Below are 72089 nucleotides of genomic sequence, written 5' to 3'. Positions count from 1 at the left end.
GAGAATTGAAGAGGGCTTCTCTAAGTCGTCGGGCTGTTATTTTGAAAGATATTAATAAGCGTCGGCGTGAAGTGGAAATGGCTGCAATTGAGATGTTTTATGTAGACTCAAAGGGTGGGGTAATTACTCGGAGAGAGTTTAAGGAGGAACTAGATGGTGGAGGTTTGGTCAGTAATATTGACGTTCGGGCTGGGGGAGGAGATGATGTGGAGAGCAGTGGGAACTTGATTCAAAAGGTCTCGGCTAGCTGGTTTGAGTTATCTAAAGAGGTTTCAGATACTGAAGAACATTGTGAGGGGTTGGAAGTCATGCATACGACGCCTCGTAGCTCACTAAAATTGGTGGATGAGGCGTTGGAATTTGAGTTAGAGCGTTTGGCAACGGTGGGAGATATGGATGGGGGTATTAACAAGTGGGTCTCTCTGCCTGAGGGGGAACCTGAAGACGATGCAGAGGATTTGGTGAGTAAGTGTTTCGATTCTGATTCAGAGCTGAATGTGCCTTTAAAAAAATTACGGGATGTTAAAAAGAAAGAGACAATGGCAGTCCTGGATAGGAGGACTCGTTCCAAAGAAATCTTTTAGATAACTATGCAGATTCTCATATGGAATATTAGAGGTATTTGTTCGTCAAAGAGTAAACTTCGGCGCCTTATGAATAAAAATCGGCCGCAGGTGATGGCTTTGTTAGAGCCTTTTTTTTCTTCTAATAAATGTTGGCAATGGGCTAGGTGGCTAAAGCTGCCGAATTTTTTGAATAATGCCGAAGTAGGGGGTAAAGTTTGGTTGTTTTGAGATGATAGTTTGCACTTTGATCTCTCTTCCATGTTAGATCAAGCCTTGTCTAGTTGGTTTGTTAAAGACTGCATGCGTGTGTTGGTTTCTATTGTTTATGAGAGTTGTTTTCAGAGGAAGCGTAGGGAGTTGTGGGAGTATTTGTGTGCTCTCGATGTAGGTGGTTGGCCGTATTTTGTTGGGGGAGATTTTAATATTATTCGGTGTGATTAGGAGAAGGTGGAAGGAATGTTGAGTGCTTCTCAAGCAAAAGAGGAATTTAATACATGTATTCATGATTGTGGGTTGGTTTAGTTGCCATTTGGGAGAAAAAAAAAATTTCTTGGTGTAATGGCAGGCTCGGGGGGAGGAGGATTTGGGCTAAATTAGACAAGATTCTGGTGAACTCTTCGTTTCTCAATGTTCTTCAAGATGCCCGTATGGAGTATCTTCCGCATACTTCTTCGGATCATTGCCCTATATTGATTTCCTTAGATAGGGAGAGAAGGGGTGGGATTTAGCATTTTCGGTTTCAATGCATGTGGGGAACCCATGAAGGTTTTTTACCATAAGTCTGGGAGTGTTGGAATAAGGAGGTGGGGGGATGTGCGATGTTCAAGGTGAGTTCTAAATTAAAATGTTTAAAGAAAATGTTGAGGAAATGGAATATGGATATGTTTGGAAGAGTGGAACTGGAACTAAAAGGGCTTGAATCTCGAATAATGGAACTTGAAGAAATTCGTAGTTCAGATTTTTCCCAGGATCGGGAGAGTGAGCTTCTGATGTGTAAATAACGACATATCTAGTGGCTACACTGAGAGGAGATTTTGAGATGTCAGAAATCAAGAATCAAGTGGTTAACGGAAGGGGATTCGAATTCAGCTTTTTTTCATGCCTCTTTGCATATTAAAAACAAGAACAAAATAATTGAGAGTATGAAGATGCGGGATGGTACTATGTTACGTTCAGCGAAGGAAGTACATGAGGCAGTTGTGGGGTTCTTTGAAGAGTTGCTTTAGAGGAAGTCAAGGCGGCGTTGTGGTCTATTGCTCTGGATAGTAGTCCTAGGCCTGATGGGTTTTCAACAAGTTTTTTTGTCATTGCCTGGGATATTGTCAAACAAGATCTGCTTGAAATGACCAAGGAATTTTTTGAAGGTATTCCTCTCACTACTGTTTTTGGGGATACAAATCTTGTATTGATTTCGAAGGTGGATACACCGGAAGATTTTGGGCAATTTCGACCTATCAATTTGTGTTCTGTGGTCTATAAAATTATGGCTAAAATCATGGTTTTTAGACTGGCACCGATTATTGGAAAAATTTTGTCGGCGGAGCAGGTTGCTTTTGTGCAGGGTCGAGTATTTTTGACAATATGGCTATTGCTCAAGAGTTAGTGAATGGAATGAATCAGAAGACTGGAGGGGGTAACATTATGATGAAAATTGATATTGCAAAAGCATATGACATGGTGAATTGGACCTTTTTATTGGAAGTCTTACATCGATTGGGTTTCTCGGAAAAATGGCGTTCTTTAATCTTTAATTCTATTTCATCTACTAGTTTTTCAGTTATGATGAATGGTAGTTGCAAAGGTTTTTTAAGCCTTCTCGTGGTCTTTGACAAGGTGATCCTCTCTCTCCATATTTGTTCATTTTGTCAGAAGAGTTACTTTCTCGTATGCTTAATAAGGAATTTCAGTCAGGGTGTGTTAAGTACTTTAATTCAAATGGTGGTAGTGGGGTGTCGCACTTGTTATATGCGGATGATTTGTTGATTTTTGTAAATGGTGGTAAGGGATCTATTAGAAATTTGATGAGAGTGATTCACCTGTATGATAGCTTATCGGGACAGTTGGTAAGCCTGAGTAAGTCTTCTATTTTTTTCTCTTCAAGTATTCCTCATAATCGAAGACTAGAATTGAAGCAGATATCGGGGTTTGCTAAAGGCACATGGCCATGTGTGTATTTGGGGATGCCGGTTCATAGGAAGGAAGAAACTACATATGTTTGAACCTTTATTACAGAAAGTGCAAAAAAAACTGGCAGATTGGAAAGGCAAGTTACTCTCCTTCGGTGGTAAACTCATCCTTATTAAGCATGTTCTTAATAGTATGCCCATTCATTTGTTGTCTGTGTTGTCTTTGCCGAAAGGAATTGTTGCTAAACTAACGAAAATGTTTTCCAGTTTCCTTTGGGGATCAAGTGGGGATGTTAATAAAAGAAAATGGGTTTCTTGGAGACATATTTGTTTGCCGGTCGAGGAAGGTGGTTGGGGATTCGTGACCTTTCGGAGGTTCGAAAATATTTGTTTATGAAGTTTGCTTGGAAGCTCCTTATTGGTGGTTCTCTTTGGGCTAATATTTTTCTAAAAAAATATGTCGGAGAGGAGCCGCTAGGCTTGATTGGGTCGGTGCCAAAGGGATCTTGTTTTTGGAAAGAACTTGTACAAGTGTTGCCTTTACTCATTCAAAATTCTCAATGGATAGTTAGGGAGGGTGCCTTCAATTTTTGGTATGATAATTGGCTTGGTGAGGGGCCTATTGTCGACGGTCTTCCGGTTGTGGGAAATCCTAAATTGCTTGTTAAGGAATTATGGAACGAGGCGGGATGGAAATGTGATGAGATTTGGCCATTAGTAAATGGAAATATGTTTCAAAAAATTGTTCAATCAAATGTTCACATTCGGGGGGGAAATGATATGTTGGTGTGGAAGCACACGGTGGATGGGGTTTTTACTACAAAGTCGGCTTGGCAAATTATCCGTTCACACGGCATTATGCGTCCTTGAAAAAAATGGCTTTGGCAAGACCATGAATCGAAGAAGATGTCCTTTTTTTGTTGGAGGGCATGTCAAAAGGCTATGTCTGTTGATACAATCATTCAGCAGCTTGGGATTCCGGTGGTCTCAAAGTGTCATTGTTGTGTCACTAACAGGATTGACGAGCTGAATCATGCGCTTTGTGATGGGGAGGGACCGCGAAAGGTCTGGGATTTTTTTGTTGCACTTTTGGCATTCGACTTCCATAGGTGCGTGTATGCACATATGTGATGAATATATGGTGGTGTCGGGCTTCTTTTTCATCGCAGTTTTGATGGCTTCGTGGCATAATTCTTTTATTAATTTCTTGGCCTCTTTGGAAAGCTCGTTGTGCGGCTCACATGGAACAGTCTAGATATGAGGCTAAGGATATTATTTGGATGGTAAAAGGTATGATTTTGGATATTTCGAGTTCCATGAAAATATTTAAAATTGTGAGCGAACATGATTTGAGAATATTAAGGGAGCTTAACTGCCCCATTGTGCCGATTAGGAAGAAAATTTTGAAACTCAGTTCTTGGTCACCACCGATAAGGGGCTATTCAAAGCTTAATGTTGATGGGAGTTCCATTGGTAATCCTGGGATGGCTGGAGGAGGAGGTGTTGTTCGTGATGCGCAAGGGCAGGCTCTTTGGGGTTTTGCTCGTTCCTATGGTCAGGCCACTAATAATATCGCTGAGAGTAGAGCGGTTCTTGATGGGCTTTATCTTTGTCGGCAGCTGGGGTTGCAAAATATTTTAGTTGAGTCCGACTCGAGTGTGGTGATGGTGATATGAACCCGTAGGAAATAGAATCCCTTAAACTCACAATCAATTTGAAAACTCTCCAAGAAAGCCAAAATCAAGTCAATGGATGGAGAATTTAGACCCGCTGAGGACTCGTTTCATGAACCTAGATTATATTAAAATCTAGACCCGTTGAAGAACTTGTCCCAAGAACCCAGATTACAAAGGAGGAATGCCACAAATGTTATGATTTACCTTTGATAAGTTCAAGAGTTCAATCAAGAACAAGAAGAGTAAACTCAACTCACAAATAAAATTCAATATTGTCTAACATTCAAATGAGGCTATAATGAGTATTTAAACCAAATCTAATTAAAACTCTAGCCAAAATAAAGCCCCTTTTATCCAAAATACCCCTGGATGAACAGTGTCGCGGCTACAACAATGCTACAGTAACCTCTTGAAACCCTAGTTCCTAAAAAGTAACTTTCCAAATAAGCCATTGGCCAAAATACAAGGCCCTCCCGAAAAGCCTAGTTCATTAAAAATAAGATATGTGGGCTAAGCATCTTCAAGTCCACTTATTCTAAACTAATAAAATAAATCATTTAACCAAATTAGAAGTCTCGAATAACAATAGGCCCGATCTCTAAGTCATGTCTTCCACAGTTTGAATCAAGTGGATCAAAACTGGTTCTCCTTCTTTCAAGCCCATCTTGAGTGTTGGGCTCTTGCTAGCTTTATCCTAAGTGGATTGCACCAATCCGTGCATTACTTCCTTGATCTTTTTGGCCTTTGATCTTGTAATTGGCCCATCTAGAACTTGCAAAGGATCTTTAAGAGTAGGCCCATCTTGGTTCTCATCATTCCCCCTCTCCTCAAAAGGATTCGACCTCGAATTTTCACCTACATCAAAAGGAGAAAAATCAGAAACATTAAAAGTAGCAGAAACATTATACTCATCTGGAAGATCCATTTTATATGCATTGTCATTAATTTTCTCAAGAATTAGAAAAGGTCCATCTCCTCGAGGATGCAACTTAGTCTTTCTTTGGGCTGGGAATCTTTCTTTGCGCATGTGAATCTAAACCCAATCTCCTGGTTCAAAGATGACACGCCTTCGCCCTTTATTGGTTTGGGAAGCAACCCTTTCATTCTTTTGGGCAATTTGAAGCCATACCCTCTCATGAAGTGACTTCACTAACTTCGCTTTCTTTTGTCCATCCAAGTTACTCTTGCCATCAATAGGTAAAGGCATCAAATCCAAAGGAGTAAGTGGATTAAATCCATAAACAATTTCAAAAGGAGAATATGAAGTAGTAGTATGCATGATCCTATTATATGCAAACTCTATAAATGACAAACAATCCTCCTAAGTTTTTAAATTCTTCTGAACAACAGTGCGTAAAAGTTGAGTTAAAGTCCTATTAACTACTTCAGTCTGACCAACAGTCTGTGGATGACAAGTAGTAGAAAATAAGAGCTTAGTACCCAATTTCCCCTACAACTCATTCCAAAAGTAGCTAAGGAATTTAACATCCATATCAGAAACAATACTCCTAGGTACACCATGGAGTCGTACTATCTCCCTAAAAAATAAGTCAGCTATGTTTGTGGCATCATTTGTTTTATGGCATGAAATGAAATGTGCCATCTTACTAAATCTATCCACAACCACAAAAAATAGAATCTCTACTCCTTTTTGTCCTAGGTAGTCCCAAAACAAAGTCCATAAATATGTCTACCCATGGCTCACTAGGAACGGGTAAGGGTGTATACAACCCATGTGGCAAAATCTTAGATTTGGCCTTTCTACATGTAATGCACATTCCACAAATACGATTAACATTTCTCTTCATTTTAGGTCAAAAGAAATGTTCATGCAAAATGTCTAAAATTTTCTTGACACCAAAGTGTCCCATTAATCCCCCACCATGTGCCTTACGCACCAATAACTCACGCATATAACAACTTGGCACACAAAGTTTGCTTTCTTTCAACAAATAACCATTATGCTTGTACAACTTATCAAATGCCGCCTTATCACATGCCATATACACATCAGAAAAGTCAGCGTCATCGGCATACATTTCTTTCACATATTCAAACCCAAACATTTTAGTGCTCATAGAAGTAAGAAGTACATACCTCTGGGATAAAGCATCAGCAACAATGTTCTCCTTACCTTGCTTGTAAAGGATGACATAGGGAAAGGTCTCAATGTATTCCATCCATCTAGCATGCCTTTTATTCAACTTACCTTGACCCTTGAGATGCTTCAATGATTCATGATCGGTGTGGATCACAAATTTCCTTGGCCATAGGTAGTGCTGCCAAGTCTCTAATGCACGAACAAGAGCATAAAGCTTTTTGTCATAAGTAGGGTAATTCAGGGATGCCCCACTTAGCTTTTCACTAAAGAAGGCTATGGGCCGCCTATCCTGCATAAAAAAGGCTCCAATCCCTATTCCTGAGGCCTCACATTCAATCTCAAAAGCTTTGTTAAAATCAGGTAATGCTAACATAGGTGCAGAGTCTTTCTTTAATAGTGGCAAAAGCATTCTCTTGATTAGCCCCCCAATAAAACCCAACATTCTTTTTAATTACCTCAGTGAGTGGTGCAGCAATAGTGCTAAAGTCTTTAACAAAACGCCGATGAAAGCTAGCTAAGCCATGAAAGCTTCTTACCTTAGTGATGCTTTTTGGCGTTGGCCACTTCTTGATGGCCTTGACTTTCTCTTCATCCACCTCAATACCTTTTGTACTAACAACATAACCAAGAAAAATAACTTTTTCCATGCAAAAGGCACATTTCTTGAAATCAACATACAACTTTTCACATCTCAACACATCAAACACATATCTCAAATGCTCAATATGTTCATTTAAGTCCTTGATGTACACTAAGATATCATCAAAGTATACAACCACAAACTTGCCTATGAATGCACGTAGGACATGCTTCATTAATCTCATGAAAGTACTGGGCACATTTGTAAGTCCAAATGGCATAACCAACCATTCACAAAACCCATACTTAGTCTTAAAAGCAATTTTCCATTCATCACCATTTTTCATTCTAATTTGATGGTACTCACTTTTAAGATCAATTTTACTGAAAATACATGAGCCATGTAATTCATCAAGCTTATCATCCAATCTAAGAATGGGATGGCGATACTTTACCGTGATATTGTTGACCACCCTGCAATCAACACACATCCTCCACGTCCCATCCTTCTTTGGCACTAGTAGCACTGGTACTGCACAAGGGCTCATGCTCTCCTTCACGTACCCCTTGCTCATCAAATCCTCAACTTGCTTCTGAATCTCCTTTGTCTCTCTGGATTACTCCTATAGGCTGGTCGGTTTGGAATAGCAGCCCCAGGCACAAAATCAATCTGGTGCTCAATGCCTCTAATGGCTGGCAACTCATTTGGCATCTCCTCCGAGAATACATCCTCAAACTCCTGCAACAAAGAAACAGCCAAACTAGGAAGAGACTGGTTAGTTTCATCAAGAGCAAGATAAGACTCTTTATAGACAAGAAAAATCATACGGCGATCTGCGAAGAAAGCCATCTTAACCTCACTCTCTCTTGCATAAAAACTCACTTTTGCCTTTCCTTTTCTCTCTGTAGACTCTCTTTCTTTTTTCTCTCGTTGCTCCACTCTTTTTTCTTTACTCTCAGCCACCTCTCTACTTTTTTTTTGCACTCTTTCTTTTATGCTCATTTTCACTCTCACTCTTTTTTTTTTTGTTGAATCACTTTTTTACTATTTCTTTTTTTATCACTCTCATTTTCACTCTTTCTTTTTTGATCACTCTCATTTTCACTCTTTTTTTTTTGAACAACCTCACTTTTCAATTTCAGTTGGTCCTCATAGACCTAGGTTGGAGTTAAAGGAGAAAGCTTGATTGTTTTGCCCTCCTTTTCAAAGCTGTGCATGTTCTTGAACCCATCATGTGTCACCCTCCTATCATACTACCACGGCCTCCCCAACAAAATATGACCAGCATGCATAGGCACAACATCACAAAGTACCTCATCCTGATACTTCCCAATAGAAAAAGTAACTAACACTTGTTTGTCCACCCTAACCTCCCCACAATCATTCAACCACTGCAATTTATATGGTCTACAGTGTTTTAAGGTTGGTAAATTCAATTTCTCAACCAAAGTAGTGCTAGCCACATTAGCACAACTCCCCCATCAATAATCATACTACATACGCTATTGTTGACATGGCATCTAGTATGGGAAATGTTCTCTCTCTGTTGCTCTGCATCATCCACCTTAATGTGTTTATTCAGAGCACGCCTGGCAATAAGAGACTCACCTGTCATGGGGTATACCACTCCATCATCATCACTAGCATCAACCAACTCGGGCACCTCATCACTATCATCCTCACTCTCAGTCATCACCTCCCCATTGTCACGCATAATCATCACCCTCCTATTTGGACATTGAGATGCAATGTGCCTTGAACCCAAACACTTAAAACATTTAATATCTCTATTCCGTGAAGGTTGAGATTCTACCTTGGGTTTGTTGCTAGTTCCCTCATCTTTTCCCTTAGGTGGTTCAGTCTTTCTATTTGCTTCAGTTTGATCATTCCTATCCTACTTTGATTTTCAAGTAGTGCTAGAAACCGAAGTGTGCCTTGCTGTCCCTTTTCTCTTTAACTGCCTCTCCACCTTCATAGCCATATGCACCATGTCCTCTATCTCCACATAATGCTGCAATTCAATTACATTGGCTATGTTCCTATTCAAACCACTTAAAAATCTAGCCATGGTGGCCTCCCAGTCCTCCTCTATATTAGCCTGAATCATCGCCACCTCCATCTCCTTCTGGTAATCCTCCACACTCCTAGACCCCTGTGTAAGATTTTGTAATTTCTGGTAAAGGTCTCTATAGTAATGGCTAGGTACAAATCTCCGCCTCATGAGAACTTTCAACTCTCCCCATGTCTCTATAGGCCTCTCATAATTCCTCCTCCTATTGGTCACTAATTGATCCCAGCAAATAATAGCATAATCAGTGAACTCAATTACCGTCAACTTCACTTTATTCTCCTCAGAGTAATTATGGCAATCAAACACCAACTCTATTTGTTTCTCTCACTCTAGATAAACCTTAGGGTCAACTCTACCTTGGAAAGATGATATTTTTATTTTGATGCTCCCAAGGTCTCTATCTGCACCTTCCTGACCCCTGAGATTCCCCGTCTTTCACGCCTAACTCTTCCATGTCTACCCGACCCAACTTTAGATGCTAAGTCTTCCTCATCCTCATCATCTCCTTCATTCTCATACTCATTTTCAACTCTATGCTCACGTCGCCTCCTATCTCTCCCACCTTGCAGATTTCTAATCGCTGCTTCTTGATGATCCATCCTATCCCTCACTTCACCCAACACAAAGTTCAACCGCTCAAACTGTTGTTGCATGGCTTGCAACATAAATGATGAGTTATCTGCTCTCCCCCTTGGTGATGCGCTACTCCGATGAGACATTATAAGGTGCTGCACAAAAGAATGTTAGTAGTAAAAAAGAAAACTCACACACTCCTTTACGTGTTTACACTCGAATAATGACACTCCACTTGTGTTTCACTCTTAATTGGCTTTTTCCAGATAATAGTCTCACACTCTCTTGCCTTTTACCTCGAGAGTTTTTCCACTCAAGTTCTTTAAGAACTAATTGAACTCAATCAAGACAAAGCAACCTTGTTCTATCCCAACTAGTAATTAGGTCCAAGAAACAAGAACAAGAGAAACACGAAAGGAATGAAAAAAATACGACACATGAATCAAGGAAATTATATGAATGAAATGGTAACTATAAGACAAGATACCAACTAAAATAATGTATGCAGCCCCTTTGATGATAAGGCTCAAGAAAAAATCTCGGATTTTTTTTTTTCTTTTCTTTTCTTTTCTTTTCTTTTCACCAACTGATTTGATCACAATCAAGAATAAGCAATTGAGAAAACCCTAACAATAACTCAAAAACCCTAATACAAGTGATATACGGCAGCCCCTAGAACAAGAGATTTTAGCCAACACAAACCCTAGAACAATGAGATTCAGCAACCTTAACAATAGTGAAGAAATCTGGCAGCTACCTCTATTTTTTTTAATCAATCCTAGAACAATGAAACCTTATAATTAAATATGCAAGAAATAAAAGATAGAATCAGACCTGACTGGAAACCTTGCTGTGAATACCAAATGATATGAACCCGTTGGAAATAGAATCCCTTGAACCCACAATCAATTTGAAAACTCCCCAAGAAAGCCAAAATTAAGTCAATGGATGGAGAATCTAGACCAGATGAGAATTCGTTTCAAGAACCTAGATTATATTAAAATCTAAACACGTTGAAGAACCCGTCCCAAGAATCCAGATTATAAAGGAGGAACGCCATAAAGGTTATGATTTACCTTTGATAAGTTCAAGAGTTCAATCAAGAACAAGAGAAGTAAACTCAACTCACAAATAAAATTCAATATTGTCTAACCTTTAAATGAGGCTACAAGGAGTATTTAAACCAAATCTAATTAAAATCTTAGCCAAAATAAAGTTCATTTCACCCAAAACACCCTTGGATGAATAGTATCGCAGCTACAGTACGCACGGCTACAGTAACGCTACAGTAACCTCTTGAAACCCTAGTTCCTAAAAAGTAACTTTCCAAATAAGCCCTTGGCCAAAATACAAGGCCTTCTTGAAAACCCTATTTCATTAAAAATAAGATGTGTGGGCCAAATATCTTTAAGTCCACTTATTCTAAACTAATAAAATAAATCATTTAACCAAATTGGAAGTCTCGAATAACAATAGGCCGGATCTCTAAGTCATGTCTTCCACAGCTTGAATCAAGTGAATCAAAACTAGTTCTCCTTCTTTCAAGTCCATTTTCAGTGTTGGGCTCTTGCTAGCTTCATCCCAAGTGGATTGCCCCAATCCGTGCATTACTTCCTTGATTTTTTTAGCCCTTGATCTTGTAATTGGCCCATCTGGAACTTGCAAAGGATCTTTAAGAGTAGGCCCACCTTGGTTCCCATCAGATGGGATGGTTTATCTTGGGGGTTTGTAACTATTGGTATTTGTGGAAATTTTGGGAAGAAGCGATCTCCCTTACTTCTTCGATGAATGTTCAGTTTAAGCATGTTTTTAGAGAAGCCAATATGGTAGCAGATTGTTTAGCAAAATATGGAGCGAGGGGTGGGACTTGGGATTTTGGTGGGGAGGATTGTGGTCCAGGTAGATTGAAGGGGCTTATACATACTGATAGGTTGGGGATTCCTTATGTTAGATATTAGTAGAGAGGATTGGAGTTGGGTTTTTTGTTGTTACTACAGTATTCCTTCGCTATAAGTGAGGGGTTTTTTAATAAAATTGGGAGGGAGTCACTCTTGGACAAGTGGCTTCCGTCTCTTTGAAAAAAAATAAAAAAGGATTTGGAAGCTTCACATGCCAGCTTTTTCATGAAACTATCAATGCTCTAAACCTTGAGGACAAGGGTTTTTTTAAGGGGAGGGAATTGTTATGAACCTAACTGAGACGGCGTTGTTCTTGGAGATCTGCACAGTGCCGTTTAATATGAGTGTTAGTGAAGTGTGATTTTAACAATTGTAGTATGCAGAGAGGAGTAGCCTTACCCACGTGTCAAGTAGTCTGGCTGTGTAGAAGTAGTGGAGTCTGTTAGAGAGTTTGTTATTTTGCTTTATAATTTCATATAAAGGGAAGGGAAGAGATGGAAGGGAGATTATTCTGGAATCTGAAGAGTATTGTAATTCTGTTTTGGGAGGTTTTGGATTCCTCGAAAATCCAAGTCTACACAATTTTTGTGAATTTCATCCATCATCATCTTCCTTATTTTCATAGTCCATTTACAGTCATCCATACGTACAAAACCAGTTTCCTATTACTCTATCCAGGTTCATTACACTCTATGAGCATATTAAGGTATCGTTTGTTTTCACAACTCATCTCATCTCATCTAATCATTATAATTTTTCTAACTTCCAACACAAAAGAAAATAAACAATTAATTTTTTTAAATCTCAAAACAAAAATAATGTTAGAAAAATATATTCTAATAGTATTTTATTCAACTTTTAACTATAATTTAAGCTTATCTCATCTCATCTACGAAACAAACGAGGCCTTACTAGTCTCTTATCTGTCGTACATGATTCAGCTTCATGTCCTACATCATCTTCTCTTATCTGTTATTTAATTATTTAATTTGTTGTCCAAATTGGCCCATTCTTTTGGAATGCCATGTGGATTTGTAATGCGATTTGACCTAGTGTATGGTGTATGGCTAATTAGCCGTTGACTCAACGATTATCGCCCTTTTTTGTGGGATCCCACAGTCGACTGAAGCATCTACAGTTCTGCTGAGCTTTGATCATTACAATCTCTCTAGCGTTCAAAACTCAACTCAGATTTTCGTGCTCGTTGATCTACCTTCTGCCTTATTCCTGAAGCCTTTTCAACTCAAATTTGTTCATGTGATTCATGGCTACTTTTGTTTGGATAGAAAGAACTCATCCCCAGATTGAAGAATTCAGATAGAAAGGTTCTTTCTTCACAGTAATACTCATGCATACAAGTTTCTTATAGATAAAGTTTTCAAAATTCTCTCATCTTTACACAGATCTATAACCTTCGCACTACTACTAATCTTCTTCAACATTTTATAAGGATCACATATCTTCGGCTTGACATGATTACAATTGACATAGTGGAAGTAGTAGGATAAGAACTCGAGCAATGTCAAACCCAAAGAAGTTGAAATTGACCTGAAAATAGAGAAAACCTCTTCGAAGTTTAAATAACTTGAAGTTAATTGATGGTTAAAAGATAATCAAATGAATAGTAAGTTATCCTTTATGTAGGATATATCGTTAAACCTAACCCTAACAACATAATTGTACAAAAAATATCCTTAAGAATTAAAAAACGAAAAAAAAAAGCTAAGAACACACAAAAATTCAATAATCACAAAGTTGTCGCTGCAATGTTTAAATTTTAGGTTAACTGAAGATCTACCACTATTTTCTCTTATGCCTTTCGGCCTGCCAGAGCTTCTATCGAATTTTAGCCATGCAGTACAATTTGTTTAACCTTAAAACTTCCATTCAATTAGAATTTTCACGGTACTTGGCTTGACCTCTTTCTCACAACTTTTCCTTTCAAATTTGCCCATGTTTTATAAACAATTTGTTAGAAGCTCTAAGATCTTAAGCTAGGACTGGGGCTTGGTGAAATGTATCACACGATGAAGCCTAGGGTTTGTGGAAGATAGAGGCAAGGGAGGATGGTTTGAGAAGCTGGGGCGTCTGAGAGAGACAAAAGCTTGGGTTACACTTTAATTCGAAGTTAACTAGTATGTTTAATTTCAATTGAAGGATGGGCTCTAGATGGTCATCTATCTTAGTTTATGTTTGTTTAGTGGTTTCACTTTAACGGGTTCGCCCAGTAGCTTATCGAGCCCTTGTTTTGGCATTAGAGTTGTAGTTTTAGACTTCTGTTATTTACTTTGTTTGGGTGTATTTTGGGCCACGGCCATGAGAGGGAAAAAGGGTATTGACAGTATATGTACTACTAGAATATTTTGTAAGAATCATCTAGAAATGTGATAAAAACCCTAATTTCTCTCTCTACCTTTCCTTCCTCTAGAGGCACTCCCCTCAAAGAAAGCAACCATTTTTCTTGTGATTTTCTTTACAATTAAAAGTATACAAATCTGGTAGTAGAGAGACTAGTCTTTGTTCTAGCCAAGTACATACTATGATAGAAGGAGCCAGGCTAAACCACCTACAGGATGAGCTCACTACCCTAAAAGATCAACAAACTCCCAATATAAGAATTTAATAACCAAAATGAGAGGCAAATAGATTCCATAGTACAACAATTGTCAGCCTTAGAAATGGAATTATAGAGAAAAAACCAGAATGTCAGCCCTGGGGGAATTTTCTTCAAGCGTGCCACAGAGGGAAGAACCAAGCAACCAGCAGCAATAGCACATGGGTGGGGTTTAGACTAGGACCTTGCGCCTTGACTTCCTTGTTTTCCCTAGTGAGGATCTTGCATTATAGATTTACAAGGTACATTAGTTCTTTAAATTTCATAATACTTTACCTCAACACTGTATAAGACTAGCCTCATTTCACATGGAGAGTAAGACCCTAAATTAGTTTCAAGATTTGGAAGAATCTAGACAAATTTCTGACTGGGACTCATTTATTAAAGTTATGCTAGTGAGATTTGGACCTAGTGCTCATGATGACCCAATGGAATTTCTCACTAGACTAAGACAAAGTGGAACTGAAGAGGAATACAAGGTTAGATTTGAAACCTTGTCTAATAGGTTGAGGGACTTTATGATACTTACACGCAAAGTTTTTTTTCTTAGTGGTTTAAGAGATGAAATCGAACTACATGTAAGAATATTTAACCCACCCAACCTAACAACATCTTACAACATAGCAAAAATCCAAGGAAAAGATTTGAACATATCCAAAAAAAAAAAAACATTTGGGACCACTATTTCATACTCTCCAGACCCTAGGATACTAAACATCCCTAATATGAATCTAGGTGATAAATCCAAAAGCTTACCAAAAACCACATTGTCAATCCAAGAAATTAACCAAGCCCAAATGAAGGAAATGAGGGATAAGGGCTATATTATTATTGTGATGCTAAGTGGGGCCCATGGCATAAGTGTCAAAGCCCAAAACTTTACCTACTTAAGGAAGTATTGAGAGAAAGAAGGATCGAAAGCCAAAGAGGAAGAAATGGTGGATAAAGGAGAATTAGTAATAGCAAAATTGAATGCCACTCAAGAAGACCCTGAGATTTCATTGCATGCACTGATAGGCTCCCTCAACCCAAAAAACAATGAGAATAAAAGGAGAAATTGGTGCACAATGGGTAACCATCTTTATAGACATAGGGTCAACACAAAATTTTCTTGATCCAGCAGTAAGTAATAAGCAAATTGATTACACTGAGAAGGTTAATGTGAAGGTTTCTAGTGGTGAATTAATCCCTAATGAGAGAAAGTGTACTGGGGTTCGAGTTACAATCCAAGAGACTATGTTTATTGTGGATGTGCAAGTCTTAGTCCTAGCTGGGTGTGACATGGAGATAGGAATCCAATGGCTCCAAGACTTGGGGTCCATTTTGTAGAATTTTGAAAAGCTCACTATGAAATTATGTTGTGAGGTAAAGAAAATTGAGTTAAACGGATTGGCTACATCATAAATGATCGAGGAAGGGTTAGTTAACAAGTATAATGGGTTGGAAAAGAAGGCATCATTTTGCACATGTTGGAGGAGGGTTGGAAAAATAAACAGAAAGAGGGAGGTGAAACACCCTAGCCATATAGTCCATAGTAAGGCAATTTGAAGATGTCTTCTCCAAACCTAAATGGCTACCCCCACCAAGAACACATGACCATGCAATCAATTTAATTCCTGACACTAAACCCATATCTATAAGGCCTTATAGATATCCTTATTACCAGAAGGATGAAATTGAGAGAATATTACAAGGACTCTTATCCTTAGGCGTTATACAGCCCAACCAAAGCCCATACTCTTCTCTTGTGTTTTTGGTTAGAAAGGTGGATGGGACATGGAGACTTTGTGTAGATTATAGGGGTCTGAATAGTGTTACAATTAAAGATAAATTTCTTAGATGAAAAAGAAGCTACTACATTTTCTAAGTTGGATTTGAGGTCTAGCTACCACCAGGAACCAATGATGTGAAAACAACATTTAGGACTCACGAATGGTGCTACAAGTTCCTACTTATGCCTTTTGGATTGACAAACACACTTTCCACATCCCAAAGCCTAATGAATGAGGCATTTCGCCCTCACTTGAAAAATTTTATTCTTGTATTTTTTTTTATGATTTTCTGGTTTATAGTAAAACAACATTGGAGCATGAAAAATACTTGCAAATGATCCTAGAAACGCTGAGATAGTACAATCTATATGCCAAGCAGTCCAAATGTTGGTTTGGATGAACTTAATATCTGCAAAAAGGGTCAGGGCAGATCCTGAGAAGCTTAAGTCCATGAAGGAATGGCCACTAACAAGTTCCCTAAAAGCCTTGAGAGGATTTTTGGGCTTAACTGGATACTACCACATGTTTATTCGAGGCTATGAAGGGATTGCGGCACCCGTGACCAGAATGCTCAAAAAGGGAAATTTCCATTGGAGTGAAGAAGCCGAAGTGGCTTTCCAGCTATTGAAAGAAGTTGTTGTTCAGCCCCTAGTCCTGGCACTACCAAGCTTTTCGATGACCTTCACTATTGAGTGTGATGCATCTGGTAATGTTGTTGGAGTAGTGCTTGTGACGCCCCGACTCTCACGTACAAAAAACACAGGAATCGTGACATCATGATGATGACAACTAGGTCACGCATCCCAATGAAAGTGCCAAGTGTGTGTCCATGCAACAATGTACAGTAAACAACGCAGCGGATAATATAAATAAGTCTACTAAGTACCAGAATTTTAAATACAAATATTCAAAACAAATCATCTTTAAAAAGTTATATAGTCATCCAAAATAAATATATTACAAGTCCAAACCAAACGAGTGATCCCAGATCACTCTTCGGGCGGAGCCGAATCCTCAGGCTCACCCTCGTCCTCCTCTGCATCAAAATTTGTGTTACCAAAGAACGGTACCGCTGGTAAGTATAAACCAAACAACTACGAGATAAAAACATATTGATGCAACCAACATGCATGCATATGATGAAATATGCATCAAATCCAAAATATCTTTTTCCCTGAAAATAGATATTTTTCAACACACGCTAAAATCCCATTTTGGCCTAAAAAAAATAATCCGTTATTTTCCTAGAAAATGACCCAAGTCAATAAAACATCATATTTCCAGAAAATGAATCACATAAAATCATTTTATTCAACACACGCTATTTTCTCAGAAAACAGCCCATTAATCCATTAACCAATACACTATGATCTCCCTTAGGGATCATCTGCACGTCCTGGCTTCGTAGCGATGCTCAGTTCCGTGCCCAGCGCGTTCGTGGCCAAGCACCCACTACGCAATGAGCGATGCCCAGTTCTGCGCCCAGCGCGTTCGTGACCAAGCATCCTCTAGCCCCCGCTAGTAGAGGGGTCGCGGAGTCGGCACGAGACCATCTCGTCCGATCCCGTTGTCGCCCAGCGACAACCCAGGGGACGTCACTCAGTATATTCCGCTCCCGAGTGACCAGATGAGCTCCACTGAGATAATACCGCATCTCGGCTTGGGGTCGTGATACACACGCACTCAAAATCCTTTAACACATGAAAACTCAGTTTTCATGAAACACATGAACATGAATGCATATACACGAAAACTCAGTTTCCTTTACAAACATGATCATGCGTGCAATATGCCATGTACTTGAACAACACCACACCAACAACCAACATTTCACAATACCAATCAAACCCACAATTTCATCCACAATCCATCCGACCCCCGAACTCCTCGGACTCAGTCCGGCATGTAACCAACTAGATCACAATAATATGAGTTAGTGCAAAAATATATTTAAATCACTATAGTTCTTTGGAAAAATACTTACATCGCTATAATATGATTTTTGAAGGATCTCGGAGGTGCAAGAAGTGGTAGCTCAGCAACGTAACAGTGTAAAATGCACTGTGGCCGTGGGTCTCAAATACCCATTTTTGAATGGGGACAAACCAAGACCCGAAATTGATAGGGTAGGGCTTAGGGATGTCGGTGAAGCTAGTGGTGGTGGTGGTTTGCCGTGGGTGGCGGCGTAGAGGGTGGTTGAAGTGCAAAAATACCCAAAGCGAAAATGGAGTTGGATGTACTTCACCGGTGACGGATCGGAGCTGGGGTTGGGTCCATTGGGTTGCTAAGAGGTCGAGGATGAAATGGTGAAGAAATGGTGGCCGAAGGTGGTGCGACGGCGGCGCCAGAATGAAGGGAAGGCCGCAGCTTTGGGTGGTTCGTGGAGGCTAACGACAGCGAGAGAGGGGCTGAGATTTACAGGGGATGGTCGCCGGCCGGTGGGGGAGCGAACGGCAGGGGCGATGCGGCACATGGCGGCGCGCGGCGGCTGGGATGGGAGAAGAGAGAAACGGGCGGGGAGAGAGGGGAGAAAAGAAAGAGAAAAACAAAAGAAAAGGGAAAAAGAAAAATGGAGGGAAAGAAATGGGGTCCAATCCCCACATCTTGGGTCACAAAAATGATCCAACGAAAATGATTTCAAAACAGCATCTCAATTAAAATAATTTAAACGTAATGATAAAATGAAAATAAAATATTTAAATCTAACAATCAATTAATTTAAAAGAAGAACAATTTAAATGCATCACAATAATAAATATTAAGAAAACATCTCAAATTAATTTTCACAATTTAAAGATCATAGAATAAACCATCTAAAAATATCCGATAAATTTAAAACAAGAGAATAAATTTTTGAATTATTAAAAATAATCCTTCAATAAAAATACACTAAAATACGGGGTGTTACAGTGCTTATGCAACAGGGCAGACCCATAGCTTTCTACAACCAAAATCTCAAGGGGAGGTCCTTGATGATGTCGACTTACGAGAAGAAGAAACCCTTCACTCTGGTTTCAACTATACTTTGATGGAGACCCTACCTTTTGGGACAGACTTTTGTGGTAAAAAACGACCAACAGAGTTTGAAACACTTATTGGACTAGAAAATGGGAGCCTAATGCAAAAAAAATGGATACCTAAGCTATTGGGATATAACTTTATTGTGGAGTAGAAAAGGGCCTAAAAATAGGGTAGTGGATGCCCTTTGAAGAAGAGAGACTAAGGAAGAAGAAACTCTAATGTTGATCTCTTTTAGAGCTTACACACAGTTGCCCTTGGGGGGGAGGGGAGGACACATAGGTTATGACAAGTCCATACAAATGGTAAGGAGAGATTTTTTTTGGTCATGTTTAGAAAGGGATGTGAAGGAATTTATTAAGAGCTGTGATCTATGTCAAAGGGTGAAGGCAGACAATGCAATGCCCAATGAGTTACTACAACTGTTCCCATACCTTCTCAACCATGAACCCACATAACCTTGAACTTTATGAGGGGCTTCCAGGTTCTCGAGGGTTTAACAGTATTTCAGTGGTAGTGGACAGACTCCCAACCACTTCATAGCCCTTAAGCATTCATACACTGCCAAAGATGTAGCAGAGCACTTCCTTAAGAACATCTTCAAGTTGCACAGGTTATGCCTATCCATTATTTTAGACAGGTATAGCACATTTACAAGCCATTTTTTGTGGCAGTTATTTACTCTTCTGGAAGTGTAGATGTCCCTAAGCATAGTCTACTACCCCAAAATCGATGGTCAAACAGAGGTTGTGAACAAAATCCTAGAAAACTACATAAGATGCTTCACCCAGGACTAACATAAGGACTGGGCTCTATGGCTACCACTAGCAGATGGTGTTACAACTCCACACCTATCTACCAAACTCACACAATTTGAGGCACTGTATGGATACCCACCACCAAGGCTCATGGACTACATACCAAGCGTTGTGCGTATGGAGGCAGTGGAAGCTAATCTCGCTCCCGAGTTCAAATATCTCAACTACTTGGAGAAAATTTGCACAAAGCTCAAAATATAATGAAACAACATGTAAACTTAAAGAGGAAATAACAAGAGTTCAAGATAGGAGAATGAGTATCTCTGAAGCTCCAACCATAACGACAAATGTTTGTTGCACACCGGTGTGACCTCAAACTGGCCCCTACGTTTTTTGAGTCTTTTCATGTACTATACAAAGGGTTGGGAATGTGGCTTACCGCTTGGATCTGCTGGCAACATTATCAATCCATCCAAAATTTCACATTTCCCAACTCAAAACGAAGATTGGAGCTAAGTATGCGATAGTTCCAATACTTCCACCAACCAAAGATCAAGGAGTCCTCAGCCTTGAATCTGAAGCAGTCGTGGGTCACCTAATGGTTAAGGCTAGTAATATAGCAAAAGTGGAGTTGCTGGTCAAGTCGCAAGGACAAGCAAAGAAACATGCCACCTATGAATTTTTTTTTTTTTTTTTTTTTTTTTTTTTTAAAGGGATGCCACCTGGGAAGCTTATTCTCGACTGAATGAAGCTTTTCCTCACCTTGCAGGCAAGGTGTTTTGAAGGGGCCATGTCACATGCTGAAGCTTAGGGTTTGTGGAAGATAGACGCAACAAAGGATGGTTCAAGAAGGGGCATCTGGGAGAGACATAAGCTTGGGTTACACTTTAGTTCAAAGTCAACTAGTTTGTTTAATTTCACTTGAAGGACAAGCTCTAGATGGGCCATCTACCTTAATTTATGTTTATTTAGTTGTTTCACGTTAATGAGTCAGCTAGTAGCTTACTGAGCCCTTGTTTTGGCATTAGAGCTGCAGCTTTAGACTTCTGTTATTTACTTTGTTTGGGTGTATTTCATACCATGGCCATGAGAGGGAAAAAAAAGGTCACCAACAATATATGCACTACTGGAATATTTTGTAAGAATCATCTGGAAAAGTAATAGAAGCCCTAATTTCACTCTTTACCTTTCCTTCCTCTAGAGGCACTCCCCTCGAATAGAACAATCTTTTTTCTTGTGATTTTCTTTACAGTGGGGAGTGTTACAAAATGTGAGATAGAGGATATGAACTCAAGTCCTCTTCATCCCTATTTTTAATTTTTGTTTTTTAAAGTCACGTAGGCATTACTTTAATTGTGCGGTGGTGTGCTAAAATTATAGAGTAATCATGTTTGCAGTCCCTGAATAGGGGACTCTTCATGCACACCCTATGTGGCTCACTCCACGTAGATGATGAAGCGCATTGTTTCATTTAAGTGGGAAATGACAACTCGTATGAAATGCTTTGTTTCATTCAAGAAGTAGCTTTAACTCAGTTTGGATTGAGAAATACTCTCAACCCATCTCATCTTATTTTATCTCATCATTACAAATTTCACAAATTTTCACATAAAATACAATAAACAATTCAACTTTTTCAAATTCCAAAACGATAATAATATTAAAAAATAATATTCTAACAATATTTTATTCAACTTTCAACTTTCATCTCAACTCATCTCAACTCACTATTCAAACATAACCTTAGAGAACATCTGAGTTGTTGAGCACCTTCATCCCCTTCCTCCTGAGCCCTATCCTCCTCCTTCCCCTTGGTGCCTCCATCCATCATATGATTCCTAAGCTGTAGGGTCCCTTCATCCCCGTCATGCGTTGTTGTTATGAACCCATGGAGTAGGGAAAAGGAATACAGAGGAGCTAGGGTTACGGGCATTGAAGACAAAGTGTAGTTTTGAGAGTTAAGTGTTGGAAGTTAGTTTGAAGTTAAACAAGCCGTTCCCAAAAATCATAGCAGCAGCGAATGAAGACGCATTGTTTTGTCCAAACCACACACACCGTTTCAGTATTTCCAAAGTGCACCATTTCAGCTGTTATCAGGATGCACCGTTTTACTTGTTTATTTCTTTTACTTGTTCTAGAACCTTGTATTGCAATTTTCTGCTTGATTCCGTTAGATTCAGGACAAGTGTCCATATGTTATTGCTTGGGTAGTTACTCTTGTGTGGGTATTAGGATCAGACTATGCACAAGAAAAAGGCATCTGAACAATTATCAAGAATTATGAATTGAAGCTTTTGGAGGTTAAGGGGCCCTCAAAGAACCTTATATCACATTCCTTTTCCATTCAACTATCTCGACCATTTCACAAACAATTCATCTGCATTCATTTTTCCATTACAAATCTTTACAAACTTGCATCCGCTACAACCATTTTACAACACAAAATTAACAAGATTATTATAAGTGGTATCTAGAGCCTAACATTCATAATGTCTGAGAATATCCACACCAAACAGCAACAAAGACATGTTACTACAGCATGATGAAGCCATTACGAGATAAGGGAGCAAATGTCTGATATGCTAATAACTATTTTAGCAAACCAGACTCAACATCCCAACCATGAACAACACCAGCAGCAGGAACCAAACCAAGATGCAGGTCTTGCAGGGGAGCAGCATAGGCAAGGACCCAGAGGGATCGAGCTTGACTTCCCTCATATTAGTGGGGATGACCCAGCTGCATGGGTTTTTAAGGTGAACCACTACTTTACCTTTTATCAAACATTTGGTGCACTGAAGCTATTAGTGGCTTCATACCACATGGAGGGAGAGGCCCTCACGTGGTACCAAGATGCTATCAATATTGGGTAGTTCACAAATTGGCAGACCTTCACTGAAGCACTCCAACTATGCTTTGGTTTCACAACATATGATGATCCAATGTAGTCCCTCACTAGGTTGAAACAGACCTCCATTGTGGTTGTGTACAAAGCTCAGTTTGAGTCTCTCTCAAATGTCTCAAGGGCCTCTCAGACACCATAAGTTGAGTTGCTTCCTTAGCAGACTTAAAGATGAAATTCATCTTCCTCTTCAGATGCTCAATCTCGTGAACCTCGTTGCAGCATTTGGCCTCGCCAAAATACAAGAAGAGTATGCACCAAAAAAATTGTTAAACCATGGGGAGACCGAAATACCTATCAAAACACTACTGGAAGTTAGTGGTCAGCTCCTAACACTAGTACATCTCAAACCCCAAAGTCCATCACTCCTATGAGGAGGGTGTTTTCTAGCCAAATGGAAGATAAATGAAAGTGAAGGTTATGTTTTCACTGCGATGAAAAATGGCACCTGGGTAATGTTTATAAATCCCCAAATATCTATTTCTTACAAGCTGCTGACTAGATTTGTGATGACAAGAGTGAAGAGGTGTTCTATGACCCCACATAATTGAGTGACACAACAATGCCTGAAGGCCGAACCATTACCGTTAATGGTTTAACAGGTACTCCTTGCCCCAAAACTATGAGACTACATGGACATATTGGTGTTGCATCTATGCTTATTTTAGTGGATACAGGAAATACTCATATCTTCCTGGACCCATCTGCACCAGAAGTTAATAGTGAGGTACAATTAAAAGTGCAAGTGGCAAATGGTGAGATGATAGAAACTTTGGGAGCCTGTAATAAGGTGGTTACTAGGATCCAAGGGGCTTGTTTCAAACCCTTTTATTTTGTATTACCCTTGGCTGGGTGTGATGGGGTATTAGGGATTCAATGGCTGGAATCCCTTGGGTCAATAAATTGAAATCTTTCTGCCCTACATATGCAGTTTCAGTGTGAGGGACAAACAGTTACATTTAAGGGCCTTCAATTACTAGACACTTCATTTACTAACTGCCACAAGCTATTTCTCAACTCTTGTTGCAAGGGTAAAGGGTTAATCCTGCAATTACATGCCCAACCAGCACTAGTGACTAATGAGGTGCAAAATCTCGTGATTAGGAAGGTCTTATCATCCTTTAAACATGTTTTTGATGAGCCCACTGGGTTGCCACCTGTGAGGTCTCATGACCATCACATTGTCCTCAAGGAAGGAACAAGTCCCATTTCTACACGGCCTTATCAATATCCATACTACCAGAAGTCAAATATTGAAAAAATAGTGGCTGAATTACTTAAGACAGGTGTCATTAGGCAAAGCTCTAGTCCTTTTTCATCCCCTGTTTTATTGGTCCAAAAGGCTGATGGAAGTTGGCTCTTATGTGTCGATTATCGGGCACTAAACCAGGAAACTGCTAAGGACAAGTTTCTATTTCGGTGATTGATGAACTCTTAGATGAACTACATGGGGTAGCTGTGTTCTCAAAGCTAGATCTCAGATCTGGCTATCATCAAATACAGGTAGTACTCGAGGATATTCCCAAAATGGCATTCTGAACTCATGAGGGACTATGAGTTCTTTGTAATGCCCTTTGGGTTTACCAATGCGCCCTCCACATTCAAGGGCTAATGAACACCATTTTTGGGTCATATTTACGAAGATTTGTCTTAATATTTTTTGATGACATCTTGGTGTATAGCACCGCCATTTTTATTTTTTTTAAGAAGAGGATGGTACTCCAATTTTATTGCTAGCCCTCACTTATAGCGGAGGAATACCGTGGTTACAAGCAGATGCCTAGGGGTTACATATAATCATAGAATCCAAACCTAGGCATCAAAACAAGATATAGACTAACTCAAACCCTATACAGTTATTCAATATAAACAAATAGAACTCAAATGTTAATGAATCAATTTGAACCAACTAAATATACATAAAATCGAATAGTGTACTAAATAACTTGCATAAAACCTGCACAGAAAACTTCATAATCTAAATTGGTCTTGCCAAATAGCTTCAATAAAGAATAATAAAAGAAATGTGGAAGTGAAATATCACAGCACTAGACCCCTGCAACCTGCACTAAGCAAACTTCAATCTCAAAAAAAGTAAAGAGCATTTATCAAGGCGCAACAAACCTTTAAGTCTTTTAGGAATAACACTATGAGCATGAAGATCCATACAAGAATTACGGGCTTCTTCTTTAGCAAAAAAAAAAAAAAATTACGTTCACAAAAGACATGACGAATGCAATAATTAAGAGACCGAATAAGCTCAATCATCTTTTCCCAAAAATCCCATCAGTACTAGTGGGAACATTCACCACGATGAATCCATGAAAGCACCATCATAGAATCTGTCTCAATTATTATATTCAAGAATCTCAGATCTTTACAAAGTTTAAGACCATTTCTCAAAGCCCAAAATTCAGCTACAATATTGGTCTGAGTTTGGTAGTGGCGAGAAAAACCTGTAAATAAATCTCCTCTATGATCACGAACCACACCATCAGCGCCAGATAAGCCGAGGTTACCAAGCGAACATTCATCTATATTTAATTTCCAATAACCACAATAAGGAGGTTGCCAAGCAAAAACTTTAGCTATAGTAACCTGCGACACAATGCTAGGACATCTAATGCTCCGCAATATCTCTTGGTCCCGAGTAAAACAAGAGATGAACTTCATAGACACCACAAACACATTTTGAATCCGCAATAGAATAGCCGACACAATATGCTCCCAAGTGAATTTACCCTCTTCCATATGAATATTATAACGGAAAAAACCAAAGTCCCCAAATAATCATAGTTGGAATAAGACCACTCACTATCCCCAGCTGAGAAGAGCATTTGTCTTTCGACCAACAAAGAAAAATTCGATCAAAATTAGTTTGACCTCTCCTATATCTCACCTCTAACCTCTTGGAGAAGAATTCCTAGATTTTTTTCAGCTAGAAAACCATTCCCAAACAAATGTTCTTCCGTTTCAATAGCACCTTTATCCACATAACAATGGCAGGGGGATGGTAAATAAATACCAAGATTTTTAACATTTGCATCAACAGGAAGCACATGATTCCAGAATTTTCAAGTAATAAAAGATATTTTACTTTGAATACCTCTAAACTAGTTCTATTTTACCTAATGGGGAGGATCCGAATGAGGTCTGAAAATATTCTATGCCCCCTTAGTCGAAAATTTACCATTTGATGAAGGAATCCATATGAAAATATCTGAACTTTTCTTTAGCCGAATATTAGATTGTAAGATTTCATTGCATAAATCGGCTCCAACCAAAGTAGAAAGACGAGGAATATCCCAGCCAACTAGAGATAATAAATCACAAATCTGTAGCAAAGGGGACTTAATCATTTGAACCTGACCAGCTAGGACAGTAGATGGAAGCCAAGGTTCAAACCAGAAATTGACCTTGCCCTCCCGAAACTTACAAAGCTCATGATTAAAGAGTAAAGGGACTCTATGAATTACACTTTTCAGAAGCTAGATCCACGAGGAAGTTGAGTAGCTTCTAAAGGAGACATATTTCTCAAATATCGGCTCCTAAAGAAATTAGCCCAAAGGGAATCACTCACAGTCAATTTCCTGGCAAACTTGAATAAAAGAGAATCTTGTACTTCCTTAAGATATCTCACCCCCAAACCACCCTCTTGAATTGGTCAGCAAACTTTCCTCCACGAAACCGATGCTTTTTTCTTCTCCCCTCTTTGGAACCCCACAAAAATTCTGATAAAATACGTTGAATCTCTGTAAACACCAATAGAGGAATTTTAAGCACAGACAGAACATGAATCGGCACACTATTGATCAGGATATGTTTCAAAAGCACCAATCTACCACCGGAGGAAAAAAGATTCTCTTCCAACCTGCAACCTTTGTTCTGATTTTCTCAACAAACGGTTTCAACATAAAAGCTGTAAGTCTAGCAGTATGTAACAACACCCCAAGGTAAGTACAAGGAAATTTACCCTTACTAAAGCCCAAAGCTTCCAACATCTGGTGTTTTCTGGCATAATTTATTTTTTTGGAGCAAAACAAACTTGATTTTTCTGCAATGATCTTTTGCCCCAAACTAATTTATAAGTTTTCAAAGTATTCAAAAGACCCCTCATGGACCATTTGTCACCTAGTCACCTCTCATGAAAATCAGTAAATCATTTGCATAGAGAAGGTGTGAAATTCTCAAACATGATCTTGAAATATTGTAAGGCTTAATGATGCCCATACAAAATTGAGAATCCAATAATCTAGAAAGGACATCTTCCGATAAAATAAAAAGATAAGGTGAAAGAGGATCACCTCGTCTTATACCATGGGAAGCTTTGAAGAAACCCTTAGAAATTCCATTCAACATAATCGAAAAGGTAGGAGAGGAGATACACTGAAGAATAAGGTCACACTAGCTAAGGGAGACGCCAAATCCCTTCAAAACACAAAGAAGAAACCACCAATTCACCCAATCATACGCCTTCTCCATATCAATTTTACAAATCACATTCCCACCATGAACCTTTTTATCCAAACCAGTGACCAATTCTTGTGCAATGGAGATATTATAAAAAATATTACGATTGCTAACAAAAACTGATTGAGCCGATGAGATTAGCTTACTAAAAATAGGAGCCATACGATTCACCATAACCTTTGAGAAAATCTTATAAACCACACAACATAAGCTAATAGGCCTGAATTTAGTGAAACTATCTGGCTTATCCACTTTTGGAATAAGGACTAAATTTGTAGCACCATTGAAAATGGGTAAAGGATAGCCATTAAAGAATGCAATAGCCGCCTGCCATACATCCACTTGAACAATATCCCAGGCCACTTTAAAAAATGCCGCCGAAAAACCATCCGGAATAGAATCTAATGCCTCTTTAACTTCTTTCATAGAAGGAGATTGAAGGAGAGCCTCATTATCCTCCTCCGAAACCAGCTTAGGAATGAGAGAAAACACATCCTCATCCCTAACAACTGGTTCAGAAGCCAAAAGCTTTTGATAAATATTAATAGCACCATTATGAATCTCCTTAGGTGTCTTTAAAGAAGACCCATCCTGCAAGGTTAAAGAAGAAAGAATATTTCTTCTATTCAAGACACTCACATGAAAGAACTGAGTATTTGCATCACCCTCCTTCAACCATTGAATGCACGATTTCTCTTTCCATAAGATCTCCTCTCTATCTAACCATAACTGATGTTTCACCTTAAGTTGTAACATTTGATTTTCAGCCCTCTCAGAATAATTTCTAGCAACCTCACTCTCCAAGCTAACCAATTGATCCTCCACCAATTGTAACTCCTTTTCCACATGCCCAAAAGTTGAGACTTTCCACAATTTAAGAGCAGACTTAAGCTTATATAAATTCTTGGCCACCTGTTTCAAAGCATTACAATTCATATGTGAATCCCACACTCTCTTTACTAGAGGATGGAAATCATCATGTGATGTCCACATTCTTTGAAACCAAAACTGGCTTGGGCTTGAAAAATTAATATACTGCAGCAACTCAGTGCACCTAGGACTATGATCAGAGGAAGTGCGAGGAAGATACTTCATTTTAACATGCTGGAATCTACTCAGAAATGATGGATTAACAAGAACTCTATCCAGTCTAGCCCAAATATGACGACGTCCATTTTGACCATTGCACAAGGAAAATTTAGATCCCTCAAAAGGAATCTCTAGCAAACGACATTCATGAATGAGATTATTAAAATCCTGTTTCACCCTAGCAGCCCGATGAACATCCCCCACCTTTTCATTATCATCTCGAATAATGTTAAAATCCCCTGCCAAAAACCAAGGCCTCCCTTCACAATCAAAACTGCTACTATCATCCCACAAGTCCAGCCACATTCGCCTAAAACAACTAGCATAAACAAATGTAACAAATATTCTGTCATCACCAAGCGAGAACCAACCCGTAAAAGTTGATTCGTAAACAAACCTGCTGAAAAATGTATATCCTCACAAAATAGCCAAATTTTACCACCCTCATCTGAATTCGAAACAAAATCTTGGAACTTCAATCTTCGTGCCCAAAATTTCAGATTATTGTCATCTAGGAAAGGCTCCATAATAGCAACAATAGGAGAAACAATTTCGAGAAGTACGCACACCCCTAATATTCTATGTAATGATATTAAATATAATTAAAGGTGTTTTTTGGAGTGAGTGGTGACTCCATGAATCACCCCAGGCTTCCTTTTTATGGATTCCAAAATTTCCCTAATTGTGATTCCCATCTCCGGATCAGAAGCATAGTCATTTCCGGCAATGTTTTCAGCCTCCAATAGGCCTTCAGAATCGGACACAACAACAACATTTTGCCTCTTACTTATACTTAATTCCTCTTCATTTTCTTGGTCTATTTCATCAATAACATGTTGCGCAACACATCCCAATTCATATTCTAAAATTTCATCCACCATTTTTAAAGAACTACGTGGAGAATGCTGATTAATAGCCAAATTCAAGTTTCATGAGGAGTAACATTTTCTTCTAACTCCTTAACATGTTTCACAACTACATGCACTTTAGATAATACCAAAGGACTCTGCCTATTATCCTCCTCTATATTCCTCAAAATCCCTTCTTTCGAGACATAAAGAACCCCGACATCTTCCTCACAAACATTCTTCCTCTCCTTAATCTTATTAAGAATCTGTTCTCTTCTTTTCTTTCGGATCTCTTCCTGATCCACTTCAGGTTTCTCAATTTGACGCCACACCATCTTTGATTTTTTTGAGGTTTCACTATTTTCTCTCCTCCTTGATTTCTTTCCTTTGCAGTAAACAATTTTTATCATTGTGCCATTGAATATGACATTTATGACAAAATGTAGGCAAGGTCTCAAAGATGACCTCTTGATATAGGCTTCCAGGTTCACCCGGGGTCCCAATCCAAAAACCATTCCGCAAATGTTGTGAGACATCCATCTCAATAGAACATCTCGCACCTTTCGGACGTGAAACACACAGTGGCCTTATCTATCCTAAAAAATCTTTCATAACCACCAGTAAGAATTTTCAACATAGTTATGTGATAGAAATTTGGGGGTAATCCTGATAAAAATATCCACACCGGGGCATTCACAGGTTCAATATTTTCATCAAAATTAGAAGACCAATGAAAAATTCGATAAGGCATACCTTCAATGTCGAAGAATTCCCTTGCCATAGCTGTGCAAAAATCCTCTTCATTTGTCAATCAAACCATCACATTGGTAGATTTTCTCATCCCGCCCACCACAGATTGCATCTTCAAGCTCCATCTCTATTTGATGAACTTTTGGATTAGATCAAGAGAGGGTCTTTTCCGCGAGAACTTCAGAACAACAGTGAATCAAAAAAGAGAGGCAGACCGATCGATCTCCTCCTTTGTGAAGTTAAAGAACATTTTGCCATCTTTAAAGTTTGGGCGACGCATAAAGATATCGACTTCAGGAAGCGGTTTTGGAGACTCCAGGAACTCCACCACAATATTAGTGAACAGACGATGTCTCGCCATCACCTGAGGAGGGTCCGACGCTAGAAGGGGGAGCGGATCCCGCTGAGCAGTCATGCGGCTACCCACACGCAAGAAGTGATACGGGAAAACCAGAGAAAAAGAAACCAGATGGGTGCCTGAAATCAATTACCAAGAAGAAAGAAAATAGGGGAAAAACTTTGGTCTAAAGATGGGTGTTCGATCTGTTTCCCCTCACTTTCTTTCACATTTTTCTTGGCATTCTTTCTTCGTGTCTAATTCTGCAGCGAAATTTCTGCAGTGAAAGAACACAGAGAAGAGGAAGAGGGAGAAAGTGTGCAAAACCTTTACTACCAAGCCTCCTCTTCTACTCTCTCCAAAAAACTCTCCAATGCCCACAGAGTTGGCTCAAAAACTTTGTACGACGACGCTTTCTCTGCTCTGACCTCACACTTTGGGGCTAAAAGTTTATCATCCCTGGCTCTAGACTACGGTGAGATATTCACTTGCTTCGAAGCCTCGCGAGGTTCTTCGTTTGACGTTCCTATGCTGAATGACAACAACATTTCGGTGGATGTTCTTGCACCAAATGTAGATGATGATGAAGGTCACCGACTTCCCTCATATAGCACCGCCATGGAACAACACATTGGGCATCTTAAACTTACAAACCTTATCTTCACACTGTTTGTTTGCTAAACTGTCCAAGTGTCAATTTGGGGTGGCTGACGTTGATTATTTAGGTCACATTGTCTCGGGATTGGGTGTTAAAGCTGACCCAAAGAAGGTAACAACAATGGTTGAATGGCCAACTCTAGTTAATACTAAAGGTTTGAGGGGCTTCTTAGGCTTGACTAGGTACTATCGGAAGTTTATTCAGGTTTATGGCCTTATTGCAGCACCACTCATAGCTCTTTTGAGAAAGAACTCTTTTACATGGGATGATAATGCTAACTAGGCCTTTTTGAAGCTTAAGGCAACACTCTCTACCACACTAGTTTTAAAGTTGCCTAACTTTTCACAGAAATTTGTGATTGAGTGTGATGCAAATTGATGTGGGGTGGGGGCAGTATTAATGCAAAAGGGCCATCCTATTGCTTATTTAAGCAAGGCATTGAAGGGTAAAGCTCTAGCCCTTTCTACTTATGAAAAAGAACTCCTAGCTCTAGTCACAGCAGTCCATAAGTGGAGACCCTATTTAATGGGCCAGACCTTCATTGTTAAAATTGACCAACAATCACTCAAGTATCTATTGGAGAAAAAAGTGGGCACAGTTAACCAGTAAAAATGGATCACAAAATTAATTCTCTATGATTTTACCATCTAGTATAAACAAGAAGGAAAAATAAAGTGGCTGACACCCTTTATCGGAGGCATGAACCAGATTTGATTCATGGGGTATTTCTGGGCCTTATCACATTTCCCACCCCAATGTGGATAGAAGAACTCAAGGCTACATATGCAACTTCACCCGAGTTGAAGGAGATTGTACAACAACTTACGACTGGTCAATAGGGGCCTAAAGGTTTTGCTTTAAGGCAAGGGTTGCTCTTCCAAAAAGGTAGGTTGGTCATTGACCCTCAGTCCTTGTTCAAGGCTAAGGTCCTTAGTTTTATTCACTTAGATCCCCATGCAGGCCACTCTGGTTATTTGAAAACATATCAGAGAGCGAAAATAGATTTCTATTGGCAAAGAATGAGGAAAGACATCAAGCAACAGGTCCGGGAATGTGATATATGCCAAATAAATAATAGACTTTATTTGATTTGCAGAGATCTGTCTTACACTACATCTTAGCCTACCATCCACAAACTGATGGTCAGATTGAGGCCCTAAACAACACCCTTGAAGGCTACTTACATTGTTATGTTGAAGCTAAATCTAAGGGCTATGTACAGTGGTTACCATTGGCCGAATGGTGGTATAACTCATCATACCACAGTTCAACCAAAATTTCCCCATCTGAGGCCTTATATGGTTACTGTCCACCAAGACTCAGTTCCTGTGTTTCGGGTACAACAATCAATGATGCAGTAGATCAACATTTAACCACAAAGGGACCAGATCAAAACTTTACTCAGACACAATTTATAGCAATCTCAGCAATGCATGAAGTTTTATGCAGACAAAAAAAGATGTGAATGTGTGTTTGAAGAAGGGCATTGAGTTTACCTCCGCTTGCAGCCCTACTACCAGAGCTCCATCGCCACATGCCACAACCTCGAGTTATCACCAAGGTTTAATGGCCCATTTCATGTGCTCCAAAGGGTTTGGAAGGTAGCTTGCAAGCTCGATTTGCAATGACTTCACGCATTCATCTAGCGTTTCACATTTCTTGTTTGAAATGCAAACTAGGAAACCAGATCTACCCTTTTCCCACACTTCCTCTGATCAATATAGAGGGGGACATACAACCGGAGCCTGAGAGCATCATCGATAAATGTTTGAGATGACAAGGAGACCGTGCCATTATAGAAGTCTTGATCAAATGGGTTGGAGCTTCTTTGGAGAACAACAATTGGGAGCCACTTTCAAAGATGAAGGGACCTCTACTCGCACCTTGTAGGCAAGGTCCTTTAACGGGAGATGATTATTATGAACCCATGGAGTAGGGAGAAGGAATATAGAGGAGCTAGGGTTACTGGCATCGAAGACAAAGTGAAGTTTCAAGAGTTAAGTGTTGGAAGTCAGTTTGAAGTTAAACAAGCTGTTCCCAAAATGCACAGCAACAACGAAGTGAAGACGCACTATTTCGTCCAAGCCACACACACCGTTTCAGTATTTTCAAAGTGCACCGTTTCAGCTGTTATCAAGATGCACCGTTTTACTTGTTTGTTTCTTTTAGTTGTTCTAGAACGTTGTATTGCAATTTTATTCTTTATTTCGTTAGAGTCAAGACAGGTGTCCATATGTTATTATTGATTTGGGTAGTTACTCCTACGTGGGTATTATTATTAGACTATGCACAAGAAAAAGGCATCTAAACAATTATCAAGAATTCTGAATTGAAGCTTTTGGAGGTTAAGGGCCCTCGACGAACCGTATATCACTTTCCTTTCCCATTCAACTATCTCAAGCATTTCACAAACAGTCCATCTGCATTCATTTTTCCATTACAAATGTATACAAACTTGCATCCACTACAGCCATTTTACAACACATAATTAATAGGATTATTACAGTTGTCCTCTTCCCATGTTTATGGAAGTCCCTTCATCCCCTTCAAGCGACGTCACCTTCCTGAGCTGCAGAGGCCCCTTCGACCTCAATGTCCCCCTCATGCCGACAGTTTTTACATTACAATCAAAACAGTGAGAGGTCGGCCATCTCTCCACTTCAATTATTCATTCTGGTTTTTCTTTTAAATGTTTTTATTATTATTTTAGAAGATTGATGCTTTATGATTGTGGGTGGGAAAATTATATACTTCCTGTGTAGGGGGTTTCAGATTATACATCCGTCAATGCTCAATAGCATAAAGCTAGGAATAAAGGGGTCATTTACAAATGTATTTTAGGAAGATTGTTCGTGAATCGGAAGAATTATTGTTTGGAACCTGAAGCTTTGATTTTTTGAGAAAGTACTTCAACCTTTGCTGTTTTCTTGTGACAAGCAGAATGGGAAGAAACTTTATGATGTTAAGGTGGAGAGTGTTGGCCCTTCGAAAAATACTGGTCCTAAATTATCCTAAAGGCATGAGCTTTCTGCTTCCAGCCATCCTGCTTTGCCATCTCTAGCAAATATTTTAGTCTAGTGACTAAGTATGACAGAATCATCAACTCTCATAAAAAAGATATATTAAAAACAAATGCACATTGGGTGTTTGTGAAAAGTCTCACTCACCGTGAGAGCTTGATGAGAGTATATTATACGTATATATACTATTGGGTTACAGACTAGTTGGTATTTACATAGTTGTGTAACGTTACAAGGGAGAGAAAATTATGGGTTGTGATTTGGGATTCAATACAAGTAAAATGGAAAGGATCCGTTCTAGGTGTGTTAGTTGCCATAGCTACATAGGTAGCCGTTGCATGTGATTATATATGTGTATATATATATATATATATATATAGAAGCATGAGAGTTAATGATATATATATAATTAACTCTCATGCTGCTTATTGCTAAACATTATCTCCTGAGGCAGTTCTGTTTCCTTTAGTGGGTGATTTTCCCTTTTCAATTCTATTGTTTTAATTTGTGTAATATTGGGGTTTGACTTTTCTAATTATGCTTAAAATAGAATTTAGGATATTCTTTTAAGGAGGGTTAATGGGGTATGAAACAAGGGAGCAAGTTTATCTGGCCACAAGACCATTGGCAAACTGTAGGATGTATTACCATCAATATCTTACCTAAAGGTGGAAACTCACTTGTTTCTTTCCCTTGTACAGTACTTGATCTAGTTGAAATAAATGTTGTTCAATGTTATTACATAATGCATGCGTGAAATGGCCATTCATAATTGTTGTATCCTAGAGATTTGGATCTCCTAGAGCTTTTGACCAAAATCTTCTTCAAGTAATAAAATATCCCCCTACGTGTCATCTCCATAAATATAAAAGAAGTAGGGGTGAAACAAAAACTGGTGAACCAGTAAACCGGTTATAATATATCACTGTAGTCTATAATACAATTATAATATATATTATAATATACTACAATATATTATCACTATATTATTATATACTATAATATATATCGAAAAAACCGGACCGAATTAGACCTGAATAAGTAAAACCGAAAGTACTGGTTTAGGGGTGTAACCAGTGTGATATCGGTTCTTAAAATCTCAAAATTGGTATATACCAATTCGGTTCTAAAATATATCCAAAATCGGATCGACTTGGATTGGTTACACCCCTAAATAGAAGTGCTATTAATCATCCTTCTTGCCATCATTCTCTTGTCATCATCCTCTTGTCATCCTCTAATGTGGTGTTCTATGTTTGAGGGAGAACCGGATGGGGAATTGACAGAGTTTGCGAATAAGTGTTTTGATTCGGGTTTGGAGTTGAATGTTCCTTCGAAGAAATTAAGGGGGTGAAAAAGAAAGAAACATTGGTTGTCTTGGAAAGGAGGACTAGGTCCAAAAAAGTTATTTAATTTTTTTTTATGCAGATACTTATATGGAATATTAGGAAAATTCTTTCGTCGAAGAGTAGGCTTCAACGCATTTTGAATAAAAATCGGCCGTTGGTGGTGATGCTTTTAGAACCTTTTTTTTCCTAATAAATGTCGGCGATGGGCTAGGAGGATGAACCTGCTGAATTTTTTGAATAACACTAAAGTAGGGGATAAAGTTTGGTTGTTTTGGGAAGTTGGTTTGGAATTTGAGTTGAGTTCCATGTCGAATCAATCTTTGTTTGGCTGGTTTGTTAGTGGTAGTGTGCGGGTCTTGGTATCCATTGTGTATGCAAGCTGTTTTTAGAGGAAGAGAAGGGAGTTGTGGGATTATATGTGTGCTCTAGATGCGGGTGTTTGGCCGTGTTTTGTTGGTGGGGATTTTAATATTGTGCGTTGTGATGAGGAAAAGGTGGGAGGTTTGTTGAGAGCTTCTTGGGCAAAAGAGGAGTTTAATTCTTGTATTCAAGGTTGTGGTTTTATTGAACTTCCTTTTGTTGGTCAAAAATTTTCTTGGTGTAATGGAAGACTCGAGGGGAGGAGGATTTGGGCTAGGCTAAATAGGGTCTTGGTGAACTCGTCGTTTCTTAATGTCTTTGAGGATGCTTATATGGAGTATCTTCCTCGAACTTTTTCGGATCATTGTCCTATGCTAATTCATTTGGAGAAGGAGAGGAGGAATGAAGTTAAATATTTTTGTTTTTAGTGTGTTTGGAGGACTCATGAAGGTTTTTTACTATTGGTTAGGGAGTGTTGGAGTCAAGAGGTTGAGGGTTGTGCTGTGGTGAGGGTGAGTCATAAGCTGAAATGTTTAAAGAAGGCTTTGAGGAAGTGGAATATTGAATCATTTGGGTAAGTTGAGCTGGAGATTAAAAGCATTGAATCCAGAATGATGGAGCTAGAAGACGTACTAAGTGCTGATTTTTAGGATTGGGAAAGAGAACTGTTACTGTGTAAGCAGCGGTGTCTGCAATGGCTTCATCATGAGGAGATTTTGGGGTGTCAAAAATCATGCATCAAGTGGTTAACAGAGGGAGACTCGGACTCAGCATTTTTTCATGCTTCCTTGTGTATTAAAAAAAAGAATGAGGTGATTCAACGCATGGAACTTAGTAATGGGATTTTGTTAGAATCAGCGGAAGAGGTGCATGAAGCGGCAGCTCAATTTTCCCAAAACTTATTATCGGCATCCCCAGTTGAAGTGGATGAAGAGAGTTTCTGTTTACTGACTCCAGCCGTTACCAATAGTGAGAATGATATGTTATGTGCGCCGCCATCTTTAGAAGAAGTTAAATCCGCTTTGTGGTCTATTCCGCAAGATAGTAGTCTCAAACCAAATGGGTTTTTGGCAAGTTTTTTCATCCTTGCTTGGGATGTTGTGAAGCAAGATCTTCTTGATATGGTGAGGGGCTTTTTTAAGGTATTCTGTTATCTACTTTCTTTGGGGCTACTAACATTATTTTGATTTTGAAGGTTGATGCGCCAGAAGATTTTGGTCATTTTCGACCTATTAGCTTGTGTTCGGTAGTCTATAAAATCATGGCTAAAATCATGGTTTTTAGATTGGCACCGATTATTGGGGGAATTGTTTCGCCGAAGCAAGCTGCGTTTATTCGTGGTCGAAATATTTTTCACAATATGTCTCTTGCTCAAGAACTTGTCCGTGGCATGAATCGGAAGACTAGAGGGGGTAATGTCATGATAAAAATTGATATGGCTAAAGCCTATGAACGTGTGAATTGGAGTATTTTTTGTTGGAAGTTCTACGCCGGCTGGGATTTTCAGAGAAGTGGCGAACGTTGATTTTTAATTCCATTTCCTCTCTGGTTTTTCAATTATGTTGAATGGGAGTTACAAGGGTTTTTTTAAGCCTTCTCGTGGTCTTCATCAAGGAGATCCTCTCTCGCCGTATTTGTTTATCCTGTCGGAAGAATTGCTTTCTCATATGCCTCATCATGAGTTTAAGTTGGGGAGAGTGAAGTATTTTAATTCAAATAGGGGTGTTCGGGTTTCTCATTTTTTATATGCGAATGATCTGTTAGTTTTTGCAAATGGTGGGAAGGCGTCTATTCGAAATTTGATGGGTGTGATTTGTAAATATGAAAACTTATCAGGGCTGCTTGTGAGCCGAATAAGTCTTCTATTTTTTTCCCCTCAAAATTTCCCTTTGATTGGAAGGTGCAACTGAAGCGAAGTTCAGAGTTTTTAGAAGGTGTTTGGCCTTGTGTGTATTTGGGGATGCCGCTACACGTAGGGAGGAAGACTTTGAGCATGTTCGACCCTTTGTTGGCGAAAGTGCAAAGACAATTGGTGGGTTGGAAGAGTAAGTTACTTTCATTTGGAGGAGAAATTACTCTTATTAAGCATATTCTTAATAGTATACCCATTCATTTGTTTTCTGTGATGAATTTGCCTAAAGGAGCTTTTGCTAAGATTAAGCAAATTTTTTCTAACTTCCTTTGGGAACCAAGTGTGGAGACTAAGTGATAAAGTGTCAAAAACTACATGATTAAGTTGCTAAAGTGAATGAATTGTTTAACCAAAAAATGAATTAAGCACTTAATTATGCAGTAATTTTTAGTACTTGACTCAATGTTAAATTCTGGTATTTTGCACTTGAAAAAAGTTGTAATGCAGCTAGTCCACACCAAAAATTAATATCCCAAAATTTTACTCTTCTCATATCTTATTTATGTTGCAGGGCATTATGGGAAAAATGTTAAAACACATGGGTATTCTTGGAAATATCCCACTGGCACGGCAACATCCAAAAGGTGCAGAGCAGCTCAAAAGGGTCTTCATGCACGCGGATCGTGGTTTCAAACCATGTCTGGAGACGCAGTACGTAGACATGAACGTAGGGCTGGCTCGAGCGGCTGAAGAGACGCACTGTAGGGCAAAGAAAAGGGGAGCAAGTAGAGAAAAAGGGCAGGCTGGAAAGTGGCTTGAGGGGCTTCACACACATGGGTAGTGGACTGAAACGCTGACCTGGAGACGTGCAACGCAGGGGAGCTAGAACGAGACAGATGTACAGTATAAAAGGAAAGATTTTTGCTGTGCGCCGTCTCCTCTTCTGCTTCTTCGGTTTTTTTTCGCTTTTACTTGGGGGAATTTTCGGCTACAACAATTTATTTTTTATTCCAACAATTTTCATTTAGAGTAGTAGATATAGATGTTAGAATTTAATCCTTTTGGGCATTTTGCTAATCTAGAGATGATATGCTAGATTTTTAACTTGGGATTCAAGGAGTAACCCATGACTGTTTGGGGTTGGATTTTCTTTGATATTTTGTGATTTTGATGATTAACTTGTTGGATTACTTTTCAATTTGCATTTAGAAAGGATTGAAGTTCTTTGTTCTTGGTTTAGCTCAATTGTAGACGTAAAGGCACAATTGATACTTGACCAAGTAACAAGACTTTGATAGTTTTCTTTCACTGTTTTTCAGTTGTGAGATAATCTGTCAAGTAGTTTTATTATACTAAAAAAGTTGTGGTTCATTGCTATATCATCCGACCATGATTTCTAGGAATGAGAGAATGGTTGAGAGAAGATAAAAAGAGAAGTAAATCCATGACCAAATCATTGGGCGAAAATTGCATCCCAAGTGTTCGTTTTATTGCTTCTTACAAGTTTAAATCAACTTCTATACATTTCATTTAAATATCTTGATTCTTAGTAATTTTAGAAAAATAGATTCACAATTATTTTCAGCTTTACTCGTGCTCGAACTTCCAGAACAGCCAACAATTTCACTCTTAATTCAATCCACACTCCCTTAGTAAATAGCTCTATTTTGGTGTCGATATAGTTAGTGGTTAACCTTTGGAATTTATTTCTCATTTCTTATTTTTTTTGTTCATTGCTAGATCATTTAGTTTAATGTTTTCTTGTCCTTTCAAAATTTATTGTCACCACAAACGGTAATATGTTGTCTTGCGATTATGAAATATCTGCTTAATTCCTATTGTCCCTGTAAATTCGATCTTGGAATTTACCCTTGTATTACTTTGACAGCTTCTACGCTTGGAAGTCGAAATTAAAAGCTGATCACCAAGGAACGGAAATGGGTTTCCTGGCGTCGTATTTGTTTGCTGGTTAAGGAATGAGGTTTAGGGATTCGGGATCTTTCTGAGCTTTGACAATCTTTGTTCATGAAATTTGCTTGGAAGCTACTTATGGGTGGATATCTTTGGTCAGAATTTTTCAAGAAAAAATATGTGGGGAATGAGCATGTTGCCTCAATTTTGGCGGTGCTTTTGGAAAGGAGTTTTACAAGTGTTGCCCTTGATGTTAAGGCATTCGAGATGGCTTGTCTGAGAGGGTTCTTTGAATTTTGGTATGATAATTGGCTAGGTGATGGGCCTATTGTGGATTACTTACCTATAGTGGGGGATTCCAAGTTATAGGTTCATAATTTTTTTGGGGGGGGGGAGGGGAATGGAATTTTGATTGGCTTTGACAACTTGTTGATGAGGAAATGGTTCAAAAAATCATTCAATCAAGGGTGCATGTTCCAGGGGGGATGATGTTTTGGTTTGGAAGCACACAGTGGATGGGGTTTTTGCTATAAAGTCGGCTTGGCAACTTATTCGTTCCCATAGTAGTGTTTGTCCTTGGAAGTAGTGGCTATGGCAGGTTCATGTTCCTAAATAGATGTCCTTTTTGTGTTGGTGGGCACGTCAAAATGCTATTATGGCAGATGAAATTATTAAATAGCTTGGTATCCCTATTGTTTCTAAGTGCCATTGTTGTGATTCTAACAAGCATGAGTCATTGGATCATGTGCTTTGTGATGGGGAGGGGCCAAGGAAGGTTTGGGATTTTTTTGCAGCAATTTTTGGCATTCAACTACCACAAACACGAGTGTGGCTGGTGTATTAAATGTATGGCGGTGTCGGGCTTCCCTTTCCTCTTAAGTTCGTTGTCTTCGTGGTATGATTCCTATTCTTAGTACTTGGTCCCTTTGGAGAGCTCGTTGTGCGGCATGCATGGAAAATGTTAAATATGATTGGAAGGGAATTATTCAGATGGTAAAAGGTTTTATTATGGATATTTCGGGCTCCATGAGGATGTTCAAAGCTGTGGGGGCACATGACTTGAGCGTGTGGAGGGAATTAAATTGTCCAGTTGTGCCGATTACAATAAAGGTGCAGAAGTTGATTGCTTCGTCTATACCAGCAGGGGGCTTTGCTAAACTCAGTGTTGATGGTGGCTCACTCAAAAATCTAGGGATGGCTGCCTCGGGGGGGGGGGGGGGGGGGCATCGTCCAGAATGAGTAGGGACATGTTCTTGGGGGGTTTTGTCCATTGTTATGGTCAGGCTACAAATACTATTGCTGAATGTCGAGCATTTATTGATGGTGTTCATCTTTGTCATCAGTTGAGTTTGAGGGATGTTTTGGTGGATTCGGATTCAAGTGTTGTGGTGGGTTGGTTTATTTCGGGGACGTGTAAATATTGGTATTTGTGGGATTTTTTAGAAGAAGCCCAAGCTATTATTTCTTCTTTGTACATTCAGTTTAAACATGTGTATAGGGAAGCTAATACGGTAGCAGATATTTAGCTAAACATGGGGCTAATGGCGGGTCTTGGGATTTCTTTGGAGAAGAGTTTGGTCTGGGTAGACTTAGGGGACTTTTACGTACGAATAGATTGGGTATTCTGTACGTTAGAAGTTAGGCGTCATTTTAATGTTGGATTATTGATGTATTTATGGTAATTCCTCCGCCTGAGTTAGGATTATTAATAAATGGAGGTGCCGTCCTCCTTTTTCAAAAAAAAAAAAAATGATTAGAAAATTATTGATCATCTAATCATTTGATGCCATGAAAATGGATGGTGAGAGGATGTAATACCGCAATGGAAGACCCAAACCATATGGCCTATACTCCATAAAGACAAGTCAATGATACAATTGGAGGCTCGTTAGAAACCTACCCTTATCCTTATCATATGGGGTATCACAATCTCTCCCTTCTAAATTCTCGATGGTCTCTCGAGCTAGTCCATTGTAGGTGGCACGACTCAAGCCCCACATTTTTGGTTGGGACAGAGTCTGATACCATTGTAATGCCTTAATAGAAGACCCAAATCACATGACTTGTACTCTAAAAGGACTAGTTAATGATATAATTGGATCTCCATTGAACCTTATAAAGAGCAAGAACTTCTCATTCTCAAACAATGTAGGATCCCATACACCACCTACCCTTATCCTTATTATATGAGGTATCACAATCCCATATGTGACGCCTACAGCCCCGGCTTGGGATTGGACCATGGCTGAAGTATCAGGATATGTAGCTCAAGGCCACATACCTCTATACCTAACAGTTAAGATGCAATGCACCTATTATATTTTAGCAGTATGCAATAAATCGTAACGGGAATTCATGTAAATCAAAGTAAGATTTCAAACAATTTGTAAAATATCATGGTACTATAATTTTCGAAAAGGTTTCATTTGTTCAAATTACTTCAAAATATATAATGTTGTGAAATCTCCCAAAAACAATCGGGATCTCCAAAAAGTAAACCATAAATATTTTCTTTCTTTTTTTTACTACAATTTCTAAGATCCCTCTCAAAAGCCCTAAAAGGCCTTCTCTATTTTGCCTTGTCTTTGTTAATTATCTTTCTTAGCTCCTCAAAGAGTTGTAGCACTTACGTAATGTACTAATCAGCGGCTTCTAGTTCCTCCACTATGGATGACTCCAACGAGCTCTTAGGGCTTTTCGGGACCTCCTTGACTATCCGGGGTGATTGCCTCTTGTGCTTCCCTATATTCGGTCTCCTGACCTGTAACAATTTCTACCATTCCAAGTTGAGAATAGTAGTGGAAACCACGACTATGAGATTTTGAGAAATCTCAATAAGTAAGTAGACAACATAGAACAGATAACATAGGCATATAAAGGTAAACCATGAAATGAATGCATGGACATGTACTTGACACAACTTGGTTTATGCAACTTAACTTTTAAATAAAACATCTTGTCATTTTTGCACATTGAACAATATACATATAGCATATCTTTAATTGATTACCTTGTTTACTTCTTATAACATGTAGTTTGGATACCTCACGGCTCCCTTATGCACCATTGGTTCCCTGCTAGTTGCCGCATCATCCAAGGGTCTACTTAGTCATGGTGACTATGTCATAATCCTTAACTATGCGGCAGTTCACAATTTCGCCTTCACCGCATACAACAAATGTGAGGCACCACTAACTTTAGGTTCTACCCCGCTCTGATATTCTTTCCACAAGGATCCATTCGAGGTCCACTGACGATACTTTGTAGACCTAGGGGCTACCACTCCAATTTAAGCACTCCTGAGTGGACAAATGAGTTTCACTAGGACATTCTCCCATCCTAGCATTTGAGGTCATTATAAAACATGTATAAACTCTTTTATTTGAAAACAATATACAACCCAAATGCATGTTACATGAAACTGATAACACTTTTCTTTTCATCGACCATAGAACATGTAAATACCGTGAGTCATGTAATCATATAGTCAAATATTGAACATCTCAGGTTATGGCTTGAAAATATTAGAACATTAGAATATTCAATTTACAAACATAGGCAATAATATTCAACACATACCAAAGAGGAAGAACAATGTTTAAACCCAAGCATATATATACATATCCAGATCATTTGAGACTCATAAAAACATGTCGTAACAAAAAACCCTAATCCGAGTAGGTACATGTGTGAGTGTGTCATGCCTAGTTTACTCCCTCATGGATTATGAAATCCATTATATGGCTAGAAGGGCTCTCCATGCATTCGAACTTGATCCTTAAGGCCGAAACTCTATAAAGAATAGAGCCCTAGTTCAAACTAAAAATAGTGGTTGTGGTCTTTCTTCCCTTCAAAGGTTTCTTGCTCATGTGTATATGCTAGTGGTGGTTCAGTCTTCTTCCTGAGGAAAAAGCCTAGTCTTTCCCAAATGTGTTTGTGCAGATGAACACACGGATTCGAACCCTTTCATCACCCTTTTCACTCTAAGTGGTTGTGCGTGTGTGTGTGGATAAATTGGTCTAGTGGTTCTTACCGTGCTTGCTTCTTCTCCTTGGGTGGATTCACGACTTCTTTCTTCACTCGTGTAGTCGGTTAGATGAAGGTGGATGATACATACACGGTGTTTGGTTGGTGAGAAACAATGAGAAAGTGAAGATGTGAGCTTCTTCCCAAGGTGAGAGAAAGAGAGAGAGATAATCTGAAAATCAAATGGGCAGAGTGTCCCCTTGGTGTGTGTCTCCTTTGGGTGCTGGCCCTTGGGCTACCACTTATGTAGACCCTTAAGCTCCACCCAATGGAATGACAGGTGGCGTGTGTGAGGGAGAGTGGTGTGGTGGTTGAAACCTAGGTACTAGGGTTTTGCTTTGTCCCATGTGCCTCTTCTAATTCCAATCATAGCCATCTTCTAGAAAGTCCCATGCATGAATGACACTTGGCAAAAAAGTAGTTGGAACCCTTGGGTAGGCATGAAGCCCTTCTTGAAACCAAAACCCTAATCTCCTTAGTGAAACATGCCTTAGCCTCTTGAGGTCCCAAATGAACCCTTCCCTATGCAATCTTCTTGGAACTCACATGACTTTGATAAGTGGCATGAAAACGCAGGTGGTTGGTGAGTGGGTGCATTGGTCGAGTGATCCATGGTCTTCCCTAGGCACCTCATGATTTATTTCTTCTAGAAACCTTCTACACGTGTCACAAGCGTCAAATTAAGTGGCCTTTTCCATGGTAGGAGTGCTACGACTTTTGGGTTACCGAAACCCTTTGTCTTTCACCCTTTTTTCCCACAATCATGTCTAGATTCACTGGGCCTTAAATGTGTGACAAGTGGCCTAAAGGTTGGATGTGTTGGGCGTGCCCCTTGTTCCTTTATGGTTTTAGGTTTTAGCCCAATGGGCTGTCTGAATTCCTAAGACCTTGCTGTGCCTATCTGATGGGCTTAGATGTCTAATGCATTAGAACCAAATAAGGTCGAAGGTTTCTAAGTACTCTACACATCTTGCATGGCCAAAATATTAAACATAAACTGGCAACGAAATATAGACGAAGACTTGGCTAGGTTTGAGTTATCACATCCTCCCCTCTTAGGAAAAGATTTTGTCCTCAAAATCAACACCGTAACCATAGACTGAGAACAACTTGCAACAAGAGCTTACTCGATTATATTACAGTTGTCATGGAATCCTCAGATAATGACGGGGATGGTACTTCATTCTTTTCTCCTGTCACCGAATCTTGCGACAAGTAGAATATCACATTTAGATCATAATCGTAATACATATTTACTTGCATTCTAGTTGAGCTCATGCTCTATTTCGAGCTTAGCGTCTTTTATGTGTTGACCATCGTCATAGAAACAAATACGATCCATAGAGGGTCTCAAAAGGCATATAGTTACTGGCACAAGCTTCTGCAACGCGACTGGTTTCTGCTTCTTGGTTGAGCCTGAGTAAACGCATTCTCTCGATGTCCTTCCATACATGTGGGGGTTGACACTTTTCATGCAGTAACGCCCATCGTAGGAAAATATTTTCTCAAAAATCCACATCCATCACATGAGTGTGATGATGCTCAAACTTTTCCATTTGTTGCCAGTGAGCAGCCATCATTTTGTCTCTTCTCTCGTGTTAGTTTCTGCGACTACATTCTTATCGTTCTCTAATTTGAGCTACTAACGATGCAAACATACGTGTGGTTTGTCTAGGTCATGCCATGCTGTTTCAAGGGTATGGTAGGCGCATACAATGTTACTAACAATGAAAAAATTAGAAAAACAAACAAGAATTTAAATCCAATCATACCAAATACAATCAGTCAAACACAAATCCTTATCAAACTCTTAAATCTAAGATACAAACAAATGAGGGTATTTAATCCTCATTGAGTCTTCTCTTTTCCAGGTTGCTTCTTGAAAGTATGGATTATTCCAAAGCACTTTTACTAGGGATATCTTCCGATTCCTTAATTCTTGGTCTTTACTATCCACAATATGTATAGGCCATTCCTTGTATTTTAGGTTAGGCTGAAGTCGGGTACTGTCAGGCTCCATCACTACTGATTGTTTTTCTCCGAAGCTCTTCTTTAGAGATGATACATGAAACACATCATGCACACCTTGCATTTTAGTTGGTAAATCCAATCGGTATGCCACAGTACCAATTATTTCTATGACTTCGTATGGTCCTACATATCGGGGACTCAATTTTCCTCTTTTGCCAAACCATACAAATCCCTTCATTGATGAAATCTTAACATATACCCAATCTCCTATAGCAAACTCCAGATTTGTTTGTCGGTTATCGACATAACTTAAAAGTTGATTTTGAGACGCTTGCATCCCTTCTCTGATTAATGCAACTTGCTTCCAAACTTAAGTATTCAGGCCCTAGTATCTTCTTTTCTCTGACTTCGTCCCAATACAACAGGGACCTACACTTTCTGTGATGCTCCTAGATTCTGCTTGAGATCTAACGAACATCTAAAGTGTCAAGACATGCAATAAAAGGTTACCTGTCCCTGTTCATGACAATTAAAAATGCAATGTTCCTAACATGCATCTAGCATTATACAATAGTTGCAGCGGATAATTTTTTTTCTTTCGCAATACTATGCACCAAACTGAAAATATATCAAATACTTAAAACATATTTCATGCAAAAGGACATACTAAACAACTGAGATTATAACGCTAGTCTAAAATGGCTATGATCAAAATAGTACTGGTGATGTAACTCCATAGTACAAGTACTAATTTAAGTTAACTACTGTATTAACATTGACATCGCACTATCGCTCAGCCAACCGTGTCGAGTTGGTCGAATCCCGGTTCTCCTTTGAGTCATGTAACAAGATTTACCATTCAGGGAGAATGATAGTTGAGACTACCACAATGAAATTTGATTACAGATCTCAGCAAGTTAACAGAAAATCTCAACACAGGTTAATGATGCATGCATGGCAGTAAAAGCATGAATGCATAATCAAACTCATAAGTAATCATAGCATAACTTGACATACAACATAACATAACTGACATAAGTTAAATTGAAGTGTGAACTGAACTTGACTTGCTTAAACTGAACTGGATTTAATCTTAGACTCGACTTGACATGAACTTGTTCTGAAACTTTACTCAACATGAAGTTGGACTTGAACTAAAACTTAACTTGACATGAACTTAAACTTGAACTGAAACTGAAACTTAACTTGACTTGAACTTGAACTTGAACTTGAGCTGAAATAACTTTACATGAACTTGAACTAACTTCTTTACTTAACATGAACTTGGACTTGAATTCTTACAATCAAAACGATTTCGCCAATCGTTTCATCAGGAATAGAGAACAATTAGAATGATTTCGCCCAACATATTCCGTTAGAGATACTTAGACAATCAGAATGATTCCATCATGAGTATTTTAAAACACGTAACCTAGCAATCAAAATGATTATACCAAAATGATTCCATCGCTAGAAGTACTTCACGTGAATTAAAAATGGAGATGTTCAGACAATCATAGTGAGTACATCATGAGTATCCTAAACATACCTCATACTTAACATGGCATACTTGCAACAGTGAACATTACATGACATGACATACATATAACATATGGCATACTTAAAAAGACGTACTTGTAATGTATAGTAAAACATGACAGAATATCTTGCGTAACAGATGCATAACTCATGACAAAACATTCTGTGTGGTAGATGAATATGTAATGACTTGGCATAACACATAAGATAACATACATCATACACAATAGTTCCTTTACTTGTCACCCATACACGTTAATTTGATAGTAAGTTTAAAACTAACTTACCTCAGTCTTCCCATTGTTAAGCAAAAACACAAGCACGATCACGAGGAACTGAAAGTAGTGATTTATAAAAGTTTGAACTTAATCACAAACAATTAGAAATATGAAAAATATTAACTAAGAGTAAAATTACCATTTACATGTGGGAAAATGACCATCTTATACTTAAAGATTTTGCATCCTAACTCCAAACATCACGAAAATTTACATACCTCAAGTAAATTTTGTCCTAAAATCAAATATCGAATTAGAAAAATTTAAAACTAAACACAATTATGAAAACTCTATAGAGGCCAAAACATGCATAGGCTTTTTCTCTTGATTTTTGTTGCAATTCTCTTAATTTCAAAACTAATGATCAAACCAACTTTTTGCAACAAAGATCTTCCTATCCTAAGTTTAAAAACATACTTAAACATCCACTAAAAGAAATGCCAGTCAGCACCACCAAACTTTTTAGTAAAAAGATTTAATTTTTTTTACCAAAAACAAACCCTTTCAATCACAAGTTTTTACCTTATTCGAAACATTTCTAAGAATTTGAAAATAATTAAAATCTTATTCCTAACATATTCATAACATCATCCTAAGATCAACCATGCTTTAAATCATCAAATAAAAGTCATCAAAAATCTCAAAACAACACTTGGAGTTTTCAGTTCTACACTTAGTCCAAAAATAGAAAATTTTTCTTAATTGGTTTTGATCAATCTCTTGATCTATGGTTCAAAAGAATAGATTTTCAAACTAAAACATCACATGGTTTATAAATGTGTCCTAAAGAAGATCCAACCATCAAACTTAAAATCACATGGCTAAAAACCAAAAAGCATGGATCTAACCCAGAAACATCAAATCTTAGGTCTAACCAAAATCCTTTTGCATAGAAAAATCATATCCTTGAAACTAATACTAAATATCTTTAGACCAATATCCTAACATGCATATAAAAGGCTTAGGATCATCAAATAAAAATATCAAAACCTTTGGAGTAAGATTATAGCACGAAATATTCAAACTTTCTCAAACAAAAACTGTTTTTCCACTTCTAGTTTTCAAGTTCCTAGATCTAAGGAAATCTTTCATCAAAATCTTTAGTCATGCAACAAATCCTCAATTAACATTAAAAAAAACATGTTAAAAATACTCCATAAAATTTTTGAGCCAAGATATGCGCATTAGCTTGGTAAAAAACTCCAAAATATAACACACTCGTCAGTTTAACGCCCAGAATGACCTTTTGTTGGTTAAAACAACTTTTTACTGACGAAATCACCACGAAATAAAACAATTAATATATCCACAAAAACTAGACTCAAAGGTGATCAATTTTTTGAAGGAATCATGGCAAAAAAAAAATACTTATAAAGGGTTAAAGAGTTCCACACAAAATAACTCAGAAAATAACTAAGTGTTTCTCTCTAAGAACGGGGATGAGAAGTGACAAACTGAAAGGAGGGGTGCCTTGGACGCATCTAGACTTCTGGAGGGTGAGGTATGGGCTTGAATGACCCATGAGGGATGATGCTTAGATCATAAAAAGGGAAGAATAATGGAGGGGGAGTGGGCTGCTATTGTTGCCTTATAGAAGGGGTGTGATGAGGTGGCTTTTTCCCTCACATCAAGGGACTATTTGGAGCTGTTGAGGTCAGAGGTTGATCTTCCATGGGTGGGTGGAAAATTCCTCTAGAAACATTGCTAACATGGCCAAAATTCATGGGCCTGAATGAGCGTTAAAGAAGTGGGCTTCAATTTGGGGTTTAGAGAGTGTTTGGTTAGGTTTTAAGATTCTATCAAGCCCAAATCTAATTTTTCTTGACCCAATCAAAATTTCAAAATTTAAAGGGTTGGACAGTGATGTCATAATATGAATTTGAGGAATTAATAGCATGTTGAAGTGATTTAATCAAGTGATTAAACACAATGCTAGAAATTGGATCAAAAGGGTTTGGAGGCCAACTTTAGGGTTTGGGAAAACCGTTTAGGGTTTCGGTTTTCAACCAAGATTTTGGTGTTTAAATTGGATTCCAACCATTTAGGGTTGAAACCCTTTTTTTTCTAGCACAAATTGGTTGATCAGATGAAAAAAAAAAAAGAATAGGGTTTCGCTTAGGTGACATGATCTCGCACCGTTATTACTTCATAATCCAACTCATGCTTTCTCTTTGCGCCAAGTGTCCAAATACTACTCACCAAGTGTGTCTAAGATCTTGCCAAGTGTTCAAATAAAACTTCTCTGACCTAATTTGGACATTCCACACTATGATTTTGAAAACATTGCACTAAATGCTACTATAGAAGTTACTATTCACTTCGAGAAAATGAAACATAAACTTTACACTATAAAATCTTAAATAATCATACAAACCTAACTGTGCAATTCATTTATTGAAATTCAATCCCGAAGTGCTTCGAAATAAGTAAAATGCATTTTTGAACAAGCGTTTCATTCGAAAACTAAAAATGAGATTGTTGTGCCATAAAATCCAAAATAATCAACTGAGTTTAATGGCGTAGGTCATAACTCAAATTGACACTTCTAACTATATCAAATAAATAAAATCGCACTTCTGGCACCATAGTGAGTAATAACTCTGGCTATGCTGACAGACTAAATCTACGCGATTGGTCGAATTGTGAAAACTTACGGTGTTTCCACAAGGTTCCTAAAGCCTATAGAAATTCCACCAATGAAGATCTGGCGGGCTGTTACACTTTCTCTCGTGGCCTGAAAACTGTTGTTCTAAGCAAATTCTATCAAAGGCAAGTGAATTCAATGGACACATCTTCCCATTTTCATTCTGGAATCGACAACGACTGCAATTCTCCGGCTGGCCTTTGATGTTCTGCCTTCATCAATTGGCAAACAGAGCTTTTTGCTATGAATTCTACTACATTGTTCATGATTCCTTCCCACCAAAATTGATCTTTCAAATCCTGATATATCTTAATGCTACCAGGATGAGCCGTACAAGGGGTACAATGAGCTTCCCTTAAAACCTTTTCATTCAATTCTGGGATTGCAGGAATTACCTTCCTCTCCTTATAACACGACATCCCGTTCTTTCTAATAGTAGAATGCTGTGGCCCTTCGGATCTTGTAATCCTTTGTTGAAGTTTCTCAAGTTTATGATCTTTTCATTGCCCTCGAAGATCTCTTCCTCAATCAACGGTATGAACTCTTGTGATGCTGCTAATATGGCATCCCTTGGCAGGTTCTCGATCAACAAGTTCATCATTCTTGCCAATACAGATGGCAAGTCGGTTTGAGTCTTGCGGCTTAGGGCATCTACTACCACATTAGCCTTCCCGGGATAATACTTACCCTTGCACTGATAATCACTAATCGTTTTGACCAATCTTCTCTACCTCATGTTCAAATTCTTCTGACTAAACAAATACTTAAGACTCTTATGATCCATATATACTTCGCATTTTTCTGCATACAAGTAACGTCTCCAAATCTTCAATGCGAAGGCTATTGTAGCTAATTATAAGTTGTGGGTAGGATAATTCTTCTGATGATCTTTGAGTTGTCGCAAAGCATAAGCGACGAATTGTCCTTTGTGTATCAGTACACATCCTAATCCCATCTTAGAGGTATCACTATAAATCACATAAGGCTTATGAGCTTTAGGTAAAGCCAATACCGGTGTTGTGGCTAACCTCTTCTTTAGCTCTTAGAAACTCTTCTGACAATCCTCACTCCAAATATACTTTGCATCTTCTTCATCAATGTCGTTAATGGATCAGAGAGTTTAGAAAATCCTTCCATAAACCTTAGGTAGTATCCTGCCAAACCTAGGAAACTACATATTTCGAGGGCATTGGTCGGCCTTTGCCATTCTGTTATAGGTTCTATCTTGGTAGGGTCTATAGCTACTTCTTTACTAGAAATTAAATGTCCCAAAAACTTCACCTCTCAAAGCCAGAACTCACACTTACTAAGTTTGGCGTAAAGCTAATGTTCTTGCAAAGTTTCCAATACTAACCTGAAATGTTCCCTATGTTCTTTGTCACTTGGGGAATATATCATCTATGGATATTAATACAAAACTGTCCAAGTACTGGCTAAAAATTCAATTCATTAAATACATAAACATCGTTGGTGCATTAGTCAGTTTGAAAGGCATTACTATGAACTCAAAATGTCCATAACGAGTTTGAAAGGCGGTCTTAGGTATATCTTGATCCTTGATCTTGAGCTGGTGATATCTTGATCGTAGATCTATCTTAGAAAATACTGAAGCTTCGTGTAATTCATCCAATAGATCATCAATCTGTGGCGAGGGATATTTTTTCTTGACATTTACTTCGTTCGATTCCTGATAATCGATGCACATTCTTAAAGTCTCGTCCTTCTTTTTCATGAATAGGACTGGTGCTCCCCAAGGAGATGAGCTAGGGCAAATAAAAACTTTCTCCAGGATTTCCTCAATTTGAACCTTTAATTCCTTCAATTCTGCTAGAGCCTTTCAGTAAGGTGCCTTGTGTACTGGGATTGTTGCTTACAAACTCTGTTTCTCGGTCTGGGGGTAATCTAGGCAATCGTCGGCAAAAGTTTTAGGGAAATCTTCTATCATTGGAATTCCCTAGACTACTTTTGGCTCATTCATGGTACTAGTCATAACTACAAGCTAAGCGGGAGCTCCTCCCATCAAACTCTTCTTAACTTATTTGGCCATTACTACCAACGGAACTAACTTAATTGCTTCTCCCATGTAACAGATTCTATCTTTGGTGGGAGAATCAAATACCACCTACTTCCTTCGGCAGTCTATCTTGGCGTAATGCCTTGATATCCAATACATCCCTGGGATTAAGTTGAATTCCATTAGATGGAAAGCGATTAGGTCAGCAGTTAAGGTTAAACCTGTGACTTCCAATGGACAATCCTTGACTACTCACATGCGCCTAACTATCTTCCTGTCCGGAATAGCTATTAGAACCTTTTGAGATAAAGGTTCTGCATTCAATTCACATATTTGCATACAACCAAAAGGCACAAAAGATCATGATGCTCTGGAATCAAACAGAGTACAAGCTGTGTTGCTACTCCTCCAAGCATGTTGCGTGGACAATCTCGAATCAAGTGGCCAATTTGACCACATTTAAAGTATGCTTCGGTGATTAATTGGCATTCACCGCTATGCCTTCATCTGCACCTTTGGTGTGGTGGTGGTGTGATGGGTACTGTGTTCCTGACCATTATACCTTTTGCTTTACCCATGGTGGTGGGGACCTTTCTCTTTTCCACGTTCCTCCCAGGAGAGTAAGGCATTCCTCTTTTTCCAGTTTGTGTGGACTTGGGAGATTAGAATCCATTGCTCTGCCTTTGCTATTGTAGCAACATTGACCAACTCTTGGAAGTTCTAAATTCACAGGCATGCAACTTGATTTTGAATTCATGATTATAACCTATCTTGAAACTTCCTAGCCTACATCTTCTCTGTATCAATTAAATGAGGGGCGAATCTCCCTAGCTCCATAAATCTGTTCCACCGTCAGATTGCCTTGTGTCAAATTTGTGAATTCTAATGCCTTTTGCTGCTTCACCATTTTTGGAAAGAAATGACTGTCAAATTCCTTCTTAAACTTTTCCCAAGTGAGAGTAGCTATAAATCCCAACTTGTATGACAAAAATTATCGTTTCGTGTCCCACCATATACCGGCTTCTCCTTAAAGCAAGTGACCAGCATACTAGACCTTTTGTTCCTCCTCACTTCCACTGATGTCGAAATTTCTTTCTAAGTCGATAAGCCATTTACTGGCTCTTAGCGCTCCTTTTGTACCCATGAAGTTTGGGTATCTATATACTAGAAATCTCTCGAATGGACATCAGTTTTCTCCTCTAGGCGACTCTTGCCTAGCATTCTTCCCTTGCACGATCTAGTGTTGTACCACTTTCAAAATTTGGCAGATAGTTTCCGCTACTACTTGTCCTCCTTGCAATGGAGGGTTCCTAGCCTCCTGATCTCTAATTCGTGGAGAAGTCTCTTCACATCGACCACGCGCCATAGATCTTCTTTCCTTCTGAAACGTACGAAACTAACCATGTCAACTTTTTTCTCGTAGGGAAACCACCTCTTCTTCACTTTAATTCATGGTCCATACTGCATATTTCACTTCCGTTCACATTTCCACAAAGATCGAAACCTATAGATATAAGATTAAAGCCTATAATTATGAGATTTCAGACCTAGTTTCTGGTACAATGTATCCTTAGGACAACTTGTGTGTTTACCCAGAGACGTAATTGCTTTGATACTTTCATCTATGACGCCCCCAACTCCCGCTTGGGATTGGATGGTAACTGAAGTGTCGGGACATGTAACTCAAGGCTACATACCCCTGTACATGACAGTCAAGATGCAATCCACTTATTATATTCTAGCAGTATGCAATAAATTGCAGCAAAAATTCATGTAAATCTATGTAAGATTTAGGGCAATTTGTAAAATATCATGGTACTGTAAAACTAATTATCCCAAAATATTTCATTTATTCAAATTACTTCAAAATAGATAATGTTGTGAAATCTCCCAAAAACAATAGGGATCTCCAAAAAGTAAACCATAAATCTTTTTTTTTTCCCAACAATTTTTAAGATCCCTCTCAAAAACCCTACAAGGCCTTCTCTATTTTGCCCTGTCTTTGTTATTTATCTAACTTATCTCCTCAAAGAGCTGCAACACTTCTTTAATGAACTAATCAGTGACTTTTAGCCTCTCCACTATGGATGCCTCCGACGAGCTCTCAGGACTATTCGAGACCTCCTTGACTATCTAAGGTGCTGGCCTCTTGTGATTCCTCATATTCATCTCCTGTCCCATAACAATTTCTACAATTCCAGGTTGGGAATGGCAGTGAAAACTATTATGGTGGGATTTTGAGAAATCTCTATAAGTAAACAGACAACATACAACACTTAACATAGGCATATAAAGGCAAACCATGAAATGAATTCATGGACATGTACTTGACACAAAACTTGGTTTATGCAACTTAACTTTTAAATAAAATGTTTTTTCATTTTTGCACATTGAACAATATACATATAACATATCTTCAATTCATTACCTTGTTCACTTATTGTAACTTGTAGTTTGGATACATCACAGCTCCCCTATGCACCGTTGGATCCCCACTAGTTACTGGATCACCCAACGACCCACTTGACCATGGTGACTACGTCATAATCCTTTACTATGCGGCAGTTCACAATTTTACCTTCATCGCATATAACACATGTGAGGCATCCATAGCTTTAGGTGCTACCCTGCTTCGGTATCCTTTCCATAAGAATCTATTTGATATCCACTAACGATACTTTGTCGACCCAGGGGCTACCACTCCAATTTAAGCACTCCTGAATGGACAGATGAGTTCCACCAGGACATTCCCCAGTCCTAGCATTCGGGGTCATTATAAAACATGTACTATAACAGCCCACTAGAAATTCATTGGTGGAATTTCTATTGATTTTAGGAATCTCGTGAAAACCCCATAAGTTTTTACGAATCGACCAATCGTGCAGGTTTTAGTCTGTCAGCATAGTCAGTGTTATCACTCACTGTGATGCTAGAAATATGAGTTTAATTATTTGATGTAGTTAGAAGTGTCAGAATGTGTTTTGGTCTACGATATTAGACTCAGTTGATTATTTAGGATTTTATGGCGCAATAGTCAATTTTCATAATTTTGGACGAAACGGTTGTTTGAAATTATGAAATTATTTTTAGGGGCACTTCGGGATTGAATTTCGGTAAGCGATTTTCACTATAGGTTAATATGAATATTTAGGATTTTTCAGCACTAAGTTTATTATGCATCTCTTCGGAGTGAATATTAATCTCGATAAACGCATCCGGTGCAGTGTTTTCAAAATCACAGTGTAGAATATCCAAATTAGGTTAGAGAAGTTGTATTTGGACACTTGGCAAGATCTTGGCCATACATAGTGAATGGTATTAGACACATGGGAGAAGACCTCTATGGGGAGAAGACCTCTCAAGAACTCAAGAGGAGCTTGGAGAAGAGGTGTGGAGGAAATGAGGGAGTGGAGGTTTTTTACAGTGCTCAAGAAGGGAGGGGGAAGCTGGCCTTGGCTGGAGGAGAGTCTTGCGATTTGTGGAGTGGGTGGTGGGGTGATGAGTGCATGCTTCTAGCTTTGTGTCACCTTGTGCAAACATGAATAGTATCCTAAAATCACCATGATCTCATCATGTCAGGTGCTACAATGACCCTATGGGTGCAGGGCTACTGTGGTGTAGAAGGAAGAAAGAAAGAAATTAAAAACAAGGCATGATACCATGCCATGATGTCGTCAGGTAAGGTTTTGAAAAATCTAGGCAAAGTCTCAATTTATTTGTTGCATCCCTTTGTCTTATCTCCATGGCTGGTTTTAGTAGGTTCAATGACACTCCTTGAAGGCTTTTTAAGGTGGTAGAAGGTGGAGGGTTGGCTCCCATGTGATGATGTATGTGCAGCTCAAAGAAGGGGGTGAAATGAAAGTGGTTGCTAAGTGGTGTTTTGCAGAAAAAGCCAATCGATTTTGGCTCTATTTGGGGTGGCTTTGAGTCAAGGTTCACCATGATGACTAGAGGGGCTCGTGGGGATTGGAAGAGAAGGGAGGTGGCGTTTGGTGGTGGCTCAGCCATGTGCATTTCATTTGGGGTTTTTGGTTTTGTTCTTGGAACCAATTTCATCCACCACTAAGTTTGCCTTGAGAATGGTATTTTGAGGTGCTAAAAGACAATAATTCCCTTGAGAAAAAGGCACAAAAACTTTTGGCTAGGGGTTGTTCAGTTCATTGCACATAAGCGATAGTTGTGGATTTAGGGTTTTAACATGTCATCAGCCTTAATGACATGTGTGGAGATTTATCTAGGGTTCTAATTTGTTCTAAGAATGATGAAATTGAATAATAAAACAAGTAAATTTCAAGTAAAAAATGTGAGAGATAATTAAAAAAGAAATTAAGCTTAAAATATGGTTTAGAAATTACTAATCATGTAGAGTTTGATCAATGCCCTTAACCCAAGTTCAAAACTTAATTAGGTCCAAAGAAGTTCCTTAGGAGCATGGGGCACATTATGGGCTTGAGGAAACCAATGGTATGGTATATGTGGGCTTCCAATAGAAGGCTGAAAATGCAAGACAAGGCTTTGGGCCTTGTTGGGCTTTAAAAAGGCCATGAGTGGGAGTTGCATGGTTTATGGGCTTTGGGTGTGAGTTGATGGGAGGCCTTAGTTCTAGATTTTAAAAGATCATGAGAGGCCTCAAAATCCACAAAGACAGGGCTTGAAAGGCTTGCCTTAATATAAATAGGTCATGGGTCAAAGCTAACACCAAGTTATGCATAAAAGGCCTTATGCCTTCCTCACACTTGGGAGAAACCTTTTTAAGGCTAACCCACAAAGGCTTAAGCTCTTATACGGCTTGGTTCACGGCTTCTAAGTCTTGGCCCATAATGGTATAAAGGTTTAAGGGCCCTAAGTGTAGCACTAATGGGCTTGCTTTCAAAATCACCCATTCTTAACCCTTAAGCTTAACCATTAATGATACTAAGTACCATAGTTTAATGGGTAAAATAAACCTAACTAACTCCCAAAATAAGTAATAATAAATCTTATGCTAAAAAAAATATAAAGCCCAAAAATATAATATAGCCTAATAAGCTCAATCTAAGGTCCTAATGGGTAATTAGGCGGGATGTTACACGCCACTTCCTCATGCAATCTTCTTGGAACTCACATGGTTTTGACAAGTGGCATGAAATTGTGGGTGGTTGGTGAATGGGTGCATTGGTAGAGTGATCCATGGTCTTCCCTAGGCGTCTCATGATTGCTTTCATCTAGAAACTTTCTACATGTGTGACAAGTTGTGACATCCCCAACCTTCGCTTGGAATGAAACAGAGATTTGGAGCATAGGGACATGTAACACAAGGCTACATGCCTCCATTCATGATAGTTAATACGCACTGCATCCTATAAATGCATCTGATAGTATGCAATAACCGCAATGGAATAAGGGTGACTAAATAAAACTTATACTAGAATAAACGAAAACATCCCAATGTCATTCATAACCATCATAACATCAAATCATAAGGTAGCATAATTTTAGTACAATTATTCTTGATAATAAGTCTCCATAGCTAAATCAACTACTTCATGTGTTCTAAAGCACGAAGGGTTAGAGCTATAAACATCAAGATGAGGTCCAATCTTTTGTCGAGATCTGGCTCCTATTCAATCTATCGAATCCACTGGTCCATCTGGTCCGTCCTCGTTGGATCCTAACACAATTTCTGTCATTCTGAGTGGAATGATAGTGGGTCCACAAGGAATGAGATTCATTTAAAATCTCAGTAAGTTAAGCAACCAACGTGCACAAAGATAAATTATGCATGATGAATGATAAATATGAAATGAGTGCAATGCTGAAAAATTAGTATATGTCTCCCATCCAGATTCCTCAACATTTTCAAAAACTTGACACACATTTTCTTACAATGAACATTTCTCACTTCAACCGTCAAAGACATATATTTCATGATAACGTTTCATCATTGTTAGCAATTCACATTTAATCATAACATTAACATCATAGCGTATGGTATCATCCCAGTTCCCTATATGCATTGTGTGCTAGTGACCATAGTACAACTCATGTTGAAACTACGTTGTCTGCATACTCATTCTCAATGTATTGGTAACATAACATAACACCGTCATAACATCATAACATATACGCCCGCCAGCGTTAAGTATCATACATTTTGACTTTGCTCCAACATTCTTTAAAAAGAACCCATTTGAAGCACGTTGATTCGTCAACTCAGGGTTTATCACTCCATTTTTACTCACTCCAGAGTGGACAAAGGAGTTCCATTAGGATAATTCTCCACCATAACCTTTGGGGTCGTGCCAAAAATTATTTTCATGCTTTGCTTGAAAAATGTAGTTTATGACATGTGCATATGTAACAAGATTTCATGTGAAAATAATATTTATCTGCAATATGTTAAAATGCTGAAAATTTCACATGTCATGTAAGCAAGTAGTCATGTACTCAATGTATCATATAACCTGATGTTTTATGCTCAAAATGAAAATTATAACATGAATGTGGCATCTATCAATAAATCATAAATAACTTGTCAAGGTATAAGTTAGAGACCAACTTACAAACTGCCTATGTTTGGAAAAACATCATAGCGACGATAATCAAACTTGTATTAAGTTAGGATTTGAACTACAATGGAAGATGTTCATAATGAAAAGGTTTCAAAAATGGGTATTTACAAAAACAGGTATATACTAAGGCTTTTATTTTTTACTATTTGCAAATAAGCCCTAAATTTAACCAAAGTTCATAAATCCCATATTTTCCATATTTTAAAACCATCTATGCCTTTAGAATTTCAAAAATCAAAGTGGAACCAGTCCAAATACACTAAATCAAAGTTTTGAATACTGTACCAAACGTTGTACCGGTCAAAGCACTGGAACGAAATATTTCGGTACCGGTACCGTTTCTTGTACCATTTCGAGATAGTCAATATATGAATAAATTATATATATAAATTATATTCTAAAATAATAGTCTATATATAAATACATATATATATATATTATAAATAGCTTAGTATGAATTGTCGGTAAAAAAATGAGCTTGTAGTTTGAAAAGAAGAAAAAGAAAATGAGAGGCCGAAATAAAGGCCGGTACGGGCCAAAATATAGGCTGATATTTGAGCCGGTACGAAATATATATAATACCTGTACCATACCAATGGCCGGAATGACATATACCAACCGTACCGGCAGGTACATTACAATATTTAAAACAGTGCAGTGAATACGTGGCATGCACTCTAGTTGATGCCTAAGTGTAATTTCAACCATTGATCCTTATGAATGAATGCATATTCAATTTCTTTAATTACAAATAATTACTACAATCCTTAATGACATGTTAAAAGGTTAATCTTAAGTGACAAGTTTATCCCAACATTTAATCATGGCTAAAAACCTTAATTTCTATTAAACTAGTCCTTGAGCATGCATGATATCTTTTAATCTTTTTCATCAATAAAAGTTTCCCAAATTGAAATTGAATCATGCATTTCCCTTGTTGTCCCAATCAGAAGGTTTATAATGCTCAGATTTCAAGCCTAGGTAAAATAAACCAAAACTTCATAAGGTAAGCGTAATTTAATCAAACCCTGCATCCTTGGATGAGCAACACAATATAGATTTAAAACTGTCATGACATGCTTCTAATGTCAAAAGAAAACCTTCAATGGTCATTCTCAGACATTAATACATCATATGAAAATATGCTAAGACCTACCATAGCTAAAATTCTCACTTAAAACAATTTAAACACTTAATCCAACCTTAATGAACTCAATTTTGATTTAAGCATGGTAACCTTTTCTAAACTCATCCAAATATCACTTAAATACTTAAAAGCAAAACATAACATGCAAACTAAGATCTAGAGCAAGAAAACATACAATTTTTGTGGCCCTCTAAAGCTCCCAACACAAGAACTCTCACAAACTCCCACAAACACTCAAGACCTCACCCGGTTTCTCTCTATGGCTCACTAAGGGAGGGGAAGCTTTCAAGATCTCAACAAGAAGCTTGGAGATGAGGTGTGGAGAAATGAGGGACTGAAGGGAGTTTTGATAGGCTTCAAGAGGGGAGGGGACATTGGCCTTAGTCCATGGTTAGTGGGTGGAGTGGGCGGTGGTGAAGGTGGTTTGAATTTCCAACTTGGTTGCATCACCTTGTGCAGGTAAATAGTGACCCAAATCAAATGCTTTCTTCCTTTTTAGGTAGTGCCATGCAAGGAAAGGGTGTAGGTGCTGCCATGGTTCATCATTTCATGGGAAAAAAAAAGGAAAAAGAAAAAAGGTTTATGGCATCAAGCATAGTAGCCGTTGGGTTCAAGGCTGAAATCCTTGGATAGTTTTGATCATTCTTGCTCACCCTCTTGTCCTCTCTTCATGGATGTTTTATGCAGGTCATGAGTCACTCTTGGAAGGATCTTTTAGATGGTGGGGGGTGGGAGATTGACTACCAAATGATGATGAAGTGGCAGCTTAAAGGAAATGGGTGAAGGGAAGGGTGTTGCTGAGTGGTGGTCGTTTGATGCCATCTGTTTTGTGTATTTTTTTGTGGGGAAAATTTTGGTCAATTTCCCATAATACATTTGAGGGTCTCTTGGGAATTGTATGGTGATGGAGGAGGCGTGAGGAAATGGGTCATTTGAGAGAAGAAAATCAAACAAAAATGCAAGGCATTCGATTTCCATCCAACTAGTGTTTAGGTGCATTCGGTTTTTGGGTTTTTGGTTTGGTTGTAGGAACCAATTTCATCCACCACTAAGTCTGCATTGAGAAGGCTATGTTCAAGTGATAAAAGACAATAATTCCCTTGAGAAAAATGCACAAAAATTTTGGGCTAGGGGCTGTTCAGTCCATTGCACATAAGGGCACACATGTTGTAACACCCTACTTAATTAACCCTTGATTAACCTTTAAGAACTTTATATTAGGCTTTTAATTTTGGGTTAGTTACTTTCATTAGGGTTGATAGTGAGGTTAATCTTGGCACTAAGTACCATTAAGCTGAGGATTAGAGAAGCAAGCTCATTAGTGATTTTGGTGAGGCTTTTAGGACCTTAGAGCATTCATGGGCCTAGTCCAAGAAGACTTGAACCAAACCCTTAGGAAATCAAGACAAGTTTTGGCCCAAGTATAAGGAAGGTCATAAGGCCTTTGGTGTAGATTGGACCCTTGTCCCTTTTCAAGCCCACAAGGCCCAAAGTTATGTTTGGACTCATTTCACCATTCAAGACCAAAATCCCAATACACCATACTATTGGTTTTCTTAAGCCCAAATCATACCCTAAGTGCCCAAATTAAGTTTTGAAAATTAGCTAAAACCATTAACCATCATACTTGAAGTTAGTGAACTTTAAGCCATACTTTGAAACTTAATTGTGTTTAACCTTTTCTTAAACCTTTTAATTCAAATTTTTTTGAATTAATACTTCATTACCTCATAATTAGATCTCACTAATACCCTAGATAAACCTCCCCACTTGTCTTTAAGAAAAATGACATATCAAGCTTAAACCTTGTATCAATCGATTTTGTGCATTACCCTTTATAATGCTTGGACTGTTTTGCCCTTGGACCCAACATTTTTGTGGTTTGTCCTCAAGGGTAATATGGTTCTTAAACACCTCATGAGACCCTTCCAAACCTAGTTTGAACCTTGGACGAAATTGGTTGCATCAACCAACTCAGTGAACCCAATTGAGTTCTTAAGTATTCTTGTGTAAGGCTATCTTGAGTGCTCGGAAGGCCACAAATTTTTGCAAATTTTCTTTCTTTTTTATCTTATTTATCATGTCAAGCTTTGTTTCCATGTGTTGGTATGAAATTTGGTTGAGTTTTGAGAAGGTTATCATGCTTAGTTCAAAACCGGGTCAATTAAGAGATGATTTGAATGATTAAATGATTTTAAGTGGGAATTTAGTTATGGCATGTCTTAAGCGTGATTTGATATGATTTATCATTGTCTTAAGATGAATATGGAAGGTTTAAATTATGGTTAGAAGCATGTCATGGTAGGTTTTGAATCTATCTTGTTTTGATTATCAAGCATGTATCAGTTTTGAACATATTAGTGATTAAAGGTTTCTTAGCCATGATTAAGTGTTGGGATGAACTTGATTACTCAATAATTAGCCTTCATTATGTCAGTAAACATCCATGATTACAACACGGGTCTCAGAAGATTATAATCTCAAAATAATGGACACCTGGCTCCATAATTACATTGCCAAAATATACTATTGAGATAGTTCATTGAGTAACTCGCCTAACTCGACTAACGATGTTGGAATACTATCCAAACACCTATTGTGGTGGCTGCAAGCTCCGTGTTGCATCTATGGTGTCTAGTCAACCTCCTTTAGTCTGCCAGTGTCTGCTTCCTACTCTGATCTTGACATATCGCCTACCATTCGCGGGGAATGATAGTTGGGACTACTATGGTGAAATTTGATTACAAATCTCAGCAAGTTAATAGGAAACTTCCACATAGGTTAATGATGCATGGTAGGAGTATGAATGCATAATCAAAGTTGTAAGTAAGCATAGCATAACTTGACATATAGCATGATATAAATGACATAACTTGAACTGAAACTGAAACTTAGCTTGACGTGACATGACATTTACGTGAACTTAAAACATAACATGGACTAGCAACATAGCATTTACGTAAACATACATAATTTGAACATAACATGAACTTGAGCATAACATAATATAAACGTGAACTTGAAACATAACGTGAACGTGAACATGACATAAACGTGAACTTGAAACATAATATGGCTTGAAACATAGCATGAACGTGAAATTACCATTTAACCCTCTACATGTGAGAAAATTATCATTTTACCCCTAACTTAAGGATTTCACATCCTAACTCCAAAACTTTCTAAAATTTACATTCCTCATATAAATTTTGTCCTAAACTCAAATATCAACTCAGAAAAATTTAAAACGCATTATGGCAGAAACATCCATACGATTTTTCCCTTGATTTTTGTCGCACTTCTTCTAATTTCAAACTTCATGATCAAACCAATTTTTGCAACAAAAATCTTCTTATCCTAAGTTTAAAAACATACTTTAAACATCCAACGAGAACTTACTAATCATCAACCCAAAACTTTTTAGAAGAAAGATCCAAACTTTTTAACTAAAAACAAACCCTTGAATTGCAAGTTTTGATCTTATTCAAAACATCTCCAAGAATTCCAAAAAAATCAAATCTTACTTCTAGTATATTCATGAAATCATCCCAAGATCAATCATGCTTTAAATTATCAAACAAAAGTCACCAAAATCACAAAATAATACTTGGATTTTTTGGTTTTACACTTGGTCCAAAAACAAAACTTTTTCTCTCAACTAACTTTGATCAATCTCTAGATCCATAGCTTAAAGACATGTGATCTTCAAACTAAAACAACACATGATTTAAAAATGTGTCCTAAAGAAGATTCAACTATCAAACTTAAAATCACATGGCTAAAACTCAATAAAACATTGATCTAACCCAAAAAATCAAATATTAGGCCTAACCGAAATCGTCTTGCATAGAAAAGCCATATCGTTAAAACTAATAATAAATATCTTTAAAATAACATCCTAAAATGTATATAAGAGGCTTAGGATCATCACATAAAATATCAAAACCTTTGGAGTAAGATTAAACTATGAAATATTCAAACTTTCTCAAAACCAAAACTATTTTTTCACTTCCAGTTTTCAAGTTTCTAGATCTAAGGAGATCTATCATCAAAAGCTTTAGTCATGCAATAAAACCCCACTGAACATTCATAACCACATGCTAACAACACTCCATTAAATTTTTGGACCAAGATATGTCCGTTAGCTTGGTCAAAAATTCCAAAACATTACATACTCTCAAGTTTCATGCCTAGAATGACCTTTCTATGGTTAAAAGTACTTTTGACCAATAAAATTAGCATTAAATGAGACTAATATGATATCCACAGAAACTAAACTCAAATATGAACAATGTTTGTGAAGGAGTTATTGTGAGAAAATACCTACAAATGGTCGAAAATCTCTACTCAAAAAGACCCATAAATCTGCCCGAGAGAGCTATTTTGAGTTTCTCTCTAAGAATGGAGTGAAGAAGTGACGAAAGGGAGTGAAATGTGTCTTGCACGAGTTTATACTTTTGGAGGGGAAAGTTATGGGCTTGAATGACCCTTGATTGGAGGTGACAATGTGACATAAAGTTGAGAATAGTGAGGGGCAAGGACTACCTACAACAGCTATGAGGTATGGAGGTTGATGAGGTGGATTGCTCCTTCACATCAAGGCACTATTGGGTGCAGCCAAGGGCAGTGGATGGCCTGCCATGTGGGGGAGGAAACTTCTTCAAGAAGTTTTGCCAAGGTGCCAAATTTCTGGGCCTTGGTGGGCCTCAACCAAGTGGGCTTCAATTTGGGGTTTAAATGGCGTTTGGTTAGGGTTTGGGATGCTATCAAGCCCAAATTTAATTTTTCTTGGCCTAATCAAATTTTCAAGGTTTAAAAGGTTGGATAATGATGTCATAACAAGGTTTTGATTAATTAATAATATGTGGTAGTGATTTAATCAAGTGATTAAACACAATGCTAGAAATTGAATTAAAAAGGGAGGCCAACTTTAGAGTTTGGGAAACTGTTTAGGGTTTTGGTTTCAACCAAGTTTTTGGGGTTTCAATTGGATTCCAACTATTTAAGGTTCTCTAGGATTGAAACCCTCTTTGGTCTGGCACAATTTGGTTGATCAGATTAAACAAAGTTTTGCTTAGGTGAGATGATCTCACACCTTGAGTTACTTCACAAATCCATCTAATGGTTCCTCATGGTGCCAAGTGTCCAATACTATTCACTATGTGTTGTTAAGATCTTGTCAAGTGTCCAAATAAAACTTCTCTAATCTAATTTAGATATTTCACACTGTGATTTTGAAAACACTGCACTTAGTGCGCTTATCAAGTTGCTATTTACTCAAAACAAAAAACATAATAAACTTAGTATTGAAAAAAATTCTAAATATTCATATTAACCTATAGTGAAAATCGTTTACTGAAATTCAACCCCAAAGTGCTCCTAAATAATCAACTGAGTCTAATGGCGTAGACCATAACGCATTGTGACACTTCTAACTATCTTAAATAATTGAACTCATATTTTTAGCACTATAGTGAGTGATAACATTGACTATGTTGATAGACTAAAACTTGTACGATCGGTCTATTCGTAAAAACTTATAGAGTTTTCACAAGGTTCCTAAAGTCAATAGAAATTCCACAAGTGAATTTCTAGCAGACTGTTACAAAAGGCTTGCCTTAGCATAAATGGGACATGGGTCAAAGCTAACACCAAGTTAGGCCCAAAATGCTTATGCCTTTCTCACACTTGGGCCATACCTTTCTAAGGCTAACCCACAAAGACTTAGGTGTCGTTTGGATTTGAAGATTAGTTGAGATATGTTGTGAATAGTAATGAGATTTGTGAGTTAAAGTTGATGAATAGTAATGAATAGTAGTGAGATGAGTTGAAATGAGTTGAGATCGGTTGTGAATACAAACCTCTCCTTAAACTCTTATAAGGCTTGGTTCAAGGCTTCTAAGTCTTAGCCCATAACATTCTAAGGGTGTAAGGGCCTTAAATGAAGCACTAATGGGCTTACTTACTAAACCACTCATACTTAACCCTTAAGCTTAACCACTAATGACACTAAGTGCCTTAGTTTAATGGGTAAAACAAATCTAACCGACTCCTTTAAAAAAATAATAAATCTTATGCTTAAAAATTATAAAGTCCAAAAATATAATTTAGTATTATAAACTCATTCTAACGGAGATTAAGGGTTAATCCTAATAGGTAATTAGGCAGGATGTTACACAAGTGTCAAAACAAGTGGCTTTCCCATGGTAGACATGCTAGGACTTTTGGGTTACCGAAACCCTATGTCTTTCACCAGTTCTTCCCACAATTATGTCTAGATTCATTGGGCCTTAAATGTGTGACAAGTGACGTAAAGGTTGGAGGTGTTGGGTGTGCCCCTTGTTCCCTTAGGGTTTTAGGCTTTAGCCCAATGGGCTGGCCAAATTCTTAAGGCCTTGCTGGGCCTATTTTATGGGCTTAGATGCCTAATGCATTAGAACCAAATAGGGTCCAAGGTTTCTAAGTACTCTACACCTCTTGCATGGCGCAAAAATTAAACATAAACTAGTGACAAAATACAGACGAAGACTTGGCTAAGTCCGGTTTGTCACAGAGGATGACCAATAGAATTTTTCTATAGGGATAAATCTTAGTTTTTGAATCACCACTTTGAGATGGTTTGATACTTAACCATAATTTCCTCTTTTGTCTCTTGTAATAATTTTTGAGATGTTCTGATAGCGGTTAATTTCTCTTGCATACTTTGATAGGTTATTGTGAATAATCATTGGAGCTACATTTAGTACATATTTTCACTACTAGATTGTATTTTATGGTGACTAATTCATTATTATAATAACTCATATTTTGGCGTGACTATAGCCAGCTGAAACTTTTGATTTTGTAGCATATACAGGGGCATTCTATTTGTACCACCACAATACGTATAATCACCATATAAAAAGGAAAAGACAATTTCGATGTAGTTGCACGATCGACTTCAATGGTTAATTTAGTTTATGAGAGTTTTCTTCCCCCTATTTATTTACTTGCTTTAGGCAATTCATTTTCCATTGATAGTGGTTTGATGCCAAGTCAGCTTGCAATGGGAAATGATCTTTCAAAACCTTTGAAATGTTCTCAAAAATTGTAAACCAAATGATGCATCAATGATCACCTTTACTCCTCAGTGCATTCCATAAAAAATTAGTGCATCTACCAAATAACAATTGGCAAAGAATTTTACATTTTAAAGTTTACAAATCCATGCACAGTTAACAAAAACTAAGCATAATAACAATTAGCAATGGCCGTGCAACTTCATCAAACCAAACTTTGTAACAATGTGTCTGTCAATTCCCACATGGACTTTATCCTCTGAGTAGTAAATAAGTTACATATTGACCATGAAAATGTCATCTTTGTAACAAAGGTGTCATTGGCTTTCAACAATTTCTCATTGACAAAATAAAAGGCCCATGTAATGGGCCCAACGGAACGAGAAACCTACAAGCACGTTGTATATTCGGGTTCACAGGGTCATATCGCCCCAGATAATATTATTATTGATAATCGACCTTCATAGCAGATATATACTGTTGAGGAAATGGCGAGATAGTCGGGTTATTATTTCTCGGGATGTGAAATAGCTCCTTCTGGGATCATATCCTGAGAATATGGTGATCAAAGGCTCGAGAGGTCCAGCGGGCAAAGAGTATTAGAGAAGACTGGCTGAAGTTATAGCGACAAAAGATGGGAAAAGTGAGCACCCCCAAGGGGGCAAGACTCAAGGTTTGCTCATAGCAACCTAAGTGTACGGTCAGAAGACTGGTCGATGGATTGAACAGAAGGTAGGGGAGCGAAAAAAAAAAAAGGATGACGTTCTTGCGCTTATCACTAGAATGACACCCACTAGACAAATGACTGCATCACACTAAAGAGGCAAATCGAGGAGATGAGAGGAAGCAGCAAATTGGAACGTCTAATTGCAGAGCACTTGAAGCCCAAAGAACAAGTGCAAAGGCAAGGAACAAAGCGAGATCGGGATAACAGATGAAGTAGAAGACCAAGAGGGCAACGAACATCAAGGGGGGATGATTGAGACGCCCCTCGCCAAGATTTGAACAGCAACGGAGAACCCCGAGACGAGATACATACTATAGCAGGAGGATTCACTTGGGCAGGAACTTCTGCGTCGGGTAGAAAAGCACACGCTTGCAGAGCAAGGTACGAGGAAGTATATGCGACTAACAGACCACACAAGGAGCCGAGGCAAGAGAGCACAATGAATATTTCTTTTGGGGAAGAAGATTGTAAAGGGGTCTTGTACCCACATGCAGATGCATAAATGGTAACACTGTTGGTCACCAACTACAACACTCAGAGAATTTTGATCGACAACAGAAGCTCAACCAATATCCTCTTTTGGGACTCCTTGACCAAAATGGACATCGACCCCAGAAAATTGTGGTCATCACCTATACCATTGAAGGGATTCTCTAGAGATGTAGTACAATCTTTGGGCATGATAACTCTAGCTGTCAAAGCCCCTTTATCCTACAACGCCATATTAGGATGCCCGTTCTTAAACAACCTCAGAGCAATCACATCCACTTACCATTTGAAGATGAAGTTCTTGACGGAGGAGAGAATTGGCAAGTTTGAGGTGAGCAGCCCTAGCACAAGAGTGCTACATGCAAAAGCTTACGTCGGGAGGAGCAAATGTTTGCACTACAAACCTTAAGGGTCAAGATGAACCACCGCCTGTCTTTCTCGACCAAGGTGTAGAGATGGGGGATGAAGAAATTCTGCAGCAAGCATAACCCAACAAACCACTTGAATTGGTAGCCCTTCACCAAGAGTGGCCAAAAACCACAACATGGGTTGGGACCAGACTCTAGCTCGAGGTCTAGGGAGCTCTGAAACAATTGCTAATTGAGCATAGAGATGTGTTTGCATGGAGCCATAAGGATATGCCAGGAATAAACAATGAACTCATTGAGCATAGTCTTTGTGTCAACCCCACCATCAAGAAAGTCTGCCAGAAGAAGAGGTCATTTAGCATCAAGAAATACACGGCCATAGTCGAAGAACTTGACTGATTGCTCGTTGCAGGCTTCATCAGGAAAGCCCACTATCCCGGGTGGTTATCCAATGTTGTACTAGTAAAAAAGTCCAATGGAAAACTGAGAATGTGTGTGGACTTCACCGATCTCAACAAAGCATGCCCAAAGGACAGTTTTCCACTATTAAGGATCGACGTGATCATCGATTCCATGGCGGGACACCAAATGTTAAGCTTCATAGACACCTACTCAGGGTATAACCAAATCATAATGAACCCAGTGGACTAGGAGAAAACCTCATTTATAACAGACTGAGGGCTATACTACTACCAGGTCATGCCCTTCAGCCTAAAAAATGCGGGGGCGATGTACCAGAGACTCGTGAATCAAATATTCAGGAAACAGATTAGACGAAGTATGGAAGTCTATGCTAATGACTTGTTGGTCAAAAGTAGAAATCGGCCCAAAACTTGGAAGATTTGAAGGAAGCCTTCACTATGCTACGTTAGTATAAAATGAAGTTGAACTCAACAAAGTGCGCTTTTGGCATCGACTAAGGAAACTTTATGGGCTTCATAGTGTCTGAAACGGGCATAAAGGCTAACATAGAGAAGATTAGGATAATCATGGAGATGAGGCCCCCTTGGAACATCAGCAAAACCCAGAGATTGACCAGTAGGGTGGCAGCATTAAATAGATTTATGTCCAAGTCCATTGACAAATACCTATCGTTTTTTAGGGTTCTGCACAAAGTACACCCACCATTGCTAAGCTAGCCCAAACAAGGAGACACACTCTACGAATACTTGGTAGTATCTCCCCATGCCGTGTGAATGGCACTCATCAAATAGGAAAGACAGGTTCAGAAAATGATGTAGTACACAGGCCATGCCCTAAGGGGAGCAGAGTTGAGATACCCGCGAATGGAGATGCTAGCCTTCACGTTGGTAATGACAGCAAGGCAGTTGCAACCCTATTTCCCAACTCACCCCATTAACGTCTTAACAGAAGCTTCCCTCAAGAAGATGTTGCAGAAACCTTATGCCTCTGAACGCTTAGTGAACTGGTTGATTACCTCCTGAGACAAGCAACGAAGGGACAAGCCCTAGCAGACTTTATCTCTAACTTTACCAGCTTTCCTGAAGAAATAGTAACTACTCTAGTCAGAAACTGGCAAGTCTTTGTTGACCGCTCATCTTGCCGTGTTGGGGGGGAGTAGGCCTCGTTTGGTTACATAGTTCAGATGAAATAAAATGAGATGTTTTGTTAAAAGTTGAATAAAATATTGTTATAATATTATTTTTGTTTTAGGATTTAAAAAAGTTGAATTATTTATTATATTTTGTTTGAGAGTTTAAGAAAGTTGTAATGATTATATGAGATGAGATAGTTTAGTTTTGTATAACCAAACTAGCCCTAAGGGCATACATAGTAGGTGACTTTGGACACGAACACCACTACATGGCATTCAAAACCACTAACAATAAAGCCATGCTCGTATGACATTTGATAGTATAGGCACTAGGGGCCAACGAGGTCAAGGTAAAGGCGGACTCCCAAGTGGTCGTTAATCAGGTGTTGCGGGTGTATGCAGCAAAGGGTGAGAAATTGAAGAAGTACTTGCAGTTGACATGGGAGAAGCGGAACCGGTTTCACCATTAGAGCATTGAGCAAATACCAAGGGATAGTAACAAAATAGTAGACCAACTGATACGAACCGCCTTAGGAATGGAAGACGTTGCCTTGCCATGGGAGGTTGAAAGCAGGGCAATAGAAGTCCCCGCTGTCAGGACTGAAGTCGCAAAGATGGGATCCAGAGAGTTGGAGTGGGCTCGAGAAGTGGCAAGGTAACTAGATATGGGAGAAATCCCAGCCCAAAAGGAAGAAGCATGGTAGATAAAAAGAAGAGCTATGCGGTTCACCTGGATCAACGAAATTCTTTACAAATGAGGCTTCTGGAATCCCCTACTAAGGTGTATCTCCCCAAAAGAGGCCAATACGTCCTAGCAGAGGTGCATGAAGGAGTGCGCAGAAACCACTCCAGGGGAAGATCTTTGGTGAGAAAGGTTGCGAAGGCGGGCTACTATTGGCCCCATGCCCTCAAGGATGCGAAAGAGTTCGTTAAGAGATGCGCAAAGTTCCAGATGCTTGCCCTGTTATCAAACTACCTCCCAGAAGTGCTAACCTCCATAATGTCCCCATGGTCATTCGCACAGAGAGGGGTGGACCTAGAAGGGCCCTCCCATCGGGGAAAGAAGGAGTAAGAATCATTGTAGACAACTTCACCAAATGGGAGGAGGCAGAACCCCTGGCAATGATATGGCGCCCTCAACCCCCACTTGGGATTGGACAGTGACTGAAATACAGGGACATGTAACACAAGGCTACACACCCCTCGTACATGATAGATATTATGCTATGCACTTAAGTACACTAGCAGTATGCAATAATGTAGCATTGGACAAATAGTAAAGGTTAGATAATCTAAGCAATGTGATAGGCAATTGCAAAGCACATGGCACCGTACTAACAGCATATCCCAACATTGTCCAAAACATATACATGTATCATAAAGATATAGCATCCCAAAAGCATAGAGTATAGTTTAAATCTCCCAAAATACGGGGCCTTCTTAAAACATAGTTCTACAAAAGTTCAGATCTAAACCATAAGTCCCTTCTTCTTTTTCCCCAAAACAACTTAGGTTCCCGTTTTCTTCAAAAGGGTTGGGGCTTCACACGCTTTTCCAAGGTCCTATCTTTATCATGATTGTTACACTGTCTGAATTCTGCAATGAATTCAAGTATCCCATAGATCTCCCGGTCGATGGCTTTGAGTCGCTCTAGGATGAAGGGCTCAGGCCGACTTGCAGCCATCTTAAGCACGATCCTCTCCGAAAGAGGAGGTGCCACTCTTTTCCTCTTGGTCATAGGTATCGTCTACTATACCTCTAACAACTTCCACCATTCCAATTGGAGAATGGTAGTGAAAACTACCACAATGAGGCCATCAGCAAGTAATCACGCAACATACACTAGTTAACACGAGCATACAAGAGGTAAATCATAAAATGCGTGCATGGACATATACTTGACATATGATGTGACCATTTTCAAAAGGCTTGTAACAAAACTTAACATTTTAGAAAAACTTCTTAACTTTTCTTATTCACGTAATCTTAATCAGAACTTACCTTATCAAAACATACCACAATATTTGCATCAAGTAATCATTATCATATCACGAGATTTACATCAAATGATCCTTAACACATAAGCTCTTATTCTTGTTTAGAGGGTGGACACAACACGGTTCCCCTTAGTACCGCGTGGTCCTGCTAGTTACAGCACCATCAATGGTTTGTACACCATGATGAATACATCATAAACAGAGATTTATATTAACTCGATCTTACTTTGTGGATTACATGCCTTATGCACCCACTAGTGTTAGGCGCTTTCTCACTCTAGCATTCTTTGAAAAGAATCCATTCAAAGCTCGTCCAAAGTTCTTTGTAGAACCAGGGGTTACCACTCTATTCTTAAGCACTCCAGAGTGGATAGAGGAGTTCTACTAGGACATTTCCCCTCCCTAGCACTTGGGGTCATGATAAAA

General features: G+C 38.6%; 1 long non-coding RNA gene across 1 annotated transcript; it reads left to right on the top strand.

Annotated features, from left to right (window-relative positions):
• Positions 1-14325: 14325 nt before the first annotated feature.
• LOC121236406 lies at positions 14326-60448 on the top strand. Its single transcript, XR_005934754.1, has 2 exons — positions 14326-14418; positions 60157-60448. It is a non-coding gene; the product is annotated as an uncharacterized LOC121236406 (long non-coding RNA).
• Positions 60449-72089: the final 11641 nt, after the last annotated feature.

Source organism: Juglans microcarpa x Juglans regia, chromosome 6S, assembly GCF_004785595.1.
Source record: "Juglans microcarpa x Juglans regia isolate MS1-56 chromosome 6S, Jm3101_v1.0, whole genome shotgun sequence".
In the NCBI taxonomy this organism is placed as follows: Eukaryota; Viridiplantae; Streptophyta; class Magnoliopsida; order Fagales; family Juglandaceae; genus Juglans; species Juglans microcarpa x Juglans regia.
Note: the sequence above shows the minus strand (reverse complement) of the source record. Positions and strands in the feature narration are given on the sequence as shown.